Source organism: Nicotiana sylvestris, chromosome 9 (assembly GCF_000393655.2).
Source record: "Nicotiana sylvestris chromosome 9, ASM39365v2, whole genome shotgun sequence".
Classification (NCBI taxonomy): Eukaryota; Viridiplantae; Streptophyta; class Magnoliopsida; order Solanales; family Solanaceae; genus Nicotiana; species Nicotiana sylvestris.
This window is the reverse complement of record NC_091065.1, coordinates 71,824,478-71,895,671: the sequence shown is the minus strand read 5'-3', so window position 1 is coordinate 71,895,671 and position 71,194 is coordinate 71,824,478. Positions and strand designations below refer to the sequence as shown.

Here is a 71,194-nt window from a genome sequence, read left to right as displayed (position 1 = left end):
AAGTTGATCCAAAGAAGATTGAGGCAGTTGAGGATTGGCCCAGACTAGCATCAACTACAGAGATCCGGAGTTTCTTGGGATTGGCAGGCTACTATCGTCAGTTTGTGGAGGGGTTTTCATCTATCGCAACCCCGATGACCAGGTTGACCCAGAAGGGTTCCCAGTTCAGGTGGTCGGATAAGTGTGAGGCGAGCTTTCAGAAGCTCAAAATAGCTTTGACAACGGCACCGGTGTTGGTTTTGCCCATAGGTTTAGGTCCATATATAGTTTATTGTGATGCATCTGGTATTAGACTTGGTGCGGTATTGATGCAGGATGGCAAGGCCATTGCCTATGCCTCGCGGCAGTTGAAGATTCATGAGAGGAACTATCTGGTTCATGATTTGGAGTTGGCATCCATTGTTCATGCATTGAAGATTTGGAGGCATTATCTGTATGGCATGGCATGTGAGGTGTTCACGGATCACAAGAGTTTGTAGTACTTGTTCAAGCAGAAGGAGTTGAATTTGAGGTAGAGAAGGTGGTTGGAGAGATTAAAGGACTATGATATCACCATCTTATATCATCTGGGAAAGGCCAATGTGGTGGCTGATGCTTTGAGTAGGAAGTCAGCCAGTATGGGCAGTCTTGCTTAAAATCCGGTCGGTGAGAGACCGCTTGCTTTGGATATTCAGGCTTTGGCCAATCAATTCGTGAGGTTGGATGTTTCTGAGCCCAGCCGTGTGTTAGCTTACACAGTTGCTCGTTCTTCTTTATTGGAGCGTATCCGAGATCGGCAGTATAATGATCATCATTTATGTGTCCTTAGAGACACGGTGCAGTACGGAGGTGCCAAGCAGGTTACCTTAGGCGATGATGGAGTTTTGAGATTGTAGGGTCGAGTTTGTATGCCTAATGTGGATGGACTCCAAGAGTTGATTTTAGAGGAGGTCCATAGTTCCCGGTACTTTATTCATCCGGGTGCCGCTAAGATGTATCAGGATTTGCGGCGGCATTATTGGTAGAGAAGAATGAAGAAGGATATCATTGCATATGTGGCTTGGTGTTTGAACTGTCAACAGGTTAAGTACGAGCATCAGAGGCCTGGTGGTTTGTTTCAAAGGATTGAGCTTCCCGAGTGGAAGTGGGAGCGGATCACTATGGACTTCGTTGTTGGACTCCCAAGGGCTCAGAGGAAGTTCGACGCAGTGTGGGTTATTGTTGATAGGCTGACCAAGTCAGCACATTTTATTCCTGTGGCAGTCTCCTATTCCTCCGAGAGGTGAGTTGAGATCTATATCCGGGAGATTGTTCGTCTTCATGGTGTGCCCGTGTCTATCATTTCGGATTGAGGTACGTAGTTTACCTCACATTTCTGGAGAGCAGTTCAGCGAGAGTTGGGCACACGCGTTGAGTTGAGTATAGCATTTCATCCTCAGATGGATGGGCAGTCCGAACGGACTATTCAGATTTTGGAGGATATGCTCCGAGCTTGTGTCATTGACTTTGGAGGCTCGTGGGATCAGTTTTTACCTTTAGCAGAGTTTGCCTACAACAACGGCTACCATTCGAGTATCTAAATGGCTCCGTATGAGGCTTTGTATGGTAGGCGGTGTCGGTTGCCGGTTGGATGGTTAGAGCCAGGAGAGGCTCGGTTGTTGGGTACGGATCTGGTTAAGGATGCCTTGGACAAGGTCAGGATTATTCAGGATAGGCTTCGTACATCTCAGTCCAGGAAAAAGAGCTATGCCGACCGCAAGGTTCGAAATTTGGCTTTCATGGTCGGCGAGTAGGTATTGCTTCGAGTGTCGCCTATGAAGGGCATGATGAGATTTGGGATGAAAGGCAAGCTTAGCCCTAGGTTCATTGGCCCGTTTGAGATTCTTGATCGAGTGGGGAGGTGGCTTATAGACTTGCGTTGCCACCGAGCTTATCAGTCGTGCATCCAGTGTTTCATGTGTCCATGCTTCGGAAATATCACGGCGATCCATCCCACGTGTTAGATTTCAGCACTGTCCAGTTGAACAAGGACTTGTCTTATGAGGAGGAGCCGGTAGCTATTCTAGACCGGCAGGTTCATCAATTGAGATCGAAGAGTTTTCCTTCTATTCGTGTTCAGTGGAGAGGTCAGCCTGTTGAGGCATCGACCTGGGAGTCTGAGTCCGATATGCGAAGCCTTTATCCCCATCTTTTCCCTGACTCAGGTACCTCCTTCTTATGTTCGTTCGAGGACGAACGGTTGTTCTAGAGGTGGAAAATGTGATGACCCAAAAGGTCATCACTTGTTTTAAAATGAATTCTGCGTTCTGAGGCCTTAAAAATCTCTTTCGGCATCACCTCAATTTGCATGTGCAGTCCGGGGCGCGTATCCGGAAAGCCATTATGTGAAAATCTGTGAAAAATGATGAATTTTGACTGTAAAATGGATTTAAGTTGACTTCGGTCAACATTTTGAGTAAATGGACCCGAACCCATGATTTGATGGTCCCGAAGGATCCATGGAAAAATATGGGACTTGGGCGTATCCTCGAATTCCGAGGTCCCAAGCCCGAGAAATGAATTTTTAAAGAAAATTATTTTCTGGAATTATTTATGAGTTTTGAAAATGAAATGTGTTTAAAACTTGATGGTATCGGGGATGTATTTTGGTTCCGGCGCCCGGTACAGGTCTTATATATGATTTAAGATAAGTATGTGAATTTTGGTAAGAAACGGACATGAAATGACGTGAATCGGATCATTTTTGAGAAAATTGGAAAAATTTGAAGTTCTTAAGAAATTTCATATTTTTGATGCTAAATTCATAGTTGTTAATGTTATTTTAGTGATTTGAATACACGAGCGAGTCTGTATGATGTTTTTCGGTTGGTGTGCATGTTCGGTTTATAGCCCCGAGGGCTCGGGTGAGTTTTGGATAGGCCACGGGGTGGATTTTGGACTTGGAGAATTGTAGGTTTTCAGCTGGTGTGAACAGGCCTGCAGGCTTCGTATTGGCTCACAAATGCGAGTTCGCAAATGCGAAGGCTGAGTCGCAAATGCGAAATAGCCCAGGCCTGCCCTTCCTCGCAAATGCGAGATGTTCCTTCGCAAATGCGAAACTCCCCAATCTAGTCCTGTTATCACAAATGCGATAGTGTGTTCACAATTCCGATCTCGCAAATGCGAGTGTCCCTCCGCAAATGCGGACTTAGCAGAAATTTGCGAACTCTGGTCGCAATTGCGATATCTGCAACCTGCAATTTTATAACTTAGCCAAAAATCTCTCATTTTTCACACTCTTTCAAAACTAAAACACTCTTGGGCGATTTTTCAAAGACAACTCTTCTTTCAAATCGATTGTAAGTCAATTTTAACTCGTTTTCTTCAATCATTAACATCTTTTCACATGATTTCGACTCAAAATCAATTGTTTTCATGGGAGAAATTGGGTGTTTTGGGTAAAACCTAAGTTTTTCGAAAATTGGGGATTTGGACCTCGAATTGAGGTCCGATTTCAAAACAAATTATATATTTGAGTTCGTGCGGGAATGGGTAATCGGGTTTTGGCTCAAACCTCGGGTTTTGACCATGTGGGCCCGGGGTGATTTTTGACTTTTTGGGTAAAACGTTGGAAAACTCATTTTCATGCATTAGAATTAATTCATTTAGTGCTTATTGATGTAATTAAGTAACTTGTGGCTAGATACAAGCGAATTGGTGGTGAAATCAAGAGGTAAAGCGATAGTAGAGACTTGAATTGTGTTCGTGGCATCGAGGTAAGTGTTTGGTCTAACCTTAGCTTGAGGGATTAGGAGTTGAGTCCTATTTGCTACATGTTACTTGTTGAGTACGACGTATAGGCATGGTGACAAGTATTTATACGTTGGTGTCAAGCATGACCGTGAGTCTTAAATTGAAATTGTTGTGTTCTGAATAAATACTATGAATGCCTAAGTTGTTGATTCTCTGAGTTGAACAAGGATTATGATTATCCTCGTGGAAATTACTTATGATTGAGTATTGGTGCTAGTTGAGGTAGTTAGATGTTGGAACAAGTTTGGTTGTAGCTGATTTTTCCTTGCCGGGACGTATTTACTTATACCGTTGATTCCCTTGTCGGGATAGTGTTGTGTCTTTATTGATCCCTTGTCGGGACTCTTTTTGTGATTGGTGTTGAACTGTATATTTGGATCGGGTTGCGCGCCGCAACAATATTATATTTGGATTGGGTTACGCGCCACAACAATATTATATTTGGATCGGGTTTCACGCCGCAACAATATTATATTTGGATCGGGTTGCACGTCGTAACAATATTATATTTGAATCGGGTTGCACGCCACAACAATAATATAATTGGATCGGGTTGCACTTTGCAACAGTGATAAATGATATGGATCGGGTTGCATGCCGCAACAGAGTTATTATGTTTTGGGATCCGGTTGCTCGCCACGACAATTGATAATACAAAATGTTCATAGATTGGTTACGAGTTCCTTATTGTTTTGCCGTAAATTCTAAATTGTTCTTATGCTTTTCTCTTAATTTACTGTTGGTACTGAGATTCCCCCACAACATGTAACCCCTCCCATCTGTACTTGTTTCTTCCTGTTTTATTTTCCGCTGCATATTATATAACTGCACAGGTTTATTTGGTAGTCTGGTCCTAGTCTCGTCACTATTTCGCGGGGGTTAGGCAAGGCACTTACCAGCACATGGGGTCAGTTGTGCTGATACTACACTCTGCACTATGTGTAGATCTCAGAGCGGCAGCTTTTGGACCGTAGCATTAGGTGGCTACCTTCAGTTCAGTTAGAGATCCCGAGGTAGTCCTACAGGCGTCCGCATGCCCGACGTTCTCTTCTATCTTTATATGTATTCTATTTTTCATTACTTCTGAGACTGATTGTACTTTTCTTTTTAGACCATTGTATGTAGTATTCGTAGATAGCCTGTGATATTGTGACACCAGATTCCGGGTAGAGATGTATGTTGGCATTGTCGTACTGTTCATGGTTAATTTATCAGATTAAGTCTTCTGCTTGTATTTATTTATTATTAATATCTCACTGTTAGTTAAATTGTTGAAAAGGGTCAGTAAATGATCTAGTGATCCTATAATACGCGGCTTGCCTAGCTTTCATGAGTAGGCGCCATCACGACTCCCGAGGGTGGGAAATCCGGGTCGTGACAATACTTTTCCCTTAATTAAGGGTAATCAACCAACGGGAAAAGCATAACACATTTAAGGAAAGAAAATCAAACGAGTAATTAGGGGTAAATAGACAGAATTTTAATTAAGGAAATGATTGGTAAAAAATCAGTAAATCATGGTTAATTGAACAAGGTAAGAAAGCTACTCAGGATTGTGAATAAAGGAAATAGTCAGGAATAGGTCTTAAAAAAACAAACGTATAAATCAAGAATCCAAATCAATTATTGATTTAAGGAGAAAAGTATAGGTTTACCATGAATAGGCAAAAAATGAACATAAACATACAGAATCAGTAGAAGAGTCGAACCAAAAACATCAATAGAGGCACATTAGGATCAAAAGTCATTGAATTAGGCTAAGAAGAATCACAGAAACCAAGGCATAGGACAAAGTCAGTACCCAAGTAACCTAGACAAACTCAGAATCCAAACAATAATGTCGAGAAATTAGGGCTTTTAGCATAAACAGGTTAGGGTTAAAGTAATCTTCATGAAATCGGTCAAAACACACAAGAAATAGAAGGTTAAACACTTGAAATCATTAAACGTTTTTTAGAAAGAAAATTTCGAAAAACCCTAGTCATAGAAATCAAAACCTGGAGTATTGTAGTGTTTAAAAATTAGTCAGTAGTAGAGGAAATAAGAGAAACTTAAAGAAAAATCACAGAAACTCGCAAAACATTTCAAGTATGTAGAGATTCAAACAGTAGATAGCAAAGAAACCAAGATATAGTGCTAAAATCGGTTGACAGTAAAGAAACAAGAGGTCTTTAAAGAAAAGTCATTGACAAACTTAGAACCCTTCCAGATCTACAAAGATCGGACGGACTCATGTCCAAAGATTAGGGTTTTGGAGAGAAAAGGGAGGGGTAAAGAGAACCTGGTTTTGAACCAGATATTTGAACCATGGGATTTCAGTAGAAATCACTCGCAAACCATGGACGAACCCTTGAAGAGCTTTGAATGAGATTTGGACCAGATCTCTTCGAGTTCCTTCCACAAGAACCACATAATCGAACAACCAAATGGGATATAAGACAAGTAGAGGCTTCGTACAACCATAGGATGCCATAGATCTGACGGGGATTAAGGGATTAAGGCTTGGTTTTAGGTGACGGCGATTGGAGATAAGGGTTTAGGCCGAGAGCATCTGAGAGATGAGAGGAACAGATAACGGCGGTGAAAGGAGGAAAATGATTAGGATTTGGGGTGGGGGTATGGGTTACTTTATTTTAGGTAAGGGGAGATCTGGACCGTTAATCAAAATGATCAACGGCCAGGATCTAACAAGAGTCGGGTCGGGTAGATTTATTAGGGTCAGACGGGTATTGGGCCTGGGGTTTTTGGGCTGGTTTAGGGGTTAAAATTGGGCTTAGTTAATAGGCTAAGTTTTAAATAAAAAAGGCTATTTGTTAAATATGTAATTAATTGCTAAAATAATTTTAAAAGATGGTTAATAAATTATAAAAAATGATTTTAATGCATGGAAATGTTTTAGAGTAATTACTTAATATTTAGAAAATATAAAAGGCTATTTTTCTGGTAAAATAATATAATAATGCATGCATAGGCTATAATTGCAAAGTTATTGCAATTGTATCTTAAAAATATAGATGTGGCTATTTGTACAATAATTGAAACATAATACGAATGAAAAGGATAAAATTAAGCCACAAAATTATTAAAATCATTTTGTGATGCAGTTTAATAATTGTTTTATAAAATAAATGCTGGGAGAAATTAGTTAAAAATATTTAAAAATACAGAAATTATATGAAAAATACTAATTGATGCCCAGGCATAGTTTTGAAAATATTATGGGAAAAATTGAGTATCAACAACTGCCCCTCTTTACCCGGAAAGGATGAAAGAGTTTTCGGGTAAAGAAATGATGGCCAATTTTGACCGGATGTGATGTTTTGAAAGACAGAGGCTGGACTCTGGTCTTTGAGCAGCCTACATATCCCTGGTTTTACAGGAATTAGGTCACGTGTAGTTCTAGATTCATTGGCGAAATATACCGATGAAGTCATTACAAGAACGGGCACGAGATTTTGGGGTGGATACGAGAATGGTGAATGGTCCAAGTTTGAGATGGTTGAAGGAACTAGAGCGAGGCCGCTCCTGCTAGGATAGCGATTACTTGTTGGTCACCTGCAGATAAAGAGATGCTACGAACATGTATTTGTGCGAAAATTTAAACATGATGCAGATTCCCTTTGGACCATGAAAGTTATCTTCGCACGGTTTAAGGATGACGTCCTCAGACCATGATGTCCAGTGCCATGAATTGTTTAAAGAGAGATTCACAGGCTATGAAATAATGTTCTCGGGCCATGACGATGGTGCCTCCGAACCATGATACTTTTGAATAATGATATGTAATTTGAGGGATCTTCAGGCCTTGGCATGGTGTCTTCCGGCTATGAGGATGATGCCTTTTAGACTATGACGCCTTTGTATAGGTTGGCGATATTTAAACCCATGAGATGCAATAATATGATGCTACCAAGACAAGGCTTAGTCTTGTAAAATGAAGGGCAGAGCTTGGCCTAATTGAAAAACAAACAGATATTACTAGAATAGATCGATATTTATGTAAGGAGGGACAGTGCTTAGTCTCATGCAAGTATGAAGGCAAGGATTAGCCTCATGTAGGGATGGAGGCAAGGATTAGCCCCATGCAGATATGGAGGCAAGGATTAGCCTCATGTAGACGTGGATGCAGGGATTACCCTCATGCAAATATGGAGGCAAGGATTAGCCTCATGAAAATATGGAGACAGGGATTAGCCTCATGCAAATATGGAGGCAAGGATTAGCCTCATGTAAATATGGAGGCAAGGAATAGCCTCATGCGAGTGTGGAGGCAAGGATTAGCCTCATACAGGTATGGAGGCAGGGATTAGCCTCATGCGAGATATGGAGGCAGGGATTAGCCTCATGCAAATATGGAGTCAAAGATTAGCCTCATGCAAATATAGAGGCAGGAATTAGACTCATGCAAATACGAAGGCAAGGATTAGCCTCATGCAAATACGGAGGCAAGGATTAGCCTCATGTAAACATATGGAGGTAGGGATTAGCCTCATACAGACATGGAGGCAAGGATTAGCCTCATGCAAATGTGGAGGCAGGGATTAGCCTCATACAAATACGGAGGCAAAGATTAGCCTCATGCAAATATAGAGCAAAGGATTAGCCTCATGTAAATATAGAGGCATGGATTAGCCTCATGCAAATATAGAGGCAGGGATTAGCCCCATGCAAGATATGGAGGCACAGATTAGCCTCATTCAAATATGGAGGCAAGGATTAGCCTCATGCAAATATGGAGGCAAGGATTAGCCTCATGCAAATATAGAGGCAGAGATTAGCCTCATGCAAGATATGGAGGCAGGGATTAGCCTCATACAAATATGGAGATAAGGATTAGCCTCATACGGGTGTGGAGGCAAGGATTAGCCTCATGCGGGTGTGAAGGCAAGGATTAGCCTCATTCAAATATGGACGAAAGGATTAGCCTCATTCAGGTATGGAGGCAGGGATTAGCCTCATGTGAGATATGGAGGAAGGGATTAGCCTCATGTAAATATGGAGGCAAGGATTAACCTCATGCAAATATGGAGGCAAGGATTAGCCTCATGCAGGTATGGAGGCAGGGATTAGCCTCATGCAGGTATGGAGGCAAAGATTAGCCTCATGTAAGATATGGAGGCAAAGATTAACCTCATGCAAATATGGAGGAAAAGATTAACCTCATGCAAATATGGAGGCAAGGATTAGCCTCATGCGGGTATGGAGGCAAGGATTAGCCTCATTCAAATATGGAGGCAAGGATTAGCCTCATGCAGGTATGGAGGCAGGGATTAGCCTCATGCAAGATATGGAGGCAGGGATTAGCCTCATGCAAATATGGAGGCAAGGATTAGCCTCAAGAAAATATAGAGTCAAGGATTAGCCTCATGCGGGTATGGAGGCAAGGATTAACCTCATTCAAATATGAAGGCAAGGATTAGCCTCATGCAGGTATGTAGGCAAGGATTAGCCTCATGCAAATATGCGGGACAAGGCTTAGTCACATGCAAGAGCGAGTAGCAAATAAGAATAGTATATTTATTAGCTAGAGATATATTCAGTGTCTGATGGCCGTATTGATAGTGAATTTGTTTTGTGTATACATGTTTGCGAATGCTATCACTACGTCAAATGTGCCCGCGTTCAAAGAAAAATTGTAAGTTTTGTGAGGGGAGGTTGGTTCGTGGTTCCGTCTGCTGGCCTTGCTTTGCTCCGTTCTGAAGGCCTTATTTGAGTTTCCCTGGGTAATACATGGCTGTTAAGGAAATAAAATTTTCGAAAATATGCAATTATTGATAAAATATAGAGTCATTTTAGAAACCCAATGATATATCAAGTGATTTTTAGATGAACTAGTGACTATAACACATTTCAAAGACATTGCAACTCTCTTATGTTAGAATTTTGAGGGTCCTCCTCAAAATTCTGCCCCAGTTTGGTAGATGATCTTTCGGATGTTTGTTGTAATGATCTGTGTTGAACCTTCTCCGGAATTTTGAGAATTCTTCTTAAAATTCCACCCCAGTTTCTTAATCGATTTCTGACCGTCTGATATATGTTGGCATTGGCTAGACTTGCTCCGGAATTTTGAGGGTCCTCCTCAAAATTCTGCCCCAGAATCTGATCTTGGGGGGAATGGAAATTTTATTATGATATGACCGAACTCATAAAGCTGCCTACGTATCCCCTCTTAAATGGGAATAAGGTCAAGCATAGTTCAATTACATCAAATGAGGAAATGTAAATAATCTAGGCATAATATCTCTTGACTGCGTCTGAATTGAATGGTTTTGGCCAAATTTCTCCGTCCATTTCTACAAGTACGAGTGTTCCTCCTGTAAGCACCCTGTAAACTATGTACGGACCTTGCTAGTTGGGAGAGAATTTCCCTATGGCTTCATCTTGGTGTGGGAAAATCTTCTTCAGCACTAGCTGTCCTGGTGCAAATTGCCTTGGTTTGACCCTTTTGTTGAAAGCTCTGGACATTCTGTTCCGGTAAAGCTGAACGTGACATACTGCGTTCATCCTTTTTCCATCAATGAGGGCCAATTTTTCATAGCGGCTCCTTATCCATTTTGCGTCACTGAGTTCAGCTTCCTGTATGATTCTTAAAGAAGAAATCTCTACCTCGGCTGGAATGACAGCTTCGGTACCATAAACTAGCATGTATGGAGTTAACCCGGTTGATGTGTGAACTGTATTGCGGTATCCCAACAAAGCAAAAGGTAGCTTCTCGTGCCATTGTTTGTGGTTTTCTACCATCTTCCTTAGTATCTTATTGATGTTTTTGTTGGCGGCTTCTACGGCTCCATTCATCTGAGGTCTATAGGTTGTGGAATTCTTGTGCTTGATTTTGAAAGTCTCACACATGGCTTTCATCAAATCACTGTTGAGATTGGCAGCATTATTAGTAACAATGGACTCGGGAACCCCGAATTGGCAAACGATACGATCTTTGACAAAGTCTGCAACGACTTTCTTGGTTACAGCTTTGTAAAATGCAGCCTCTACGCATTTTGTAAAGTAATCAATGGCTACCAGAATAAACTTGTGCCCGTTTGAAGCCGTGGGCTCAATCGGACCAATGACATCTATTCCCCAGGCAGCGAATGGCCAAGGTGAGCTTGTTGCATTGAGCTCGTTTGGTGACACTTTTATCATATCGGCATGCACCTGGCATTGGAAGCATCTGCAGACATACTGGATGCAGTCTGTCTCCATGGTCATCCAAAAGTAATCGGCCCTAAGTATTTTTTAGCAAAGACAAAACCATTTATATGCGGGCCACAGGTCCCGGCATGTACCTCCTTTAGTAGTTTAGAAGCTTTTTTTGCGTCGACATATCTTAGCAATCCTAAATCAGAAGTTCTTCTATACAGATTTCCTCCGCTGTGGAAGAAGTGATTGGACAATCTCCGAAGTGTACGTTTCTAAGTGTGGTTTGCATGCTTCGGATACTCTCCTTTTGCCAAATACTCTTTGATGTCATGGAACCAAGGTTTTCCATCTGTTTCTTCTTCGACATGAGTGCAGTATGCAGGTTAGTTATTAATTCTTACTGGGATTAGATCAATGAAATTCTTATCTGGATGTTGTATCATGGATGATAAAGTGGTCAATGCATCGGCAAACTCATTCTGAATTCTGGGCACATGTCGGAATTCTATCTTCGTCAACCTCTTTCTCAATTCCTGCACATGGTGTAGATATGGAAATATCTTGGAATTCTTGGTGTCCCACTCTCCTTGTACCTGGTGCACAAACAAGTGTAAATTACTAATTACCAGCAGCTCCTGAATGTTCATGTCTATTGCCATGTTGAGCCCTAGTATGTAGGCTTCATACTCCGCCATGTTGTTGGTGCAGGGAAATCTGAGTTTAGAAGATACCGGATAATGTTGACCCATTTCTGATACCAAAACTGCTCCAATGCCCACTCCCTTGAAATTTGCAGCTCCGTCAAAGAACATCCTCCAACCATCGTATGCTTCGGTAATGTCTTCCCCTACGAACGACATTTCTTCATCAGGAAAATATGTTTTCAAGGGTTCCTATTCTCCTCCCACCGGATTTTCATCATGATGATCTGCCAATGCTTGTCCTTTGACCTCCTTTTGAGTTACGCAGACTATGTCGAACTCACTCAATATTATCTGCCACTTAGCTAACTTCCTAGTTGGCATGGGTTTTTGAAATATGTACTTCAAAGGGTCCATCCTAGATATGAGGTATGTAGTGTAGGCACAGAAGTAATGCCTCAATTTTTGAGTTGTTCAGGTCAAAGCACAACAAGTGTGCTCCAGCAGAGAGTATCGTGCTTCGTAAGGTGTGAACTTCTTGCTTAAGTAATATATGGCTTGCTCCTTTCTCCCTGTCTCATCATGTTATCCCAGAACACATCCGAAGGCCCCATCCAAAACAGATAGATAGAGTAACAAAGGCCGTCCTGGTTCTGGCAGGGCCAGAACTGGTGGTGTGGATAGGTACTCCTTGATCTTGTCAAAAGCTTTTTGACAATCCTCGGTCCAACTTTTCTTGGCATCTTTTCTCAGCATCTTGAAGATGGGTTCGCATATGACTGTGGACTGTGCTATGAAGCAACTAATAGAATTGAGACGTCCTAGGAAGCTCATCACGTCCTTTTTGCTCCTAGGTGGCGGTAACTCCTAAATAGATTTAACTTTAGATGGATCTAGCTCGATCCCTCGATGACTGACAATGAATCCCAGTAACTTTCTTGCGGGAACCCCGAATGCACATTTTGCGGGGTTTAGATTCAAGTTGTACCTCCTTAGCCTGTCAAAGAACTTCTTCAAGTCTGTTATGTGATCAGCGGCCCTCTTGGATTTGATAATGACGTCGTCTACATATACCTCTATCTCCTTGTGTATCATATCATGGAAGATAGTTATCATGGCCCTCATGTAGGTAGCCCCAGCATTCTTTAGACCAAACGGCATCATCTTGTAACAGTATACCCCCCCCTCAAGGTGTGATGAAAACTGTTTTCTCTACATCTTCTTCATCCATCCAGATTCGGTGATAACCCGCGAAGCAATCTACAAAGGATTGGAGTTCATGCTTGGCCATAATTGTCGATCAAAATGTGTATGTTTGGCAGTGGAAAGTCGTCCTTGGGACTTGCTCTATTTAAATCCCAATAGTCAACACATACCCTGACTTTCCCATCTTTCTTTGGAACTGGCACAATGTTAGCTAACCAGGTTGGGTACTCAACCACCCTAAGAACTTTGGCTTTGATCTTCTTGGTAACTTCCTCCTTGATTTTCAAGCTCATGTCTGGTTTGAACTTTCTGAGTTTCTACTTTACTAGCGAACACATGGGATTAGTAGGCAATTTGTGAGCCACTATGGACATGCTCAAATCGGTCATGTCATCATATGACCATGCAAAAATGTCCTCATACTCTTTTAGGAAACGGATGTACTCTTCCTTCTCTGTTGGTGACAAGTGAATGCTGATGCGAGTCTCCTTGATGGTCTCGGCGTCCCCCAAATTTACTGCTTCAGTTTCATCCAGATTGGACTTGGGCTTATTCTCAAAGTTGTCAACTTCCCTAACAACTTCCTCGGGTATCTTATCTTCTTCATCTGAATCACTATTCTCATGTTGTGTTGCCACATTACATGTCACTGTCACTGATTCATCAGGAAAAGTAATAATAACACTGTAGAAAAAAAAGTGTAGAAAATAGTAATGAATAATAAAGAGCAAATGCATTTGATTAAAATTAAACAACTTCCACACAAGTGAGGCTTGATGAATCGAGCGCTTATTTTGAAACAAGTTAGTCTTTAAATCAAAATTACTGAAAATCTTAAATGCCTAGAATGACTATAGAAATAAAATCTTCCAAGCTACCCGGGGACTCGGCGGGCCCGGGATGGTTTGGCGGTCCAATTCCTGAGAACAGCTCCCTTCTTAACAGTCTAAATAGTGAGGCCTTCTTCCTCCTCCTCCTCAATTATGGCACTGCAGTCCATGTTTTCATCTTCCAAGAACAGATTCTTTAACCCAGCTAATGCTTCCTCTTCTGCAGTTTCCCATATTGTATCAGCTTGGTGAAAAGCTTGATCTAGACATGGCACTGGTTGATCGAGAGGGTAATACAGTCCGTGCTATGGAGGTGACCAATCATTGTATTCTTGCCATGTGTACTGATATCCGAGCCCAAAGGTAGTACCATGACCCTTCAACCGTATTTAGTGATACCCTGGAGATTCTTTCCCGGCCCTTTATTGGGATCATACCCAGACCATGCCAATATGCTTTCTGTTTTGCTACTCCACCATTTGTCCTTCTCAACGGCGTCGACATGCTCAGTGTGATGATAGATTTCCCCTTCTAGCCTTCTTCTATATCCAATAGCCGGGATGGTTTGACTAGTATAAATGGGGTTACTCCCATCTCCGTGAATGATCACCTCTTGACGATTCCATTCGAACTTCACGGCTTGATGTAGTGTGGAAGGCACGGCCCCAGCGGCATGGATCCACGGTCGGCCTAATAGAATATTATATGAGGCCGGTATGTCGAGCACCTGAAACTCGACATCGAACCAAGTTGGCCTCATCTGCATACAAAGGTTAATTTCCCTGATCGTGGCCCTTTGAGACCCATCGAAAGTTTTCACGTTCATGCTTCTTACCCGTATTTCATGAAAACCTTTATCCAACCTGTTCAGAGTGTCTAACGGACAAATATTGAGGCTTGAACCTCCGTCAACCAAAACCCTAGCAATGAATTTGTCTTCAAATTGCATTGTAATATGCAATGCTCGATTGTGATTCAACCCTTCAGGTGGTATCTCATCTTTGTGGAAGACGATCTTATAACTTTCTAGTACTTGCCCTACCATATTGGCCAACTCTCCGCCGGTGATGTTATTGGGTACATAAGCTTCACTCAGCACTTTCATTAAAGCGTTCTTATGCGCCTATGAATTCTGCAACAGTGATAGGATGGATATCTAAGCTGGGGTTTTCTTCTGATGGTCAACGACAGAATACTCCTTTGCTTGTACTTTCCTCCATAGGTCATCTGGCCCTGTTTCAATGACAGGCTGCCTGGTAGTGGCATCCTTACTTAGTCCTCCCAAATGTTCAGTTGTATAGACTCTTCCAATCCTAGTCATTCCTTGTGCAGCATTGGATTCCTCCATTTTTGCCTTTCCCTTTTGCCGAGCTTCGGCAACGTAATCCTAGGGTATTACTTTTGAGTCGAAAGGAGGTATGGTTGATACTGTCACTGTGAAAGGTGTGACCACTTCTACTTCAAATGGAGCGGGGGTGGCCGCAGATAGAGCTACCTCTACTTCAAATGGAACCAGTGCAGCTACCTTGACCTCGATTGGTGATTGAATCTGTACCACAATAGGAGTAAGCGTGACTGCAACTTTAAAGTCATCGCCTTCTAGAATAAGACCAATCGACCCCTCAGGGTCCCATTCTTCGTTCGTATCTATCACATGTACACCACCACCTTTATGATCAGGGAGTGGGTTGTTGCAGACATTGAGTGCGACTTTCTTTGCATGTATGACCTTGTTGTTAATTAGCGTCTGGATCTTATCTTTCAATGTTCAGCACTCATCAGTGGTGTGCCCCTTCATACCGGAATGGTATGCACAAATTTTGTTTGGATTGACCCATTGGGACGGATTCTCTAATGCCACAGCAGGAATGAGGGTGACATAACCAGCGGCTTTCAACCTTTCATACAGTTGGTCGATAGGTTCAGCAATAGTGGTGTATTGTCTGGGTGGCTTGCAGTCGAAATTGGATCTTGGTCTTGGAAAGTTTTGGCGAGTTGGAGGTGATTGGAAATGGGATGGTTGGGAGTTATAGGTGTGATGGATAGTGGCTGGTTGGGAATATCTGGGAGATGAAGGCTGATATGTAGGCGGTGATGCTTGGTATGTGGGCGGAGGTGTCTGATATGTGGGTGGAGGTGTTTGATATATGGGTGGAGGTGTTTGATAGGTAAGTGGAGATTTTGGGCCTTGGGCCACCATTACTGCCCCAATGTCTCTCTTCTTTGATATATTGTCTGATTGTAACGCCTTGTTTGTGGCCTGTAATGCCTCAAAACTCGTTACCATCCCACTTTTGATGCCTTCCTCAATTCTTTCCCCAAGCTTAATGATATCAGAGAACTTATGGTTTTCAATACATCAATCTTTCATAATACTGCAGATTCTGTGCTCTAACGAAGAATTTGTTCATCTGTTCCTCGTCCAAAAATGGCTTGACCTTGGCCGCTTCCGACCTCCAACGAGTAACATACTCGTAGAAGGTTTTGGTGGGTTTCTTTTTAAGATTCTGGATGTAGAAAACTCAGGTGCATTCTCTGTATTGAACCTGAACCGGTCCATGAAATCTGACACCATATTTACCCAATTAGACTATTTCTTGGGATCCCGGCTGATGTACCAGAACAAAGCATCTCTAGTAAGACTTCTCATAAAGAGTTTCATCCAGATATTTTCATCCTTTCCGACCCTGACAAGCTTGTTACAATAGGTCCTCAAATGAACCCTTGGATCACCTGTACCATCAAACATCTCAAACTTGGGAGGTTTATACCCTTCTGGCAGTTCTACGTTTGGTTGTATGCATAGGTCTTCATAGTTCAACCCTTCTATTCCTTTGCTGCCTTCGATACCCTGAACTCGAGTCATCAACTTCTTGAGTTATTCAACCATGTTTTTAATGAGTAAGTCCTTCTTGGAGGATTTCGGTGTATAGGAGATTGGTTGGATAGAGTGAGGTACGGTTTCTACGATATAGGGTTGCTTTGATGAGTGTTACATCCCGTCAATTTGATATTGTATTTTTGAGTGGAACTAGCGTAAGTGCCAAGTAAAATAGACAAATGCGCACAAACTAGCCTGAACACCACTATTAGCTATAACAAACAATTATACGTGATCTAGGAGCATGACGTGAATTCAGGACATTGAACTTATTATCTATTCAATGAACTACAAAGTACAAATGCTATTTTGAGACAATTTGATATAACTATCATGTGCTTAGATGGTAAGCAATATGAATTGAATTATTTTATGTCAAATGTTTGTCCTACAAATCTTTATAAGTCAAAATCTACTAGTTCTACCATATTTTTACACAGATTGGACAAATTAGCACAAAATTTCAATTTCAAGTACCTTGAGCAATAACAAGCAGCACTAGTTAAAGAATTATAAAAAAATGTGTATTTTTAACCTGGATATTTTAATAAAATAATAATGTATGTATTAATTTTATATGGTACCACATGACAACAATAGTAAATTATATTATAGTAAGGTGTAAAAAGTGTATTAAAAGCGAGTAGTATTTTAGGTAATTTGAAATAATTTTTAATTATGTGGGTAATTAGTTAGTTACCGGGTAACGAGACATTACTTAATTACCAAATAATGGATAAAGATTAAACTTTTTCCACCCCACCTCCACGTGGCAGTAAGCCACTAAACCAAACAAATGACTTATAGTTCCTTTTTATTACGTGGATATCTAAGACAATGTGGCAAATGACTAGAAAGAAGTTTATTAGGGGCGGTGGTGAGGTAAAGTCCGAATAGAAGGCAATATATATCCTTCTGATTGTCTTTATTCAGATTGTTCGCTTAATAGAAATTGAATGACAATTTTACTTAAATGCTTTCAACCAGACTCTTCTGGGAGATGCATTGCTAATCAATCACGAAGACTCATTCTTTTTATTCTATTGGATCGTGTTAATTTTTCTCAAATTTCTTGCTTGTGGGATCATTATATTTCAATGAATAAGTTATGGGGGTTGTATTGTCTTTACGATGCATTTTGAGGGATAATGGATTACTCGACATGCTCAACCACTCTCTGTAGGGAGAAAAGGATAAAGAATTGTTGATGTTCAAAGTGACTTCTTATTCGGTTTCAATTTTATGAGAAGTTGCATTGGCTATTACGTTATGGTATTGATTGATGTGGATTATTTTGTGAGACTATGGGTTGAGGTGCTGAGGTCGATAAATGTTAATATTTGAAGGGTGACACCTTTACGAGAACATGGAGATGCTCTTGATTCCTGAAGAAGTATCATGTCGAAGCTCTACTGAATCATTAACCTCCTATTTGGTATAAGTGCCATGAAGTTATTCGACGTTTCTCTACAGATGATAGTAAACCTTCTTTAATCTAGGTCTTCTGCAAGATGAAGTTTCCTTTCTGGATAGGTAACCAAAGTTAGAGTTGTACAATCCGCTTAATTGAAAAGAGGAAATTCCTCGGCCAATTCTCTTCTTCCCTTATAGTATTTCATTCAACAAGCAAGCAGTGCGATAGCATTTTCAAAGGTCAAACTTGAGCTAGCCATAAACGTCAGTTTAGTCGTGTTTCAAGAGAAACGGCTTAGGTATGTTAAGGTTATCCCTTATTTCTTTTGGCATGATCCAAGTAACGATACGTAAACGTAATGTTATTCCATAAGTGGTTCTGCTCTTAGCAGTTAAGGATGTCTGTATTATTCATTCATATAAAGTGATATTCAAGCATGTCCAAGTATGCTCCTAAGTCTTTATTGAGGTATTTGATAAAGATGTTAATGTTATAATATAGTAATACATGCATCTTCATGTATTTACCACCGGTTGGGCAATTACACAGTTACCATGGAGCTACGACCGGTTGGGCAGTTACATATTTACCACCGAGCTACGGCCGGTTGGGTAGTTACACATTTACCATCGAGCTACGGTCGGTTGGGCAGTTACATATTCACCACCGAGCTACGGCCGGTTGGGCAGTCATGCATTTAGCACCGCGCTACGGCCGGTCGGGCAGTTACCACTAATCAGTTGGGCAGTCATGCATCATACGATATGAATAATAGTCTCAAAGCGAAGCATTATATATGCAAGTATGAATATATGGTGGCGCTTCAGAGATGCAGGTTGATTCTCATATGTCATTAATTAATGTTGACTTATTGTTATATTTCAGTTCTGCCTTACATACTAGGTATATTATTCGTACTGACGTCTTTTTGTTGGGGACGCTACATTCATACCTGCAGGTATAGATAATCAGTTTGACGAGCCCTCATCGTAGACGAGATTGGCATTCAGTGAAGGATCGGTAAGACTCCACCTCATTCGGAGTGCAGCCGAGTCTATGAGTCATCGTGTCAGAGTTTTACTACATACTTATGGGTCAGCCGATACCCTATCCCATTTGATGTTAAATAATCTTAGAGGCTTTGTAGATGGAGGTCCATGTTGTACAGTATGTTAGAGGCCTTGACGATCCATATTTATTAATGTTTTATGAACGATGGTTCATTAATATAACATTTGCCCACTTACAATTGTACATTACGAGTTGTAGTGATTTGGCACATGATAGTTACACAAGGAATGAATGAGTTACAGAGTGGTTCGCTTAGGCCAGTACGGCACCGGGTGCCAGCCACGCCTCCCAAGGTTGGGGCATGACAATGAGTGCCAGAGACTTGGGTGTAATGATGGTCATTGGTTGAGTTAGGATCGAGAATGAATTGTGGTGTGTTTTGGGGATTGTGGTAAGTGGTGGTTGGTGGGTACTGAATTGGTTGATGGTGATGTTATGGCGGAGTTTGTATTGGTAAGGGATTGAAATTTTGGGGTGGGGTTGCGTATTGATGTGGTGCATGAGGGTTTTGCGGATGTTAGTTTGGTGTGTTTTGGGAGGTGCTGGGTTCTTTGTGTTTTGTTGGTTGATGTCGGGGACATTCAGGGTGAGTGACAAGTTGACCAAATTGCGTACCTGCTCAAGCTCTCCCTGTAGCTCCAATATCTTTATGTTCTAACCTTAAGACTAGATCATTTGGTGTCAGAGTACTTCGACCATCTGAAGCTTCTGCGTTCTCAGCATTATCCTTTCGAATATCAGTTAAATCGTCCATTTTTGCTTTTCCTTTGCCTTTTGTGTTGCTTGGAGGAGGAGGTGGTGGAGAGCCTCTAGATCTGGTGTGATATGCTGACGATGCCAGTATGCACGAACCAACCTTAGGGGATGGTAATAAAGAATAAAGAAAAAACAAAAAGGTAGACAAGTCAGTGAGGATTCTGAAATATTTGCAGTATTTAAACACATATTGCGGGAATGTAAATTCGTGTCCTAATTTGGGAGCCTCGTTGTGCCCGAGGTAGGCCTAGCGACAAGTAGATTTGGAGAACTTTAGATGCCAAAATACTTCATTTCATAATGTAAAAATAGACGAATCCCAAAACGACACTAAGACAATAGAAAAGTAAATCACTACTGGCACTTGGCCTTATTACATTTAGGTAAGCAAATAAATCTAGCCTACTTGGTCCCAGAAGGAACTTCCCCAGATTCGATCTTCTTGACTCCATCATACAGGTTCCCCAGCTCGCGCAGACCCAGCAGCAGGTAGGCTCTGGCCAGATGTCCTCCTTCACTTCCTTCAGCATTCTGGCAATCCTCAATCCTCTTTATGACTTTACCCTCCAGCTCCACTAATCCTCGCTCCATATATTCCAACTTTCTATTGGAAATGATAGCCATCTCTTTCCACTTGTCGATTAATCTCATATTTTTCTTGTGTATCTCCCGGTGCTCATTCTCGGAGTCATGGACCCTCTTGCGCAGCCTGTTGTACTTGACTTGAGCTTCAGCTTCTTCGTCTATGATCTTATTCTCTCGACCAGCCCCTGACATCACCATCCCCTTTAGATTGTCCTCTAACCATGTTGGGAAGAGAGGTTCACACCCCGCATGATACCTGTCTGGCTCAATGATGTTCTTTTCCACAATGATCTTGTAGTGCCACATATGCTGAGCTTGGAACTTGTAAAGGACATCATCATCCTGAAAGCCTACTCTGAAATGGCTCATTTTGGCGATCCTGGGTACAACCTGTTTCTGTCCTGCTTGCCTCATGACTCGGATAGGGACATAAAGGTATATCCCTCTCAACCCAATCAACATCAAGTGTGGAGCGTCCCTGGATCTGATGATGAATTCATTTGTTGGGAACCATTCAAACATCCATTGCACTTGTTCCTCGGTCAGATTGTCGAAGAACTCTACCCACCCTTTGGCACTTTCTGGCTGAGCAAACCTATCTGGAATGTAAGTCATCCGCTTGGGGTGATGGAAGTCAATATGGTCGTTCCAAGCCCTTCGCGGAAATTCTTGGCGATAGTGACCTTTTTGAAGATGTTCTAATAACCACAACTGCAGCAACATTACAACCCTCAAAATGTTTGAACCCTCTTTAACAGCGGTCTAGAGCTCTGTAGATGTCAGCTATGATCATGGGGACTATAGTGTATGTTTGTCCATTGATCCCTTCCATCAGAGTCTTGGCGACCATGGCCAACCTAGTGTGGATTCTTTCCTTTTCATCGGGGATACTATCAAGCCCAAGAAGCATACGATGAACACGAACACTCTGCGGTGGATGTGTCCCAGAGAAGTGATAGAGAGCTCATCGTGGAAGGTACGGTAGGACTTCCTATGGCCATATCTCTCATACAGGTATTCGAAGGGTATATAGGACTTCTCCAAGCATCCTAAGTCAGCATTTTTCTTCAACCCCTTCATCTTTAGAAACCCCTTACCAGTACGGTTCTCCGTTACTAACAGCCCAAGGCTATCCCGAGTCAATCCCGCGAGTCCCCCAATTTCCTCTAGGAACGGAGTCATTTTTATGTCGCCGAAATGGAACACAGACCTTTCACTGTCCCAGAACAAAGCGGCAGCCTCGATCAACCTGTTGTTTGGCTGAATGTCTAGCAGGAAAGGCAAGTTGCCCAAGTACTTTCTTACATATTTCTTGTCACTTGAGGAAAGGTCCTCCCACCAATCTAGCAGCAATAGTGGAATGTTGCTAACCATACCGAATTTGAGGACCTCGTGCCTCATTTTCTGCAAAACAAAAAGGTTAGGCTATTCTCCCCCACCAGACTCAACTATTTATACATTCATGATTAGCATATTGGCATTTAGTTCTCCAAATTAATGCACAGAATGTGGTTGTGTCCGTTAGGATTATGGAAACCCCAGTGGACTTTGGGATAAGGCTCGTCTTAAAGGATCATTATGTGGACAACATATTAATCCGACTAGGTTTGACCATGATGCATGCATAATTTCAATCAAAGTAAGGTTACTATGGGGGTCTAGACTGGTACCCTCAAGCGGACAACTTGAGGGGGAAAGGCTCGGAACCGTCGACTGCACCGCTGATCGACTAGTTTTACCGCAAATAAGTCTTTCCGAATTTAAGGGTAATAAATAGGAAGAGCGCAACCACTCATCAAGCGTTGCTATAGGATTTAATATGCATGAGTAGAGTATGATGTGGAGCATGATATATGCGACAATAAATAGCATGTAGTTAAGTATTTGCAAGTAGGAAAAAAATACAATATTTAAATAATTGAAAGACAGTTACAGGAAAAAAAAATAAGGAGACAAGTCAGTTTTAGGAGTAAGGAAATCACAAATGCTTGAAAATAGACAGTTAAATTCAAATAAGGGGAAAGGGTACGTGGGATAGAGCATGCTTGGACTAATTCACAAAAGATAAGTTCGTTATGGTAAGAGCCTAAAAAAATATCCCCAGCAGAGTCTCATGCTGTCGCGCTCCCTTTTTTCCCTTTTTGATGGGGAAGTTCGGGTTTCGACATTCATGGGGGGGATAACTCGTTTCCTTTTGAGAATTGAGTATTTGAAGAGTCGCCACCTAACGGATTATAGTGCGTTAGGGCACCTTAGAGTGATTAACTCATGGACTAGTTTGCATTACCAGAGACTTAGGGTAAGGGCTCGAAATAACCTTGAGGGGAAGGTGTTAGGCACCCCTTGCGGTCCACAATGGTGGGTCCCGATCGAACTTAAACTATGTAAATTAGTCATTTAGCAAATAAATAGTTTTAACACGTTCTTGCAAGTAAAGGCATGTTTTGACATTCTAAGCACATGTATGATTCAAGTAATGGAACAAGGAAAGGGTTTGAACAAGTTACATATATAAAGAAAAAGTAAATTTATTTAAACAATGGAAGTTGGGAAAGAGGGGTCCTAGGTTGATTAGCCTATAGGATCATACCCACACAATGTCCGGTAAACACTCCTCAACGAAGGGCTACACGTGACATTATCGCACAGTCATCATATTCCTTACTACCCAATTCCTCCCCTTGGTTATAGCCTAAAGCGTTCTAACAACCTCGAAATATACCCTATGCGTGCACTACCCGTCCCTTCCTTGTAGCCCTGGAGGTATTTAGGACCTCTAACTTTAGGTGGTTCTAGACCATCCTAAGGTTTTTAAAGGATAAAAGTCTAGGCGTCAGTCAAAAACAATTATGACTGCATTTAAAGTGGAACAATTAAATTCTCACATTTTACCTCCATAAGCAGAACAAATAAGTGCATATCTCAAATAACAGCTTCAAGTATTTAAGAGAAAATCCTAGAAAATGATATCTATGTGAGCAAAGATTACACGGTACTGAATTAGAACCAAAGTGTCCAAAGACATATTAAGCTTGCCTACTGGTTTTATACCTGTTGAATGTGAGCAATCTCAAATAACAAAGCGCAGTTTTATAGTTGCAGGATTTTTAATCGCCCTATAGACTTGCCTAGGCGTATAACAGTAATGTCCAATGAACATGGTATCTATTACTGATTAAGAATGTAACTAAACAGTAAACAGTTTTAGACGGCAGTTTGGATCCTATAGGCATGCATTCTAGCAATATTATTTAAGGTAGCGTTGAAACTTATTAAGGAAGTGTACATATTAGTTAATTAAACCAATTCATAATAAATACACATGAATTAAACTGGTTTTAAGTCCTATAGGCATGATTTCTAATTGAGCATAAGGTGAAACAAACAGCATTCATTTGATCAAAGTAAAACCCCTATAAGCATGATTTCTATTAAAGTTGATTTTAACGACTATAGGCATGGTATCTAGTTATTAAAAGCTGATTTATATCCTACAGGCATGACTTCTAATTGTGTGAAAGTAAAGCATGCAGATTTTATTTTAAACCAAAGCAGATCCTATAGGCATGTCATCTAACATATCATATTTGAATCAAAATAGACCCCATAGGCATGTTATCTATCCAATTTACACACAATATACAACTACCCACCCTTTTCCACCAATCACCCCGATGTTTATTTGCAATAATTATTACAGACCAAGAATTAAATAAAAAATTACATGAATAGAGCAAAAATTAATCTATATGAGCCTAAAGCATGCCCAAAACAGTCATGGTGTAGCAAGCCTTTACTGTCTCAAACACCCAAAGTTCTATAGCCCAATTCATGTCTAGGTATGTCAGAGTTCTCTAAGGACCTCAAGGGTCCCGGGCAGTGCTCACACCCAAACTTTCTTTAAACAAAGATTGATTATATGTAGTGTAGAAGTGTCAGCCCTAATATGCCAGAGTTCAAAGAGATCTCAAGGGTCTCAAAGCAGTACACATATTAGAGGGGCAGAACTTAGCAATCTAAGAGTAAGGTGAGAGTGCATAATGATTTGAAATAGTTTGGTAAATAATATAAAGAAGGTCTTAGGAATGAAAAGAGTTTTCTGAAAACCTGTACCGGTTTGAATGGAAAACAATTTGAGAAAACATGAAGAACATGTTGGGATTAGAGAACAAGTCACAGAACAACACAGTTTCATAACAGACTTCACACAAGGGAAAGGGTTAGGGGGACACCTAGAATGCACCTTAGTTATGGCAAACAAATACACAGATTCCTCAAGAAGGCAAATTAGTTACAAAGATATGTTGAGAATACACAGGTCTTAGACGCAAACAGGATCTCATTGGTGAAGTAGAGCAAGTTAGCCTCAGATGTACAAACTAGACAAACACTTCATGAAGCATTCAAGGTTCTAGAAATACTAATCATATACAAACAAGCAGAATCTAGACATGCTGGGTGAGATAGTAAACACACAATGCAGCTTAGACATACTAATGAACAAGTTATCTAAAGCAGTATTGACATGTTAAACAATATACTAGTTATATCTTTTAACAGAACAAATAAACTATAGAGCTTTTGAGAGCGTGGGAGTGTGGATAAACTATTGTTCGTATGTCAGAAGTAAGGAGTAAAGGAGAGCATATATAGTAGTTAAGAATAAGGAAAAATAAGGTAAAGGGAATCAACCCTTCTGCAATTAAGGAAACCACAAAATCAATTATACATCATTTACTATAATTTTCCCTTAATTAAGGGTAATCAACCAACGGGAAAAGCAGAACACATTTAAGGAAAGAAAATTAAACGAGCAATTAGGGGTAAATAGACAAAATTTTAATTAAGGAAATGATTGGTAAGGAATCAGTAAATCATAGTTAATTGAACAAGGTAGGAAAGCTACTCAGGATTATGAATAAAGGAAATAGTCAGGAATAGGACTTAACAAAACAAGCGGATAAATCAAGAATCCAAATCAATTACTGATTTAAGGAGAAAAGTATAGGTTTACCATGAATAGGCAAAAAATGAACATAGACATACAGAATCAGTAGAAGAGTCGAACCAAAAACATCAATAGAGGCACATTAGGATTAAAAGTCATCGAATTAAGCTAAGAAGAATCACAGAAACCAAGACATAGGACAAAGTCAGTACCCAAGTAACCTAGACAAACTTAGAATCCAAACAATAATGTCAAAAAATTAGGGCTTTTAGCATAAATAGGTTAGGGTTAAAGCAATCTTCATGAAATCGGTCAAAACACACAAGAAATAGAAGATTAAACACTCAAAATCATTAAACGTTTTTTAGAAAGAAAATTTTGGGAAACCCTAGGCATAGAAATCAAAACCTGGAGTATTCTAGTATTTAAAAATCAATCAGTGGTAGAGGGAATAAGAGAAACTTAAAGAAAAATCACAGAAACTCGCAAAACATTTCAAGTATGCAGAGATTCAAACAGCAGATAGCAAAGAAACCAAGATATAGTGCTAAAATCGGTTGACAGTAAAGAAACAAGAGGTCTTTAAAGAAAAGTCATTGACAAACTCATAACCCTTCCAGATCTACAAAGATGGGACGGATTCATGTCCAAAGATTAAGGTTTTGCAAAGAAAAGGGAGGGGTAAAGAGAACCTGGTTTTGAACCAGAGATTTGAACCATGGGATTTAAGTAGAAATCACTCGCAAACCATAGACGAACCCTTGAAGAGCTTTGAACGAGATCTGGACCAGATCTTAGAGTTACTTCCACAAGAACCACATAATCGAACAACCAAGGGGATAAGAGACAAGTAGAGGCTTCGTACAGCCATATGAGGGATTGATGGATTAGGGCTTGGTTTTGGTTGACGACGATTGGAGATTAGGGTTTAGGTTGAGAGCATTCGAGAGATGACAGGAACAAATAACGGCGGTGAAAGAAGGAAAATGATTAGGGTTTGGGGGGTATAGGTTAGTTTATTTTAGGTAAGGGGAGATCTGAACCGTTGATCAAAATGATCAACGACCAGGATCTAACAAGAGCCGGGTCTGGTAAATTTGTTAGGGTCATACGAGTATTGGGCCTGGGGCTTTTAGGCTGGTTTAGGGGTTAAAATTAGGCTTAGTTGATAGGCTAAGTTTTAAATAAAAAAATGCTATTTGTTAAATACATAATTAATTGCTAAAATAATTTTTAAAAATGGTTAATAAATTATAAAAAATGATTTTAATGCATGAAAATATTTTAGAGTAATTACTTAATATTTAAAAAATATAAAAGGCTATTTTTCTAGTAAAATAATGTAATAATGCATGCATAGGCTATAATTGCAATTGCATCTTAAAAATACAGATATGGCTATTTGTGCAATAATTGAAACTTAATACGAAGCAAAGGATAAATTAAGCCACAAAATTATTAAAATCATTTTGTGATGCAGTTTAACGATTGTTTTATAAAATAAATGCTGGGAGAAATTAGTTAAAAATATTTAAAAATACAGAAATTGTATGAAATATACTAATTAATGCCCACGCATAGTTTTGAAAATATTATAGGAAAAATTGGGTATCAACAACCCACTAAAAAATAATCAAATTAAAACACAAATACCGAAATTTACCAAACCCGACCCCCGGGCCCACGTCTCGAAATCCAATAAAAATTAAATCAATAAACTCTTTATCCTTTCACGAGTTCATCCATTTCAAAAGTACCAAAATTCGACCACAAATGACCCCTCAAATCCTTAATCAAAGGTCTCCAATCTCAAGCCATAATTTCTTCAATATTTACCCACCAATTTCCACAAATATCAAACCTAATCAACGAAACAACACCATATGAACGAGTTTTATGTTCAAAAATCTTACCTCAATGAAGTTCCCTTGGATTCCCCCTTCAAAATCCCCCCAAAAGCTCCAAAATTGATTTAAAAATGGTGAAGAAAGGCTGAAATTCGCGAAGGATGAAATATATACTTTCTGACCCAGGCTTCTCGCACCTGCAGTCCCTACACCGTATCTGCGGCCAAAGCACCGCATCTGCGGTTTTCACTTAAAATCTCACTTTCGCATCTGCGACCAAACGCCCGAACCTACGTTATCGCAGGTGCGCTCCAGTAGCCGCTTCTACGGTTCCAGCTGACCTCCCTCTTGGCCTTTTATGCGGCTTGCCTTCTGCTTCTGCGGGCATCGCACCTGCGGCCTCCCAACCGCAGGTGCGATTATGACAGCAACAATAGACTTCAGCTGCCAAACTCAACTCCAAAATCTCCCGTCAACCATCCGAACCCAAGGCCCCCGGGACCTCAACCAAAAGCATGGATAAGTCATATACCACTATCCAAACTTATACCAATCTTCAAAACACCTCAATCAACATCGAATCAACTAAATAACATCAGATTCAAACCTAAGGTTCTAAAAATCTTCCAAATTCCGCTTTTGATAAAAAACTCTATCAAACCACGTCCGAATGACTTGAAATTTTGCAGACACATCCCAAATGACACAACGGACCTACTGCAACTCCCGGAATTCCATTCCGACCCCTATATCAAAATCTCACCTATCAACCAAAATGTCAAAATTCCAATTTCGCCAATTCAAGCCTAAATCTACTACGGACCTCCAAAACACATTTCGATCACGCTCCTAAGTCCTCAATCACCTCCCGAAACTATCTGAACTATCAAAATTCACATACGAGTCCTTTTTCACATAATTCAACACTCGGTTGACTTTTCCAACTTAAGCTTACTCAAAAGAGACTAAGTGTCTCAAACCTTACTAAAACCTCTCCGCACCCGAGCCAACCAACCCGATAACACAGAATACAGCTAAACAAGACAATAAGAAGCAGAAATGGAGAAAACAGAGCGGTAACTCATGAAATGACCGGCCGGGTCGTTACAGTGTAAGTGTGTATTAACAATACAAAGATACAAATATTTAAAGACAAATCGATCTTAAGATAGGGAATTATTATATATATTTTTATTCATTACATAACCATCCATACATAACTATTCATCAAATAATAATTCCTTTATTGTTGTTTAGCGCATAAGACTTTTAACATTATGATATATGCATAGCTAGCCTCTGAATAATGATTCCACTAACGTCTTTAAGAACAGAATATAAAATTGTGAAATAAACAAAAAACTGAACCAAACATAATCTTTCTGTAATTATACCCATTTGTTTATTTAAAAAAATAGTACTAACAATTTTGAGTATGAAAAAGAAGAAAATGAAAAAGTAAAAAAAATTATAAAAGAAGGTGACGAGAGGGAGAAAAAAAATAAGCCCCCAAAAATTGGACATCTGCTACCCAACTTGGCAAAGCCTTTAGGAGCCCCTGGGGTTTCTTCTTCAGTTCACTCCGTCTTTCATCTCTCAATTCTCAACTTTTGCCCGTCGCTTATTTTATCCTTCGGCGTCCTCTCTTGCCTTTCTTCAAACAGGTGGGGGACAAACCACAGCGTTCCTCTTTCATTCTTCTTCAGTATTATCCAAACAACTTCCCCCTTTACATTAGCTGCTGTGGAAACCCTAGAACTTATCCTGATTGAATTTTGCCCTAGTCCTCTTCTTCAATTGGCTGATTCTGATGCGTAAATTCATATGATCTGTTGCTTCGAGGTCAGAAGTTTCGATTTGCGGAATCTACAATGGAAAATCAATTACAACTAGCCTTGTTGTCCAGTCCGACGGCGTCGTTCATGACCTTGTTCGACTCGCAGAAGGAACTTCTCCGTAACCAGATTGATCAGCTCGAAAACATCGTTTTACGTCAATGCAACCTCACTGGCGTCAATCCCCTCTCTCAAGAGATGGTTAGTCTTCTTATCTTTATTGTTTTTACAAAATTATTTTATTACTTAATTCTGTTTATGGTAATGTAGGAACTGGCATTGGTTAAGTTGATAGTTCATTAAGTTGTATCTCAATTAGTTAACTTAGATTCGCCTTTACTGTACAAAAATGGTAATGATTTTGTGTTGGTCATAAGCAACATACTTTTTGTGGTTGTACAATTGAAGGATTAAAAATAGTTTGAGACTAGCAGTCTTTATTCAATCTTTTTCTTTTTTGTGTTGAGGACTAGCGTGTCTTTTAGCTTCTGTTTATCCAGAAGGATAGAAAAACACTAGCTACCTGTTGTATTACATTTGCGTTCAGAAAATTTAAGATCTCGGGTGCATGGTAGAAATTTATTTCACAGAAAATATTTTCCTTAGTAAAATTATATTCCTGTGTTTAGTTACCTTGAATTGCGGAAAATATTTTTGCTAAGGAGAAAACTTATAACTTCTGTCACTAATGGGCGAATGTCATTATCTATTATAATTAAATTTAACTATTACTCTATATTATTTGTTTCAATCAGTATGTAGACATTGTTGTCAACTTTTGACACTCAAAGTGCAAAATTTTCCCCTTGACTGATTGCTCATTCATTTTTCTTCCACTGTGCAGGCTGCTGGAGCTCTTTCAATAAAAATTGGTAAGCCCCCATGGCCGAAATTAAATGATGATGCTTTTGTGGTCAAGTTTTAAATTTGATAGACTTGGATCCTTTGAGAATGAAAAAACAGTTGGTCACAGTGACATGTTGATTGGTTACTGTATATTATCTTTTGCATATTGATTATACTACATAACTATGTTTGTTTACGTTTGAAGGTTCTATTTTATTTTATTTGCTTTAGTAATAGTTTACTTTCTTTTTGTTGCCAAGTACATCATTGCGTCATCTACCAGAATTACTTGTCTTGATGTTTAATGGGAACTAGCTTAGTGATCTAAGTGAATTCAGTTGCTACTGTCATAGTTTTCTCTTACAAGGTGATCTTTTTATCCAAATTGCATGTAATATGTCTTTTTGATTATTATCGTAAATGATGATCTTGACTTCTTAAACTTTTGTACGAGCTACTCTGATTCCATTTGCATTCTGATAGTTTAACATCTCCTGTTGCAGGCAAAAGGCCACGAGATCTTCTAAACCCCAAGGCAATAAAGTATATGCAGTCTGTTTTCTCTATCAAAGACTCAATCAACAAGAAGGAAACCCGCGAAATTAGTGCCCTTTTTGGTGTCACAGTCACACAGGTTTGTTCTTTTTCAATTTGAGTAATCCATTCCCCATTCCACCTGGCTATAATCTTGTTTAAACTTCTCTACGTTTCTGAATGTTTGACTATTTCACATTTGATTGGATTCCTTGGCTTAAATTGGGTTAGGATCATAGATCAATAAGAACAGTGGTTTGACTTGTAAATTTTAGTATCTCACATTTGTTTCATGCAATGGTGTGTTGTATTCCTATGCTCATGAGTCATGATTGTTCAAAAGATTATCTTTTTTCTTGGAATCACCCTTTAAACTTCGAAATGAGCACATGTTGGTATATTAGTTGCACCATCTTTCTTGTTTCAGTTTTTCTATTTTGGATATTAGGCACACTATTGCTTTTGAGAAATGAGAACAGCTTGTTATGGAGTTATGCGTCTTATTATGTAAAGTATAGCTCCTTAGATATATGTTCCCCTTTTCTTCTTTGCCTTTTTGGCGATAATCGATATGTGTATGGACGGATTCCTTAATCCATTCTGCATAGTCATTCAGTGGCTTTCCTTGGTGCAATTTTAGTTAAACGATGATATAAGATTTGTGCATTCTTTAATTTCATCTTCTGACAACTTACACAGCTTGTTTGAATACCATGTCTGCATTTGCAGGTGCGTGACTTTTTTACAGCTCAGCGTACAAGAGTTAGAAAGTTCCTGAGGTTGTCTAGAGAGAAAGCTAGCATATCAAATGCATCTATTGAAGGGCCTTGTCCGATCCCATTGAGTTCTGAATCTGATCCTAGCTCACAAACAGAGCCAGTTCCTCTAGACAGCGTGGCTCCAACCTGTACAGAGGAGGGGCCATCTTGTTCTACACAGGATGATGTCCTAACTGGCATAGAGGAGACAGATAAACATTTTCTTGATAATATCCTTACTTTAATGAGAAAAGAAGAAACCTTCTCTGGGCAGGTTAAGTTGATGGACTGGATCTTGGAAGTACAAAACCCTTCCGTGCTATTTTGGTACTTGAGAGTTATGATCGTTGAATTTTAGTTATATACTAGTTTACTCCTTTCCCAATATAATTGGTTTTCTTAATAACATATTTGTAGGTTTTTAGCTAAAGGGGGTGTAATGATTTTGGCTACATGGTTGAGTCAAGCAGCTGTCGAAGAACAAACCAGTGTTCTTAATATCATCCTTAAGGTCTATATTCATCCCTTAATTTTAGATCTTTGGCCCATAATATCAACTTTTTCTGCAACAAATTGTTGTTCTAATGGTTGTAGGTACTATGCCATCTTCCGCTACACAAAGCATTTCCCGTACATATGTCGGCTATACTGCAGAGTGTTAATAGACTGCGATTTTATCGGACTCCAGGTGTGTTGTCATCACATACGACTGCGCCTTATTTTATCTTTGGGTATCTTTTTGCTACAAAAGACATTAAAAAATTTGAACTGTTGATCTCCATCTATGTTGCGCGGACTCTCCAAAATGTTGCCGCATCCGTGTCGGATTCTCCAAAAATACACTACTTTTGGAGTATCCGACACGCACCCTGCGACATTTTCGGAGAGTCCGAGCCATGGCTTATACCTATCTGGTAGCTTGGCTGGAAACTTCACATTATTGAGATATTACAGAAGTATCTGAAACTAAGTTGGATATATGGGAATACGTGTCAAATGAAGTCGGCACAACATTTTATACCAACACTGAAGCATCTCTATTGAGCTATTTACTCTGTGAATCATACATTACATAGTGCTGCTCTTAAGAAATATTCCTATAAGGCATGTGATATTAGGACATTACTTGGAAATCACTGTACTGGCACTGTAATCATTTTCATTAGATTATCTCAGATGATTTGTTGTGTTTTTTTGCTGTCAAATGAAGACATTGTTCTGGAAACTACTGCACTGTCTGTACACTCAATTATATATCTCATTGTCTCAGATGATTTTTGGAGTTTTGATGTGTAAAATATTTAAAGGGCCTGATTTGATACTTTAACTGATCATATTCTGAGAGACATTTGGAAAGACTCAGGGAAGAATGGTGTCATCTCTAGGCTACATCAGTAGTTTAAAATTTGCTAGATAAGAACTAAGAAGGCACTAGAATTGATGTGCTTGCAGTTCCTTTTATTTGTTTCAGCCACTCATAATAATTTAGTCTAATATTTAGGTGGAATTTCTACTGTATTTTCATGAGACTTTTGTACTGCACCATATATATACTTTTTTTGGGAAGAGGGGCTGGTTGAGTGTGATGAATCCTCCTTTAGCCCCATCAGTGTTTTGGATCTCATTCATCTGATTTGAAGATCAGATATCTCAAACAGGGCAAGAATTTTGCTTGCAAAATGGAGCAAAATGTTCGCAAAGAGCCAGGCTATGAAGAAACGTAATGGGATTAAATCGGCTAGTGATGTGCAGGATGAGTTGCTATTGCAGCAGAGGTAAACTTTGGTTTGGCCTCAAAGAACTGTTTAACGTTTCTCAGTTATCAACACTTTTATTGTTGTTTGCAGTATTGGTGAAGTTATGGGCGACGAAATATGGAACTCAAAAGCTGAGGACGTCGTAAGTTCATTGATAACTTAAATGAATTTGGTTAAGAAGATTCTGGGTCTTTTATTGGTAATTGTTTTCCTTCCTTTTGGTCTTCTAGGGAGAATCTCACGCAAACCTCTGTGGACCTTCAGAGTATTCGAGGTCTGTGTGTTCTTACTGCCTTGCTCTTTGTAATTGTTGATGAATTTCTGAACACACACCTCTCTTTCAGGAAGTTGGATTCTTCACATCCAGTTAAATTGCTCACAGCATCTTCAGATGACTCTACCAAGAGGCTTAATAAAGGAGCTTTAGCGTCTAGTATCCTTAGATGCCTCTGTGGTTAATTCAGTTTATCAATATTTATGAAAGTATAAGGTCCTCATTTGTCTTGATTGAATGATGGCTCCTCCTTCCATGGACAGTAAACTGTCATCAGCAGAAACTTGGACTTCTCATCTATTTCCATGCTCTAAATAATGAGTATTCAGAAGTTTCAATATGACATATTCATCAAATAGATTCGACCATATTAGAAAATAGCTATGTTTCTTTTCTCTCTTTTTCTGTTTTCTTATCACTTGCACATTGTTGAATGCCTTAGCTACTTCAGAAACTCGAGAGCGAAGAAAAGTTCAGCTAATGGAACAACCAAGCCAAAGAACGACAGGAAGGAGCCTAGCAGTAGGAAGACCCGCAACTGCAACTCAAGGCCGCCCGCTTTCAGCAGATGATATCCAAAAAGCAAAAATGCGTGCTCAGTTTATGCAGAGTAAATATGGGAAAGCTAAAAATGATGAGAGTTCTCGGGTGAAAGCTGAAGCTCCAAATGGAGTTACCACTCCACAAGATGATATCTTGCAGGGAGATCCAAAATTGCTAGGTTGTCCTAAAGATGATGAACATGAAAAGCTTGATAGTGTTGCCTTGAAAGGGTTCAAACAACAGGAAAGTCATCGCAAGTTGAGTTTTGACGTAGAAGAACCTCCATGGAAAAGGTGCAGGAGAATGCAGATCCCTTGGTGCAAACCACCAGGTAAATTTTCTTTTGTTTTTACTGAAAGGCTGTTCTTGCTAACCTGTAGATCTCAGAAAAGGAGGAACATTAGTTTTGTTCTTGATCGGCCGAAAAGAGGAACATTAGTTAATCACTTAATATTCTTAGGCTCTAGGTTTGCTTCCAAATTCGATGAAATCAGATCATAACCAATTTCTATCTTGTCTAATATTACTCTTTACTCAATTTCTACTCCCTTTTTATGAGAAATGGTAAGTTTTATAAAGTCAGCCACAACTAGAAAGTGCTGAAATATCAAAAAACCAAAAGAAAACCTCATTCTAATCTTACAGGGATTCTAATAGGCTAAATATCGATTCTGCATCATTTTCGAATTCCTCTTTACACCACAAAGAAAACAAAAGTATACGCTTGGTCTTGATTTGCTGGATCGAGCATGCTTTGTCTTCAAAACATCTAGCATTTCTTTCCTTCCATAGGGTCCACCAAATACATGCCAATATGGTATTCCGCCATAATTTTTGTCTTCTATTTCTTTTCCTTAGGGACCAGCATTGTAGCAATTGAGTTGTAGGCATCACCCTTCTAAGCTCCACCATCCGTGGCGGAGCCAAGATTTTTATTAAGGGGTGTCAAAATATAAAAAAGTAAACATTACGAAAAAATCAAGGGGATTCAACATATAATAAATATACATAATTTTTTTTAAACCTACCTACACGATGTATTTTTGTTGCGAAGGGGTGTGGACACCCCTTGCTATAAGGTGGCTCCGCCACTGCCCACCAAATTCAGGAAGATTTGCCAAAGTTGCCCGTCGCATCACAGTGAACAAAAAGGTTTCATTTCCGCAAAGAGCACCTGCTACAAATATGCAAGATGCGATTGCGACATGTCTCCATAGTAGTAGTTAGCAACTCAGCCTTGGTCTTTAACTTATCAAAAAAGGAAAGTTAGCATCGGTATCTAACTTACAAAAAAAAGGAGAAAGAAAAAGAAAAAGAAAAAGTTGGCTTTGGTCTCTAATTATATTTTTCACGGTAGTTGACCTAAAGATGCTCTGGTGTCTCTTGTGATCCATAGATCCGTTACTATAGGAACCATTAGCATGGAAATATGAATGCTTCTTGGTAAAACTAAACTATAGAAGCGTTTCTGAAGCAAACAATTGTTTTTCCATTGTTAAACTAGCAATTGGGAATCTTATGTGTGTGGTTTAGATTTTAATCTTACTAAGCAGCTTTTTCAATTTGGTTTTTGCGTCGTATTTCAAAAATCTCTTGGAAATTATGGGTTTTCTATGGAGCAGTTGATTGATAAGCGTGCGTTTGCATTGTTAAGGAAATCCTACTTGCAGTTAAGGGCCGACCGGAGGAATATGTTCCTAATTATGCTTAAAATTAAGCAGAGAAGAATAATCAAAGAAAGAAGCAGTGGAGTAAAAGTTAATGGAACTTCGTGGGAGACCCGTCTCGGGAGGGTATCAATCTATTTTCTGATTTTTACAGGCAAAATACATAAGTTACCCCCTAAACTATGGACCAAATCCCTGTTACACACTTTCTGACCACGAAAATCATCTTATACACTCAACCTTTCCTGAGTGTGCCTAATACACCTTTTTTTTCTTGACTAATTTTTCAAAATATGTGTAAAGTCACGCACTAATAAGATTGTGACACATGTTATTATTCTTTTAAAAATTAAAATATGTAAAATTACAATTATACCCTTTACCATCTTTCCCCTTGCATCTCTTTCTCTTCGGCGGCGACAACAACCAGACCTCTGCCATCTAATTCAAACAAAAACTAGAAGCCCCAATCAAATGCTCCTAGCTTCTAATTTCTAAATATTTTCGAGATACAAAATTCGAGTACCAAATATTGGAATCTTTTGCAAAAAACTTATTAAGATGTGATCCAAACGCCAAAAACAATTAGTTGTACTAGAATATTGGTTCTTCTTAAGCAAGCCTACAACCCTCTCCAATGGTATATAATGGTAAGTGGGTTCCTTCATGGTTGCCCCCAACAGGTGTAAGGAGAAAAAGGAAGAGAAGAGAAAAAGGTGCTTCAATGGTGATGGTATGATGATTTTTCGACAGGTGCGTGTTGATTGATTTTAGGATGGTGGAGAAGTTATGGAGCATCAATGGTGGACGATGGAGAGGTCTGGATGGGCTCTCGACGGGCAGGTGGTGGATTAGTTTAGAAAAATAAAAAAGAAAGAAACTAAAAAAAGGAAAGAAAAAAAGAAATTTTATTGTAATCGTTGGATAAATTTCACTAAATCTGAACCGTTTAAATAAAATATCAGACATATAATTTTTTAATGTTCAGATGCCTCATTTTGTTTGTAAAACACGCGCTAGCCACGTAGGCAAAGAGGTGTGTATTAGACACACTCTGGAGATGTTGAGTGTGTAAGATGATTTTCGTGGTCAGAAAGTGTGTAACAGAGATTTGGTCCAAAGTTCAGGGGGTAACTTATGTATTTTGCCATTTTTACATGATATTTACTTATAACTGCATATAGTGTGATTTCATAAATTATCAGATTGAGGCAAGAACACTATAAATTAAGGTAGGAGTATGCTGTATCACCTAATCTTTTATATTTTGACCTTTCGTTGGCATAAACTTTTTACAATAGGCTCGATCACTAGGTGCAGATTACAGTATTTTTTTCCCTGTTTTTGGTTGTTTTAAAGTTGTGGAAAATGCTCTATACCAAAAAAATAAAAGCAAATCATTGTCCACATCAAAGGCTCATTTAAGGCGCGTTTAAGCCATGAAACTCAGAAAAGCTAAGGGAAAGCACTTCGCCTCACTTGAGCTGCCCTTCAATGTAGGCAAGGCACCAAGACGTGCCCCTTATTGCCCATAAGTTGTATCTTGAATGGAGCAATACTAGACTACAAATATAATTGCAAATAAGTGCATTAGTTGTTAAAGGAAAACAATATGAATGAATTTATTATTTTTTTCTTGAATTACATATATATTTTTATTTTTTCTTGCCTTGCGCCTTTTTTAACTAAAGCCCACACTTAAATTGTGCTTTGCGCTGAAAGCCTCAATTGACCTAGAGCGCTCTTTAGTGCTTTTCGCCTTTGACAACACTGATACCCTTTCCCAGTTAAAATTATTACTCGCGTCTAATTAGATCTACACATTATTATCAGCCCATATCATAACTAGCCATGGTTCTGAAAATTCTTATTACCACAGGGTGTTTTATCTATCAGAATTTTTGTTTTGGTCAAATGCTGAATTTAGTTTGACATGAAACATTGATGAAGCCAAATGTGTGTTACTATTTTTTCAAGTGTTCAATTTCGTATTTATTTTCTGACAAAAATGCCGTGTTTGGCATGATGATTTAATCAAGAAAAGCGTTTTCTACTGTTTAAGTACCTTTGGACAAAAGCTTATGCAAGATGGAGTCATTTTTCTTTACAAATATTCTAACGCTTACTCCTTATCGCTTACTCCTTATCGCTTCAATTAACAGTTCGACATTATTTTAATATCTAATTATCAAAAATATTATCAAAACACTATTCTCTTATCTTATCCTGCACATTGCATGATTACCATATGTCATTTTTATTTTGCACAAAACCTTGGAAATGATCGAGAAAATGATGACCAGTTGTAAAACATTTTCCGCAAAATATGTTTTTCATGGATTGTCTGTAAAAACTGCACCTTTGAAATGACTTCTTTTAAAGGCGTGAACAATAGTTGTCTGCTCTTCCAATAGCTGCCTAGATGTTGTCAAGTGACTGTTCACTTTCATCAGTTCCTGCTACCCAAAATATCAATTAGTGAGTGAAGATTTTGGGATGAGAAAATTCTATATGTAATTCATTGAGAAGCTTGACATTTTATTTTATCTTTTTAATACTTTCTATTGGTTGGTTTGATAGCAAAAGATCATATTAGAGGCTACAAAGGGTGGTGTCTCTATACAAAAAGAAAATTCGATAGCAGGATATGTGGGATTTGTTGAACTGCAGAGAATGACTAACCCCATCCACTTCTCTCCCTGGGAGGCAGTTTACGGGACTAAACAAGAGGGAAAAAAGGGTTGCCGCAGATATAAGATCTTTCTTATGGTTAAACAGAGTGCAGATTTGTAAGATATAATATTTGGACTGTCAGTTCCTTATCCTCCGTAACCCCAAAGAAAGCATAGCACATCTTAGCAAAATAAAAGGTGTTAGATAAGCTCATTAACGAAAGCAACATCCAGTGCTGCTTGTAGATGCACATTTCGGAAGGCCAAATGCAATCCATCTTTTGCATATATAAGCAGGAATGCCAACATTCAGCAAGGTTTTAAGTAGTACTTACTGCCGCATATGATTCCAAGAAGCCAAATCTAAGTTTGAAGCTTAACAAACTTAAATAAGTGCAGCTATATAACTTGTCGTTTTTACTTGAGCTCCAAATTTGTGGACAGGGAAAGTAATTAAGCGTTTCAAATGTTAATTAGTGGTGCGGACATGGCTTTCATTTTAATGTTGGATTGTAATATGATTTATATTTTGTCCCTTTTTTTTTCGGACACCAGGTAGTGTTGGAAAGTAGTGTCTCTTTTATTTATTTGGCTCAAGGTCGTTACCACTTCACCATGTGCCGTTGGGGTCCAATTATCCAACATTAAAAAGGAGATTGGCATTCAGTGTAATTCTGGCCCTTCTTCCCCCCTCCCTCCCTCATTTTACGGCTCAATATGTATAGGAAACCCAGGATGGATTCCAGGATGGAAGAGTGTCATGCTCGTCCTCTTCATGTTGAGGATCAAAACTAGCTCTGACTTTGATCGTCAGTTTTGTTACTTTTCTGTAGTCTTATGTGTCCTTGCAAATAACTATTAGAACAACATTTCCAAGTGATAGATTTGACTCGTCAACAGCTGCTAGTATCTTGTTTGGGAGATAATGTACCAACACAAAACTAGGATTTCTCATAAGTTAATGGCCTGCCTTATTCTGCAATTAGCCTTTTCCAACCTTTTTTGTTTGATGCAGAGGTGAAGATGAGTGATGCATGGAAGGTTTGTGATGGGGGTGAGAGCAAAGAAGTTGACATTCAGAATAACAGAATCCGTCGAGAGAGGGAAACCATTTACAGGACAGTCCAGGAAATTCCGTTGAACCCCAAGGAACCTTGGGACCGTGAAATGGACCCTGATGACACCTTAACCACAGAAATTCCAATTGAGCAATTACCAGACGCTGAAGGTGCTGAAACAGTTGTTTTGCGGCCGGAGGACGAAGAAACTGAAGCTGCATCAGCCAGTACGTCAAATGGCATTGCAACTACAGCGGAACCAGATGTAGAGTTGCTTGCCGTACTGCTAAAAAATCCAGAGTTGGTTTATGCCTTGACGTCTGGCCAAGCTGGAAACTTGTCCAGTGAGGAAACTGTGAAGCTGCTTGATATGATCAAAGCAAATGGGATGAATTCACTGAGCAGTGTAACAGATTTAGGAAGAACTGCTGAGAAGAAAGTTGAAGTTTCTCTTCCATCCCCTACTCCTTCCAGTGATCCTGGAACGGTGCGTTAGTTAGTCACATTTTGTACCACTTCTACGTTTTATGGAATTTGGGCGGGCCTTCTTTTCTTGCATTGCCTCCTCTCTCTCTCTCTATTTTTACTTGCGGACATGCATAACGGCAAGAGTTTCTTCTTCATCTTCTTTGTTTCTTTTTCATCTTCTTTTCTGCTTCACTTTATCCAACCCATTTGAGGTTTATTGGTCGGTTTTCAACTAAACGATGTTATGCGAAATAAACTAAATTACTAAAACAATTATGCATTCAAATAAAGCCCTGCAGATTACGGTGATAAATCCGAAGCTGCCCTTTTTATCCGGACCAAAAAAGGATGTTCTGTTTATCATGATACTACAAAAAATAATGGAGGCTTTAATATCACCAATTAATGCTTTTCATCTTAGTGCTTTCTTGCCATCTTAGTGCTTTTCTGAAACAGTCTTCTAATTTTTTCTTCTTCTTTCGTGCAGAGCGGATCGATGCAGGGCTTTGCTAAAAATCCTTTCTCGCAGAGAAGTTTAATGGCGGTTCCGGAAGCAAATGGTGCAACCCAGCTTGCAGTTTTGGTCCGTTCACAAGAAAAGCTTCAAACTAGCAGCTCAATATATCCGCAGAGTACATCCAGCACAATGTTAGCACCACAGCAGTTGCCGATAGCCCCACAATTGGCCCAACAACTATCACTGCTTCAAGCAGCTGCAGGATCTTTTGGGAAAGATCATCGACTGTCTCCATTAAATCCTAATCTAAACCAGACTGTCCTAGCAAATCCTATGCATTCACAATTATCTGCCTCAGAACCAGCAGTAAATAGAAATAATTACTCTCCCTTTGGTTTGACGGAATACAATCTACACAGTGCCACTGCATCAGCAGCAACCACAAGAATCCAGGGCCAAACATCTGGTAATATTAGATCCTCGCCAATGCCTATAGCTAATGTACAAGAAAGAACTATAAGCCTACATATGCCTCAAATGGCAGTATCACATACACCACCAAGGCCACAGCTACAAACACAGCCACGACCTGGCTACGCACCTGAACATATGTGGGGAACTATGTCGGGTTCTACTCTAAATCGGGGTTATCAAGAAAATTCGATCCCAAACCATTATAATACACGTCTTGCCGGGCATGGAGAACCTGGACTACAACAGGCTGCATGGAGAGGAAACTATGTGGAGGAGGCTGGATTTGAGTCTTGGAGTCCTGATAATAGTCCTGTTAGGCGTCAAGAACAACTAGGAAGATGGAATCACTCAGAACCTAGGATGAATATGAGAGAAAACTACAGATCGGATTGGTCTACATTGCGAAATCCCAGTTATTATTCTGGTTACCATGGTCCTGACGATGGTGGAAATAGAAGGTGGGGTGACAGGAGAAGATAACCCTCAAACGGCTGACCATTTAATTCTTTTGACAAGAGTGATATTTGTTAGTGTTTAGAATAGAATAGGATGTTTTCAAGAGGGGATTTGCAACGTGAGATGGTTGTAAACCTGTTATGTCAGCATGTTACCTCACTTTATTCTGTTTCCCAATTGATACCTTTAGAGTGCCTGTCAACAGCAAAAAGAAGAAAAGAAATTTAGCTCACTTGTAGTCATCCTAGTACATTGGTTAGAAGTAAAAATTATTTGCTAATTGAATTTTTTTTTTTCTTCATGAAAAGGATCTTTTGAAAAAGAAATTAATCCTGGCCAAGGGTTTATTATGTCTTGATTGAGTGGACTACTTTTGATAGCTTGTTGTACAAAACCTTCATCTTTTCAACCAGTGGTTAGAAAAGTTAGTAATTGCTTTACACCTGATGCTATATATCGGACTATATGAAATTCAAAATAATCAGTAGTTATTATACTACTATTAGTACGTAGTTGTCATTGGCAAAAGAAAATGAAGCAATTTTTATTTGGGCTTTCCTTTTTATCGTTCATGGTCGGAGTTAGGCTTAATAACGTGTCAAAGGAACAACTTGAAAATTTTAGGACAATTTAAGTTACGCTTGTTAAATTTTAGCTGCAGCTTCGTGAATTTACTTTTACATTTCATAATCTATATACAAATTACAAAAACAAGAGGGTTTTTTATTGAATTTAAGACGAGAAGAATTTTTTTTGGTGATTACAAACGATTAACTTTTAACGGCGGAAGCCGGTAATTAACTAATTACAACTCCCTGGACAGTCAATCGCTATCTTTAATCACTCTTCATAGGCGACTCAAATCCGAGCAATTCTCCCAAATTTCATAGAACTTCTAAACATGGTAGCTAGATTGATTTCAAGCAATCTAAATCGAATACGAAAAACGTATATATCATCAACTATTAGATACAACAACAATTTCACTCCTCTATATCTATCTCCCAATTTCCAATTCGATAATGATGATTCAGCTACAAGTATGGGGAGTCGCAGCTTTATGCTTCAGAAAAGATGGCATACGGGACATTCACATTCACATCATGACCATGACGACCTCCGCTCCGGTAAAAACGGCGAGAGGATTTTCCGGCTTGGCCTCGCTGCTGATATTGGCCTCGCCGCCAGTAAAGCTTTCACAGGTTATATATGTGGTAGCACCGCCATTATCGCTGATGCCGCCCATTCTATCTCCGATGTGGTACTTATCTACTCATCTGTTAGCTAGCTTTGATCTATAAAATGAACTCCAATTTTGTTCCACTTGTATCTCTTTACCTTACCAAAATAGAAGCGAATCCAGGATTTTAAGTCAGGTGTCAAGAAAAAAAAAATCTGTTTCTTGGTTTATAGAAGAACTAAGGTGGCATAAATATATAGTATTGAAAAAGATTTTTAACTTTATTTATATTGAGAGATCAAATTGTGGTCATATCTATAAGTTAGCTAGTGTTAATCTGTAAAATAAACTACAATTTGTTCCACTGGTATCTCTTGACCACTTGAGAACAATTTGGTTTATGAAGAGGCGAATCCAGAATTTTAAGCTGGTGGCTAGAAAAAGAAAATGATGCTTGGTTTATGAAAGAGCTAACTTCGTGATAGTGGATATAATTTTAACATAAATATATAATTGAAAAAGTAAACTTTTATATAGAGAGAGATCAAGTTGTATGCAGCGGTCTGTCCGTATAAAAACATATTTTAAACAAAATATTAACTGTGTATTTAGAAGTCGAGTTGAATCTAGTGGGTTCGGATGGACCTGCTACCTAACGTTTGCATCTTCCCCTGGAGGTTAGAGTGATGTTGAATCAACTTTGTAAACATTATTGTCTAATGTTCGATTCTGGTCTTTGCAGGTTCTGAGTGGAGTGGCATTGCTGTCGTTTAAAGCTGCAAGGGTTCCCAAGGACAAAGAACATCCTTATGGTCACTCTTGATTTGTATCTACACTTTACTCTTTTGATCTTACATCACTTGGTCTTGCATGATTTTACCTTTTAATTTTCTGTTTACATAACATCAACCTAATTAGATTAAGTTAAGTAAGGGCAGGGTTTGTTCCCATGGGTGATTTGGTAAAATCTAGTCAATATAGAATATCATAGAGCTAACAAGGTATGAATCTAATTTACTTATCAATGAATATGAATGTAATCACTGTCGGCTCCTTGAACTTTGCAACTTAGTGAAAGGCAGAATGCCCTAGAAACATGCACCCCCTCCGTTCATATTTTGTTTGACACACGTTTGATTGGGCGCGGAGTTTAAATATGTACATCTGACTCATATATTATATTACTAGTAGTAGGAAAAAACATTAAAGTGATGGTTGAAATGCTATTTTGATAGAGAACATAAGTTTATATCAATAGTTAATGAATTTGAATTCTTACTAGATTATTTATTAAAAGCTCAATGTTATCTGATCAAATCATGCTTCTGATTTTGCAACTGAGTTTTTTATTTTATATGAATAGGACATGGTAAATTTGAGACTCTTGGAGCTCTTGGAATTTCTGGTGTACTATTGGCTACTGCTGGAGGTATTGGATGGCATGCTTTAGATGTTTTGCTGGTATTGTACTACTGCTAGTATTTAATATCTCTAGGATTCTATGTTCTCTACTGTTTTAAAATTCTTGGGACATTTGTTGCAGGGATTATGGTCTACAGCGCCCGAAGTTGTTAACCAGTCATTGAGTCATCTGGACGTGCATGAGCAACATCATAGTGGACATCACCATGGAATAGATATGGATCACCCTATTCTTGCTTTGAATGTGACTATACTCTCTATAGCTGTTAAAGAAGGGTAAGAGTCATTTTCACCTTAATCAGAAAAAAATAAAAGAACTTGTTCCCTTTTCTATCCTTTTCTGAGATTGTTAATGACCGTAGCAATCTTTATTATTTCCCTTGTTGAATGATGTGGTGGGTTAATCCTGTAAAAAAGGTATATATGTTTATGTTAGTTTACTTTAAAAAAAAGGGAAGATAAGAAGACTTCTGCCCAAATACTGACTGAGCATCACTTTCATTCTATACTAGCGCAAAAGAGTGGGGATTTACCCAACAATTGTGAGGTTTTCTCTCAAGCTTTCCGTCTGGTGATTGCTGCAAGATACTGTTGGGAGATCATCTCTGCCACCCTTTAGCATTAGAAAACTTACATTGGACTTTCCGATAGAACCCTAAAATGTGAAAAAAAGGATAATTGATTGGGTTCCCATTTGTTTTGAGCACATATTTCCCATCGTGCTCCTATGTTTAGAGAAGTTATGCACACACACATATATCTGCTGAGTTGTATTGTGTACAGGTGGGATCCCGAGTTTGTGAAGCAGTTTTATTACTAAGAAAAATAGTTGCTTTGTAGTGATTATAAAAGCGAACAATGAAGTCTCTATACTTCCTGTCAGATGCTCCGACAGTACTGACTACTGTAGAATATGCGTCTACAAATTTCTTTGATTTATCTTTCGTAGGAAAACTAGTTCTTTTTCTGTGAGTTTGTTCCTCTAGATGTGCTCAATCTATATAATTTTTCTTGTAGATTATACTGGATGACAAAGAGAGCGGGGGATAAGATTGGCAGTGGACTGATGAAAGCCAATGCTTGGCATCATCGTGCTGATGCAGTATCCTCCGTCGTTGCTCTCATAGGAGTTGGTAATGACCTTTATACTCAAATTTTACCTACTTATGGCTGGAGACATAAATCTGTTCTTTTAGAAAACAAGTTTCACCGTTTGATTTGTCTAATTGTATCATTGAGGATTAAACAAAGTGTGTGTATGGGATTGCCGTTAAGCATGAGATGCTAATATGTATTGTCATGTTACTGTTAGTTTGGCCTAGCATAGTAATGAGTTTTTACAGTTGTGCAATCGTTTAATATTTTGTGTGGATAATGTGCATTATATGTTTGTAATATCTATCTTTAATTATTAGGGCATAAGTAATTTTTCCCCTATCTTGCCCTTTGAAATACAATGATATATAATCCTGACTATGTAAGAGTTTATAATAATTACTATCGTTATGGTTTATCAAGAACAGTTTATACTTTCATAGCTAGTATGCTTGATAGATTTAACTTCATGCTGGTGGTGAAGTTTTCCCTTCGTTCTATACCAGTATGTTCATTTCTAAGAGGAATCTAGTTCATTTCTAGGAGGAATCTGGATCTAGAACTGGAGCTATTGATTCATCCCATTAACCTTGTCGGCATTTTTTCCCTTCGTTAGTTCTTAATCTAAAAGCTTTGTTTCCTGGGGAGTGGTGCCTATACTATTTTAAACTCTAATATTAAACTTGTACGCCAATGTTGGGATACATTACTGAAAGACTAAATGATTCAGTGAATTAAAGGAAATAATGTAAAGAAATGTAGACCCACCTGCTAAGTCTGTGTAATCAAACATGGATGTTTCCTATCTTCCAAGATTTATGGTTTCTGTATAAGCAAATGCTTAGGCTCTTTGCATTTCGTTTATTCTGGTGGATTTAGGTTTTATATAATATATATGCTGAGATTTGATCTTTTTGGTAATTAGAAAGACTTCATTATTGTAAATAGACAAGATTATGGTGGTCACCAAGGGGATGGCTTAGTGGTTGAGGCATGAGGTAAATAACCTGGAGATCTCATCTGCTCCAGCTTTGGCAGGAAGGATTACCTTGTCAAGCTGTTTTTGTGGCTGGACATGCTGCCGGTTGATTAGTTGAGGTGTGCTCAAACTGGCCAGAGTACTACCAATATTAAAAGAATAAAAGAGATTATTGTTGGTAGGGTTTCCTCTGGTGTTTACAAGGGTCTAGTAGGGTTTCCTCTGGTGTTTCCTCTAGTGTTTTCCAAGGATCCTCAGATCATGATTCCAATTTCCAACTGAGATAAGCTCTCACTTCATTAAAGTTTGGAATTGACCGCCATTTCATGCCAACATTTTGGACCATACATACAATATGAGCCATGAAATAGCCTGTGGTTTGTGATACACGACAAGTTTTAGAACATAAATGTAATCTTTCTCCCCACACTCTCTTGAAGAAAGGGTAATAAACAGAAGTTGGTCGAAAGATGCAGTAGTCATGTTGCTTAGTGTTAGTATATTGTATCAGTTTGACGCCTATTCCTTCGGTCTATCCAAAGTTGAGAGTTCCGTTTGGTATGTTAGCAACAAGACAAAGGCATAGCTGCACACTCTCATGTAGTCATGTTGAACCAGAGAATCCTCCACCATTACATCGTTACTTTTGGGGCATCAGTGCTTGATAATAGTGCTTTACGCTGAATCTTCCAGTAGGGAGGCTAGCCACTCAAAGTGTCCTCACAAACAGGGTAAGGGCTGAATTTAAGGCCTTTTTAAATCTGTCTCAAAAAATAGTCTATATCTTCTTTTGCATTTTCAGTTTGTTCCATCGGTGGAATCTTGAACCTGGAATTTAGTAATTAAGCCGAATGACTCAGGGGGTCACTAGTGAAGGAGGACCTAGTGGGTGCAGTGGTACGTAGGCCTACATATTGTACCAGTAGAAAAGATAGTTGCAGGATTTTAGTCCATTTCCAAGGGCAGTCATTTCACATTAGGGTACTAATTTCCCTAAGCTTCTAGCCTTTAATATCACATTGATGATCTTATCCAGAAAGTGCATTTTTGCAGAAGAAGACTGGATTTATCTCGGAATAACAGCTTTATCTGCAGTACTGAGTTGGTAGGGCCAAGTCCTCTCTCTTTGTGGGTAGAACATACCTCCTCCCATCTTTCTTTGGTTCCAGTGGTTTTAGGCTCATATCCAGTTGAAGGGGAAGTGTGAAATGTTTTCTTAATAGCTCTCAGACATTCTTAGGTAAGAGAAGCAGGTAGTACACATATTTGAGTATCAACAATTACGTTTTTTTGATAAGGTATCAACAATAATGTCTTTGATATGCTGCACCCAAGGGTGTGGCCTAGTGGTCAATGAAGTGGGTGAGAACCATGAGGTCTCAGGTTCAAATCCCAGCGGAGGCACACTAGGTGATTTCTCAAGCCTTGGTGGATAGAGTTACCTGGTACCTGTTGCTAGTGGGAGGTGGCAGGTATCCCATGGAATTAGTCGAGGTGCGCGCAAGCTGGCCCGGACACCACTGTTATAAAAAAAAATAATGTCTTTGATATGCTATAGTGTAGCTGCATATGAAGCCTTTTATTTTCCAAGCTCTTAACTCTTTTTATGATCTTCTTAGTAACCACATTACAATAACGGGAATCTAGAGCCACCCAGATATTTCACAGGGAGATAGTCAAGCTACAAACTGACAATGTTACATAATCTGTGGCATTCTTCCTCCTCATTTTCAGAGATATATGTTGAGACCTCTATAGGTTACATACTAATCCAGAGAGAGTGCTCTTTTATAAGATAAAGGATCTCTCAGATGCTTAAGCTAAAATGAAACTGCAGCAGGACATGAGGATGATAAAAGGTTTAGTTTAAAGTCTCTGTGTGAAAAGGGAAGAAAACCTCCATAACCAAAGAGCTCTAGGGTAAAGTCTATGATATTTTAATGGGAATGTATTCCTTAAAATTCAATCCAAACTATTCGAAGTCAATGTTTTATCTAAAAGCTTGTAGAAGTGAAACAAACCTTTGAATTGAAACTAAGTCAGTACTAGCTTAGTCAACTGAATGAGCTTTTAATGTGGTTGATTAGAAGATGTCTCACTTTTTAAATTGAACTCTTCATGAAATTAGGTGGTTCAATCCTTGGGGTGAGGATCCTTGATCCACTTGCTGGGCTTGTTGTTGCAGGCATGATCATGAAAGCTGGACTTGAAACCGGATATCAGAGGTATATCGTCCAATTACTGAGCTATTTAAATTTTGCGTTCCTGATCATCTCTTCTCTTGTTAAACCTGTGTAGATCTGAGATATGTTTGAAGATGGGAAGGGTATAAACTTAACCCTTCATATCTTCATTGTTGGTTGGGCACTTGAACAACAAGAAATAAAGCATGCATTCTTTACCCCTTTTGTTGGAGTAGTTTCTAAGGCAAAGGTTGGTTGTTGTGGGTCGGTGTGTGGTTTTTCAAGTCTCTGACTCTGCTCTCATTAGTAACTGAAAGACATGCTTTGTTGTCATAGAAAAGTAGGATTGATCTCTCCTTTGAGCTTCAGTGGGCACTAAATTGTGGAAGTGGTCGTCCTTGAGCCAAGGGTAAACTTGCATGCTTTGGACAAGTTGAAGGTTATAGTTGACCATATTAGGTTTATTTGAGGATTGGAAGTGTAATTTATGTTATTGTTGGAAGCTGGTCTAACTTAGTTAAGACTTTTCCATAGGATGTAACGTTGATATTAGATATGCTAATGGTTATCTTTTTACATCGGGTGATATTAATGTAATATTGATATTAGATGTGGTAGTGGCTATCTTTTAACATCATGTAGTCTTAATTTATTTTTGAAATATACACTCTAGAAAGACTTCAACTCGCCATTTGCAAGTTATGGATGTTCTTACTGATAAAAAGAAGTTAATGGATATTCTCCATACGGGGTCAATTCGTTTCCAAATAGTAAAATAGTGTTTAAAAGATTAATGTTATCTGATCCGCTTTCTTTGGAGGTTACCAGTGCTTTAACTTGACCATTGTACCAATCCATTTTCACATTTAGCTCATCTAAACTTATAGTGTCTTGGAATTGGTTGATGCTGCTATTCCTTCACATACCCTGAAGCCTTTCAAGCGCATGATTCTACAAGTTGACGGAGTTAAGGCAAGTCATTTTCTTGCTAGGAAGTTGATTTTATTTTTGTTCCTTGACTTTCATTCATATACTACTTTATCAACTTAGTTTTGTGTCTTTTTGATGTTGATCCTGTTGACAGCAATTCCTTTCTCCCACCTACTGGACGTTGATACTGTTGTCAGAAATTCCCTTCTCCCACCTACTTGTCAGCACTTAATTATGTATGCTTATGCGATATTTGAGAAACATGAGTTGATGGTTTAGAGTACTCCATTTTGATGACTTTACCTTGGGACTGTTCCAGATTGTTGTTCAATTGCTTGTAGACTAAATTTGTCATCTCCTCCATCACTATAGTCTTCCATGTGCTTTACTCTTATTTCTTATATTTTACTATGATGTTTGGGAAACTTAATGTTTAAACGATAGTTTTTATGCACTATGCACATTTTCCTCCCGCTTACTTTTGTTGGTGACGAAGTTTTCTGTATATCTGAGAATGACATCAATGAATAAACAGCTTTTTTGACCTGTACAGGGATGCAGTCACCTGAGGGGAAGGAGGGCTGGTTCATATCTCTATCTTGATGTTATTGTTGAGGTAGTTCGCATGTCACGTTAAATAGTTCATAGGGATATTCCCCTATCATAATTTATTTACCTTGTTGATGTCCTGTATGATTATCAGATGTGTTATACAGCTTCTCAGGCAGATTTAAAGTGCATTTGGTAAATGCAGGTTGACCCCTTTTCTAGTGTGAGTGCCGCACATGAAATCGGGGAAAACGTCCGCCGTGAAATCCAGCAGTTACATCCCGAAATTGCCGAAGTCTTCGTACACATAGGTACCAATGACTTTTCTCACATCTGCAGATGTTAATGGAGGCTTCAGAATTGTTTATAGTAGTAGTTGCGAAATGCTAAACAAATGAAAACCTAAAAAAAGAAAAAAGAATACGTTGTCAAAACCCGGAAAGCTGAACATTGTTGGTTAGAGTGTTTCAGCACGTTATTTTTTCGCTTTTTCTGTGTGTTTGGTGGGGGTAGTCGAGAGACCTCAAGCCATGGGCTAGGTATATATCAAGTTGTTGGCCCAGTTTAGCATTAGCTCATGATCTGCGGGTACATGCAACTTCTTCCGATCTGTCATCTCATTGCTTTACGCATCACTATATCATTTATTGTCACATGCAGTCTTGTCTACATGAAAAGATATTAACATTTGCAGGCTAACTTTTTATTTGATTGTTGTTGCTAGCTAATAATGTTGAATCCAACTTGTAGAGCCATCCACTATACACATTCCACCAACTGTTGTGTTTCAGCAGAGGGCTAACACAATGGGTGCCCTCCAAGACCATTCTTCAATGGAGCTCGCAGACATTGAAAATAAAGTTTACAACATTTTATCTACAAACTATTCTCAGGTATCTCTCCCTTTCTAGATTTTCTTCTCAGTTCTTTATCCCAAAGAGAGGTTGTTGGCATTTTGCCTGAGGCTTCGCAGTTGTTCTCTTTGACCCCTTTGTGCACTTTAGGTGTTCTAATTCAACTTATTTTGTTACAACATATGCATTCTAGTGACAGACCAAATTTATTAGTTCATACATTTAGAAAGACAAAACAATCACCAAGATACGCCTAACATCTACCAACTTAATTTCCTTGCCCTTCTTTACTGCGATGGAATGACCACCGCACTGCACATCTTGACATGGGATACTGTTTATTGATTTTACAGAAGATGATAATTGAGCGTGTAAATCCACATCTGTTGCAAGGACAGATTTTACTTCAAGTTGAAGTTTCTATGCCTCCTGATCTCTTGATTAGGTACACTACTCAAAGTGCTTCACCTGGGGGGCATCAGATCTTTGTGTGCTTTCTGTATAATTCTCTCATTAATTTTACTTGGAACTGCTTGTTAATTTTCCAGGGATGCGGAAAAAGTTGCAGAAGAAGCTGAGAAATTAATCATAGAGGCAGCACCAGATATTGTTCATGTGTGCATTCAGCTACGCCTAGGGCAACCTATGCCAGAGCCTTACAAGGAATTGGTGGACAGTAGAAGTGAGAGGAAAGATAACTGATTTTACATGTATACGCCCAGATTTTGTATACTGAATAAAAGAATTCCAACTCGAAAAACCAGAAAACTACACTCAGTAATTACAGGTAGCATATTTAAACTGATCTCATACACATTCCATTGAGGCTTATGTTAATATAAACAATCTGAGGCTATTCCGTTTAAAACAATTTGGAAAGGTGTTCTTTTGCCGTTGTCAACTTAAAAAGTTTTCTATTAGGTTTAACAGTGATTGTTTCGAGTTGGTTTAACTCAGAGGGGGTTCATTAATTGTTCTAAAGTTAATTGTAACAATGTCTAAAATAAACCTTTACTAATTAATTTTGAATAGAAGGGAGTGAAAGTTTGATCGTAATCAAATATCTGTCTTTTGGTGGTGCAACAACATTTATTGCCCTTGATTGGACAGTAAATTAAAATACTTCCTTTTAGGAATGTTTCCAGAAACATAAATATTTTGTACAAGGTAAAATCTTGTTCTGGTGTCTTACATTCCTTGAATTTGAAGTTTTGAACATCAGCGAATTGAAATAACTGAGTTCTACTGAATATTTAAAACAAATACAAACTGTAGTCCCACAAAGGGGGTCCGAGAAGGGTAGAGTATAAAGGCTACTGAATATTTTTAAAAAAAAAATCAGGGTTAAACAAATAAAGAAAGAAGTGTTGAACCATTGATCAGATAATTGTAGTCTGGATGATTTTTGGGATCGACATATAAACTTTACTGAATCGGATATCATCACTTCAATGGTTCAAAAGGATAAACATAAAACTTTTTAACACCGTATTCTAAATTTTGTTCTTATCTTTTTTCTGGTACAACAAAAGGGTAATGCTACCTTTTAACTTTTACCTAATTTTGTTCTGATCTTTTCAAAATGTTCTCATAAGACTAAATTTTAGATGCAATCTGTATAATGCTAGCTTTTAGTTTTTAAATAATACATTGTTCTGGTTTCTCACATTACTGGAATTTGAATAATTGAAAAAAGTTTGAAAATTACTGAATATTTCCAAGTGTATAAATCAATGAAAAACTAAACAGCTAAAAAGGTAGCAATAAAAAAAGATAGTTTGAAAACAAAGAGAAAGGAGGTAAACCATTGATCAGATAATTGTAGTCTGGATGATTTTTGGAATCGACATATATACTTTCCTGAATCGGATATCATCACTTCAATGGTTCAGAACAATCCAACACAAAATGAATTTTGAAAAATCTATAAAAAAAAAAAGCGAAACGAAAATTCAAAAGTTGGGAAGAAAATATGAGTAGGCTCAGAAGGATCCATTGGTTATGTTATTAATCACAGACGGAGAAAATCTCCTATCAGCAAATAGGTAGATTTGAGCATCATAGCCTACTCATCGATCTCTTTTATTTCACAAACAGAAAAATAAAAATCAGATTAGTAAAAGCAACTTAAAGAAAAAACCCCAAAAATCACTAGCGTGCCTATGCAGAAACATTATAGAAGATGGAGGTATTCACACAAGTGGAGAAGATAATGAAGCGGTGAATTAACGGAGTTTTAGAACGCTATATATAGGTGCTTGCCACAATAATTAGGGTTTTATGCCCTGTTCATATACGCTTTGGTCTGACTGGGCTTTCGGTAGATACGGCCCATCTTGGTTGGACAGCGGGCTAGATGATTTGGTCTGCCCGGGCTTTTTATAGACACGGCTCATTTTTATAGCCGCTCAACTCGTCTCTTAAATTAAAAATAGATGTTGATTGTGTAATATATGCATAATTTATATATAATATATGTATAATTATATATAATTAATGTATAATCAATATATGTCGGCCAGTGGCAGAGGCGGAATATTTGCGAAGGGGATTCAAAAATTTTAAAAATCAAAACACAATGAAGCCAACCAAAAAATAAATAAAAATAGATGATAACATATTTCATTAATAAAAAGAGAAGTTCTTAGCACAAAGATAGTGTTAAGATAAACAGATCATAGTAACAAGACTTTCAAAAGAGAAAAAATCAAAAAATAAGTCTTGTGTTAGTTACAAGGACCTAATGAGATAAACAAAAAAATAACTATGTACATTACTACAACTGCACTCGACAAGGTTTCATATTTGAAATGTTTTAATAATAGCATCATTAGAAATACTATCAAACATATTTTTTTCTACATAAGGCACCAAACAACCGCTAAAGAATTCATCATTCATTCGACTTCGTAAGTCATTGTTGATAAGCTTCATCGCCGAAGAAACTCTTTCGACGGATGCAGTAGCAACTGGCAGAAGCAAAACAAATTTCACTAAGCGAAATACAAGAGGATAATTTGAATGCTTCTTTGTTTGAACTAATCTTTTTGAAAGATCACAAAGCCTATGTAGGTCGGAGAATCTTTCATGAACATCAATAATATAACTTGCAAGTTGATTCTCAAGAACGCCCACACTAAATTCATCATGATATAACTCAGCCATTCTTATTATTTTTCTGGTGTTAAAACTTGAAAATGAGTTAAGGATTCAAGCAAGCAATTCCACGAAGCAAATAAGTCGTCACTTCGTCAAAACGTTCATTAAGTTCTTAAATTTTCCAATCAATAATTTTACAAAATACTTCAATCCGATAATGATGTGAGACTGTACAATCAACAGGTTTACGGCATGATCTTAAAGAACTAACATATGGCTCATCAAAGTGAGGTATCAAAATATCATATTTGATACAAAATGCAGATATCTTAACAATAAGAAATTCTCATTCTTCTTCCCTTAAATTTTGCAACCTTTTCCTTGCTGCTTCAACAAGTAGCATGGCGTTTGCAATGTCTTGCTCTTTTTTGTAAGTATTTATTGAGCTCGTTTGTGATTGCTAAAATATCTCATCAAACGCAACATGAATGCAACCTCAAATGTTTGACAAACCCTGAGATATCCCATTGCCTTGGCTCTTTCATCTGTGGAATGTGCATCAAGAACAAACGATTCAAGAATATCAAGAATAGAGCCAAACATCATAATAAAATTATTAAAAGATTTAAAGTGAGATCCCCAACGAGTATCACATGCTCACTACTAAAAACGCAACATTTTTCCACAAAAATTTCTTACAAAAAATTTATTAGTGGCAATTCCCACTGAAATTCAATGAGAAAATTAAAATTTCTTTTCGAGGAAAAGACAATAACGTTTCCCATTGACTATCCGTGGGAATGTTTAGGCACAAAAATATGTGTAATTTAGTTCCCTTTGATTCTGTTCTAAAAGTCATTAAAAAATAATTATATAAAACTGAAAAAAATTCTCAGGGAAAATAGTGAGAAAATAAAAAATAAATAAATAACGTTTTTAAATAGTTCCACGGATTCCGTGTGAATGAAATTTTTTGAATTTTTTATGTTTGTGTTTTATGGAAAAGTTTTCCCACGGAGATTTCTCAGGGAAGTAGTGAGAAAGTTTTATTACTATTCACATAACCTTTTAGTTTTCTCTCAATTTATTTTGTGTTTTCTCCTTCTGTCTCTCCACTCCAACGACGAATTCTTCACTTCACTCCATTCCCAGACAAGTCTCTCTCTCTCTCTCTCTCTCTCTCTCCCTTCCTCCCTCTCTCTCTCTCTCTCACACACACACACACACTCACTCAGCCTCTCTTTTTTCGATTTTGATTTTTTGAAACTTAGGGATTTTCTATTGTTTCAAATCCTATGTTTGAAAAAATTATTGTTGTTCTCTTGTGCATGTATAGTCTAATTAAACCTAAGTCTTTATTTGTTTCATCTTAGAAATATTGAATTTGTTAAAAGACAATATTGGGTTGGTTTATTCTTGTTAGTTTGGTTTATTTTTTAGGTCTATTTTTAATATGGCTAGGTGCTAAGCCTTTACAGGCTTTCTTCACAAACATGGAGAATTAGAAAGATTTCTATGTTGTACATATCAAAATGAGGAATATTTTCTTCCTTGAGAACTGTAAAATAATGTAACTTTTATTTAGTGAGCTTGTAGTGAACGACACCGTTGATTTACTTCGTTTTTGAAGTTTAAGTGTACAAATTTAATGTTTCAATCCAAGTAATCCAAAAAAATTAATTGATGTTTATTTGCAACCTTTGATTGATGAGCTAAAGTTATTGTGGTATGAAGGTGTTGAAACATACGACATATCAACTAAATAAAATTTTATGGAATGTTATCTGGATGGTCGACTATCGGAAAGTTAGCCATCCTTGCTCTATGGAAGACACAAAATCATTCACTTTGAAACATGGAGGTAAGAACACATGGTTTGACTATCACCATCAATTTTTGCCGATGGATCATGAGTTCAGGAGAAATACTAGTACATTTATGAAGAATCGAACTGATTATGATGAGCCACCAACAACCTTGTCAGAGGAGAAAATTTGGAAAAGGGTTAAGAATTTTCCTAATTAACAGAGTCTCCATTGCTTAAACTACCTGGTTATGGTGTTGTGCATAATTGAACTAAACAAAGCATATTTAGGGAGTTACTGTATTGGAAGCATAATCTTCTTTGACATAACTTAGATGTCATGCATATTGGAAAGAACTTTCATAACCTGTTTCATACTGTAAAGGATGACAAGCATAGGACAAAAGATAATTGATACCAATACTACAAGTTCTCCCGCTTGAAGACATTTCTTAGAAACCGCAACAAGGGTAAGTTGAAGTGGATGAGCAAAATAATGGATGGGATGAGCCGATCTACTCTTTCGCTTAATCAACCTTTTAAGACCATTAACTTACCTTGTATATTGATTTCCCCATCTTAACATTGCCCCTACACATATGATAGACGTAAAGAGTGTTGAGCAAGTAAATTAACAATTGCACTCTTCAGAGATGAAGCACTAGTGATAGGTTACATGTACTTTGGTTATAAGTATTTTACTTTATGTTTTGTTGATCTAACAAACTTACTATCCAGAACTAGATAAGGAATCTGTTACACATTTACAAGACCTCAAGTTCACAAGATTCCAGGTTGGGACTCAGCATGGAATATGATTCAACTCCTTAGAGTGGAAGGAACAGTTGAGGGACCAGGTCCCTACTAGTTCCCGAAGAGACTATACGAAGTCAACTCCGCAGCTGGAAAGTTGCTGCCTGCACACACTACTGTGCAGAACAGTGCTGCAATCAATTTTTCAAAGAAGACTTCTTACCCACCTTACTTGCATCGTTGGAAGTGAGGTCACACATGTATATATGCATTCAAGGGAGGTAAAACAAAGCACTTGAACACTTAGAGATCTTACTCAAGCTCACTCACGTGACTATTCAACTAGCAAGTTTCAAGTGCCTCAAGAACAAAGAACAAAGCAACTACGGACCAGTTCCCACATCGAGTTATTGTGTGTTCTTAGTTGAGTTGTAACTTTGTAATAGTTCTTCAAATTGTAATTCCTATCCAGCTTATTTAGAAGCACTTTATAGGAACATCTTTGTAAACCTTAAACCTGCGTGTTTAAGTCTTGGCTAGAGTTAGTCAAGTTTTAAAGTCTTTATAATAGAGTTATTACAAAGTGTCTTGTATTAGGTATATTAAAAGTTAGTAAGGGATTAAGAGTTTAATTCCTAGGTTGCATAGGCTATAATCTAAAAGTTGCTCAGTAGTGAAGTTGAAATCCTACAAGGGTAGGTCTTGGTTTTTAATCCCGTTGAGCTGAGAATTTTCCACGTAAAATTCCTTCTGTCATTTAACTTCTGTTCTGTATGTGTGTAACTGTCGAACCTGATAGAGAACCTGGTTCTCTATAGAAGTTGGTGGACCCATATATTCTATCAATTGGTATCATAGCAGGTTCTTTATATCAGGTTAATACCTAGAAAGGATCCTCATGGCTGCTCCTCCAAACTTCGAAGAAGGCCAGTCCACGTACAAGCCTCCTAGGTTCAATGGTCAATATTATGGATGGTGGAAAACTAGGATGCATTACTTCATCATGGCTGAAAACTCTGAGTTATGGGATGTAATATGTGACGGACCTTTTGTCCCTACAAAGAACCTTGGTGATCCAGCTGTAGCCATTCCCTAGATGAGGAAAGAATTCAATGACGCTGATAGAAATGCCATAGAAAAGAATTTTCGAGCAAAGAAAATTCTTGTGTGTGGTACTGGTCCTAATGAATATAACAGGATATCAGCTTGTCAATCAGCAAAAGGGATCTGGGAGGCTCTTCAGACAGCTCACGAAGGAACAACTCAGGTGAAGCAATCCAATATTGATATGCTCACAACAGAATATGAGCTCTTCAAAATGAAAGATGGTGAATCTATCCAAGATATGCATACTCGATTTATCTCCATCATTAATGAGCTTCACTCTCTTAGTGAAAGTATTCCAAGAAACAAGCTTGTCAGAAAAATCCTTAGTGTACTGCCCGGTTCTTGGGAAAGCAAAGTTAATGCCATTACAGAGGCTAAGGACTTGCAGACACTGACCATGGATGAACTTGTTGGAAACTTGAAAACCTATGAAATGAAGAAGAAGAAGGAGAAGAAGGACAATGAAAGAAGAGAGCCCAAGAGAGAGAAGAACCTAGTCCTCAAGGCGGATAACAATGACTCAAGTGGTGAAGACGGGGACATGGCTTACTTGACAAAAAGGTTCCAGAAGATGGTTCACAAAAATGGAGGCAGTCCAAAAAGTGGTAACTCTAGCAAGCCCAGAAATTATGACCTCTGTCATAAATGTGGCACGCCAGGACACTTCATCAAGGATTGACCCTTCCTAAAGCAAGATCAGTATAATAACAACTTTGACAAAGCAGCAAAGAGGAACCAGGTTCCTGATAAACGCTTCAAGAGGAAGAATGATGCTAACAATGTTATAAAGCAAGCTCTTGCCGCATGGGGAGACTAAGAAGAAGACGACCATGGTGGCAGTTCAATGATGGCGTTGGAAAATGAAACAACTGAGTATGATTCAATCTTTGCTCTAATGGCTCAATCCGATAACGATAAAGATGACGACGGCGATGAGGTAAACTTTCTGGATGTTCAGAGAAATATGAAATCTTACTCTCCTAAAAAGCTCATGTCATTATTAAATGTGCTAATTGATGCATACCATAGTCTTATAAATGAAAAAGATGCTTTAACTATGGAGCTAGGGGAAGCTGAACAAACCAGAGATAACTTAGTAGTCGTTGTAGTTGATTTGAAAGAAATAATAGAGAACCAGAAAAGAGAAAAGAATGCCTTAGAAGAGAAAATTGCTAGTATAGAACATGAACGAGATGATTTAATGGTGGTTGTGGTAGACTTAAAAGAAACCATTGAGTGTGCAATTAAAGAAAAGGAAATCTTTACTGAGAGAGTTGCTATTATTGAGCAAGAAAAAGATGACTTAGTAGTGGTGGTAGTATACTTGAAAGAAACAATTGAGGATTTAAAAATGCAAATAGGCTTGGAAACTCTGAAAAGGGAAAGGAAGTTGCAAGTGAAGCACACATAGAGCTTGAAAATGAGTTAAACTTGGTAAAAACTAGTCTATGTGTTGAACTTGAGAAAAACAAACAGCTTTAGGAAGAACTAGGAAAAGTAAAGAGTGATCTTGAGAAATCTCTTAAGTGGACTTGGTCCTCAGATGCTATCACTACCATGTATACCAACTCCGGGGGAAACAGGCAGGGGATTGGGTTTCAAAGGGAAAAGATTCCCTACAACCCTCATAGCAAGTATGTTACTCTATCTGACAGTTGTCTATGTACCCACTGTGGCAACAATGGGCACCTCAAGGAAAATTGCATGGCCATGGTTTAGTCTAATCAGAGAAATGAAGCCTTTATTGAAAAAGCAACTACTGCAAGAGGACCTGGTCCGTCAAACAGGAAACTATTAAACAGGAAACACATTTTGAATGATTGGACTAAGAGAGCACGCATTCATCCTTTTTCTCTTAACAAGGGACCCAAACTTGTTTGGGTTCCTAAATCTACCCTTGATTGTGCAGGGAGCATTGAAGGAAAGAAACCAATAATGTCACATGAACAATGGTTGCTCAAAGGTCACGATTGGAAATACAATCAATCTTCCTTCACTAAAAAGCTCTGTAAGGAGAGAGAGCACCCTTTTTGAAAATGGTTAAAAAGGGGGTACGCTCTAGGAGTTGGAAAATTTGTGACAAAGGAAATAAGGTGGAATGCTTGTCTAGGATATTCACAATCTCAAATTTTGTGACTGGTGAGGTGTTGTTGTAGCCAAAATACACAAGAGTACGATGTTGTTGTGATTGAGCTTCTGCAGAGTGGAGACATAAGTTGGTTAGAAGCTGTTGAAAATAATACTGAATCATGGGACAAAAGTCTAGAGCATTGCACGTTGTCTATCTCTAAACAAACTGGATCTGAAGAACATGGTTCGTGGTTTGATCAAGTTGAGTAACAAGTATCATGAAGTGTGCATTGCTTGTGCAAAAGAAAAGCATGTCAGATCTTCATTCAAGCCCAAAAAAGGGCAGACATCACTTCAGAACCATGGATAAGATCTTTCAAGAAACTGTGGTGTTTGTCAAGAAGATCCAGGTGCCAATAGAAACAAATGTGGCTTACATCAGACTAAATCATGGAACAGGTTTCGATAATGCCAAAAGTGGATGAATGTTATGTTAAAAGAAGAACTACTCAACCACTTAGCTCAAAGAACACCACCTTAGATAGAGTTGTTGAAAATAAGAAAATGGACTCTTGAAAATTTGGGCATGATCAATATTATTGATGAAGGGTTTGCAAACAGCTTGACCAAAGCTACTGACTCGAGTAAGGATATTTGGGTATAACTGTCATGTTCTCAACAATAGGAAAGGTCAGCCTTGAAAATCTAATGGTAGAAGAGATGGAGGAATCCTCCTGACATACTCATCTCAAAATAGAACATAAATACTGATCAAGGTAGAGAATGCCCATTGATTCCAGCAAGGAACCAGGTACCGCGTCTACAACAACAAAAGCTGAAAAAAGCCATTGGAAAGAGGGCTTTTGCATAGAGACATCACTAAATCACCCCTGTATCTCACTGCAAGTAGACTAGACATTGTGGTTAGAGTTGAGTTCTGTTCAAGGCCTCAGTCAAATCCAAAGTATTCTCATCTGAAGGATAGTGTGAGTATCTTCAGGTATCCTAGAAGAACACAGAACCTGGTTCTCTACTGTCTTCCAAGTAAATGGATAGGAAAAGCTCGCCTAAATTGGGACAGTCTCTGAGTTCCTATCTTGTCTTATAAGGCTAAAAGAAGCAGAATTCAATGGCACTCTCAACAGCTGAAGCAGAATATGTATAATCATCATCCTGTCGTGGTCAAGTACTATGTTCCAAGCAACAAAGTACTATGGACCAAGCAACAAATTGGAAGAACCTGAGTCCAACTCAAGAGGGCCAAATACAGTGGTTGCTGAAGATCAAGCTGCAAACATCTTGACCAAAAGCCCTGGGAAGAAAACATTCTGAGAAAGATCGCCTTGCACTAGGGGATGATGAAACGCAACTAAGAACCTGGTTCCTCATTATTGGTTATGAAAGTCATAGTCAGGTAAAAGCTAGCTAAAGTGTTTTCTAGCTAAGTCTAAGTTACCTCTATACCGTTACAGGTAGACACGTATGATGACTACAGAAGTAGATGTTGCAGTGCATGATGAATAAGGGGATAAAACTCACTTGCTAGGCCTATCAGGGAACCTAGTTCTCTAACGCAGGTTAGTGGTCTCTTTGTTCTTTCATACACAATTTAAAATGAACAAAAAATAATGCCACATCATCATCAGCGTGACAGTCTAAGTCGTGTCTCTTCATCCAATACGTCACAACCCAAACATCATACCTTTTTCTAAACGATACATCTCCCAAGCAAAAGGGTTGCTCCATTTCAGAATGGGTCCCTCATCATAATTAAAACAACATCACAACCCTTTCTCTTTCAAACTCAAAATTCCCTGTTTGTCTACTCTCTTCTCAAATCCACAGTCCCTCAAGAATAATCTCATCATGTCTGAAAATTAAGAAACTATTAGTATGCCTGATAACACTGTGATTGAGTCCTCACCAGTGAGAAGTTCAGCGGTGAACCTATCTCCAAACCCTAAAGAAGAGTCTCCTCCACACTCCACTCCTTTTCCTACCCTCTCTGAGTCCACTCCTCCTCTAAGCAAGTCTGAATATGTCTATCCTCCTCTAGTCTCACCAATCAAACAGAGTCAACAGGGTGAACAAGGGAACCTCGTTCATGAACCTTCTACTTTATCCATGGCTCAGCACTTGAGTGAAGAACTTGTGGCTAGTCATGAAGAGACTGAGATCTCCTGGACAAGTGATGACTCTGAAGGCATCACTCCTTCATCTGTTGAAATCGCCATGGAACCACAAGAAAAGGAGGAAATAGAGAATACGTTATCCATTGCGTCAGAAGGGGTCATTATAGAGGAATGTACAAGAGGGTTTGAGCCACAGGGGGAAGAAATAGAAGAAGAGGGAGCAATTGTGCCATTTGAATAGCCGACACAAGATGATGCTACTGGGGCCCCAAATAATGAATCTGATCCCTTCATGGAGAAACCAGGTCAGGAGTCATCTTCCTAGGTTAGTGTTGATCTTGCTGCCTTTCCCCACTTCGATGTTGAGCCTTTAAATATGGCGGTGCCTAAGATGAATCCTGACAGTGAAGAAGACGCAAATGATTTTGTGTATGTAAGTTTTATAAGGGCTAGGACTAAGCCAGTGGTAACTTCAGAGCCACCTCCTAAGTGATCCACTACACGGTTATAGCAAAAGGAGGCTCTAGAGTTTGCCCTCAAGAAGAGTAAAAAGAGTATAAGAAGGAGAAGGTTGGTCGAAAATGGAAAAGTTGTACAAAACAGAGGATGTTCCTATAGTGGATGTGGATGAGGAAACCAAAGAGGAACCTAGTTCCTTGACCCGCAAGTCTTCAAGGAAGAAGCATTCTCTTTCTCTATCTGAAAGACACACCTCTAAGGGTGCTGAGAGTTCTTCCAAGAGTGTTGTTATTGGTTCCAGTAAAAGTTGGCAAAAAGTTCTGGGGACAAGACAATAAAAGAGCGTGGTGACAAGTCTAATGAGGAAGAAGTGGAGAAATCTGGTGAACATAAACAGAGCAAGTCAAGTGGAGAAGGAAAAGTTTGTTGGCAAGTCAATGAAAAGAAAGAGGATAAGGAACCTGGTTCCATCAAGAAAGGAAAAGTGAGTGAAACTCTGAGGTCTGAGAAAAGAAAGCTGGGGAATCAGAAAGTGCTATGGGGCCACACATTTGCCTCTGACATTCTAGAGAGTGTTGGGATGAGACAATTAGTGGATATTTGTGATGCTCAACAGTGGACCAATTTGTTTACAAGTGATGCTCTTATAGTATATGAGGACGAGGTGTGGAGTTTCTACACCAGCCTCTTCACAGTAGATGGTGATCAAATCCGTGTGTTGGTAAATGGAGTGGACATAATGATGGAATCTGCCTTATTGGGGGTAATTTTGGGTGTTCATACCGAAGGAGTGTCATCTGTTTAGGGCGTTTGCACACCAAACTTCAGAAATGCCATTGTCAAGGACAAGGCGGTACACCATGGGGAACAGGTGTATAAGAAAGCACCCCTTCTAGTTTATCAGCTGCTCTTTGAGATAGTTAACAAAGTATTGCTTCCCCGCGCTAAAAGAAGATCTGTTGCATCCAAAGCTGACCTATTCCTTATGGAGACTTTGGACAATTTCTCCTCCATCAATTTGCCTGCCATAATGATTGAGCATATGCAAAAAGTAGAGAGCCTCAAAGACGGGAATCCTGGACTACCTTATGGGTTCCTTCTTACAAAGGTCTTTGAGTTTTTCAAAGTGTCTCTAGGTCAGGCCAAAAAAGTGGGCACCAAAAAGCAATTTTTATCAAAAACTATTCTGGAGGAGTGTGAGTGTATTGACAAAGTCGGAGGAGTTGGAAGCACTTCCACAATCTCTCAACTGATAAATGCTCAGAATAGTGCCACAGAGGAGATCCGGAAATTGAAAGCTAGGAACGTGATTCTTGAGAATTAGCTCAGTCAGTTGCAAGAGGTACCTGGTTCCAGTAGTTCTCATAGCGCAAAGGCTGCATGCCTATCAAAGGAGAATACTGATCTAAGGAAACAAGTGGATGACCTGAAAGAAAGACTGCTCATTGAGCAACTGTCCGCGAATGCTCGCATGGATCTTGTCCTCTAAACTCTTGCTTCCTCTTCCAAGCCCCTTCCTCTAGTGTCCCTTAAAGAATGTCCCCTTAGTGTCCAATTTCCAGTGTCTATCTTTTTAAGTTGTTGTTGGTGATGTTTTGTTATTTCTGGTATATGTTTTTGTTTGTTCTAGACTGTGGATGAAAAACAATGACTCTGCTCCCACCTGTAATAGTCCAATTCTGGTTAATGAAAGTGGTTTTCCTTTTGCTATCTATGCTATTGCTCTTTTACTTTTGTCTTTTATCATATTGTGAGCACATAAGTGGCATGAGTTAACTATGCTAGACTTCTTTTTGCTGCTAACCTGTTCTATCATTTTTATGATGCCAAAAGAGGGAAGATGATTTAATTGAATAAACAAAATAAAGAGGGGGGAACCTCATTCAGGGGGAACTCACAAAAGTTCAGTACTGACAGAACTCACAAAAGTTTAGGTACTGACAAAGGGGGAATGCAAAAGTTCAGGGACTAACAAAGGGGGAATGCATAGTTTCAGAGGGAACTTAATGTCCTTCTGGTTCACAATCTGGTTCCTTTGTGGCTCCTCTTAGGATTTTCAATTATAAGTTTGTCATCATCAAAAAGGGAGAAATTGATAGGTTACATGTACTTTGGTTAAGTACTTTAATTTAAATTTTGATGATCTAACAAACTTATTATCCAGAACCAGATAAGGAACCTGTTACACATTTACAAGACCTCAAGTTCACAAGATTCCAGATTGGGACTCAGCGCGGAATATGATTCAACTCCTCAGAGTGGAAGGAACAACTGAGGGACTAGGTCCCTATCAGTTCCCGAGGAGACTGTACGAAGTCAACTCTGCAGCTGGAAAGTTGCTGCCTGCACACGCTACTGTGCAGAACGTTGCAACCAACTTTCCAGAGAAGACTTCTTACTCACCTTGCTTGCATCATTGGAAGTGAGGTCACACATATATATATGCATTTAAGGGAGGTAAAACAAAATACTTGAACACTTAGAGATCTTACTCAAGCTCATTCATGTGACTATTCAGCTAACAAGTTTCAAGTGCCTCAATAACAAAGAACAAAGCAACTACGGACCAATTACCACGTCGAGTTATTGTGTGTCCTTAGTTGAGTTGTAACTTTTTAATAGTTCTTCAAATTGTAATTCCTATCCAGCTTATTTAGAAGCACTTTATAGGAACATCTTTGTAAACCTTAAACCTGCGTGTTTAAGTCTTGGCTAGAGTTAATCAAGTTTTAAAGTCTTCGTAATAGAGTTATTGCAAAGTGGCTTGTAATAGGTGTATTACAAGTTAATGAGGGATTAAGAGTTTAATTCCTAGATTGCATAAGTTATAATCTAAAAGTTGCTCAGTAGTGAAGTTGAAATCCTACAAAGGTAGGTCGTTATTTTTAATCCCGTTTGAGCTGGAAATTTTCCACGTAAATTTCTTCTGTCATTTAACTTCTATTCTCTGTGTGTATAATTGTCGAACCTGATAGAGAACCTGATTTTTTATAAAATTTGGTGGACCCATATATTCTATCAACTAGTATTTTGAACATGAGCAACATCAATAAGTCACTCCATCACAAGTCCCATTCTATCAACATATTGTAAGACACCAGTCATTTGCTCCTTGTGTGACGTATCAAAAGATTCATCAACTAGCAAGGCAAAATAATCACCACTTAGTTCCTCAATGATAGATTTAGTTTTTTCTATCTTACATGTAGTAACAATGTCTTTTTGAATCATTGGAGAAGTCATTTGATCATTTTGAGGAGCATGTTTCAGTACATAATCACGAATGTTATCACACACTTTGGCATATCATGAGAGAATTTGAAGAAAGTTACCCCTACTAAGTGATCACTTATATTAATCATGACCTCGAAATGCTAATCCGTGAGTTACATGAAGTCTTACTACATTAGCTGAAGCAGATAAGCCAACCTAATACTCATGCTTAAGTTGATTAAATTGCCTCTCAAATGAAAATTGAATAGACTGTTGTTGCCGCAAATCTTGACATTTCTTTTTTGAGTGATTGTGAATGCTACTCGACCTACCAATATGTTTATCAAAACATTTCTTTTATGCCAGCTCTTAAACCCTTTACTTGAAAATACATCACCTCCACCTTGATGAATATTATTATCTTTAAATAGATAACAATACAAATACTATGTTGTATCTATACTTACACTGTACTCCAACCAATTATGATATTCATCATCAAACCATTTAGGATTAAATCGACACATTAATTCAGATAAATTTGTTTTAGAAAAGTTATGAAGACGGGGTTGGAAAGGACCAGTCAAAGGTATTCTCTTCTAATAATATCGCGATGATTTGGATGGAAGTCCAAAATTTGAGTTCTTTCCCCCGGGTCAAACTTTAAAGAATTTAAATCAAATTCATCAAAAGATGGTACTTCTTAATGGTTGATCTTTTTTAAGTATTAGAAGTCAAATTTGGTTTTGGTGCTTTGATAAAATATCTTTTCACTGAATTTTGAGACTGAATTATAAAGTAGGAATATAGTTAAAAAAGTCATTATATGAATTTTGTATTGAACTAAGCTTAAAGAAGGGTTAGCTTCAACATAAACTAATAAATCTGCAAATTTACAAAATAATTCAAATAGAAGTAAACATTGTTCCAAAACTCAATTTTCTTTAGTTTAGCATCATCTTAATTTTCTTTAGTCTAATGTCACCTTAATTTTCTTTAGTTTAGACCAATTTTCTTTAGTCTTTTCAGTAAAAGTAACACCTACTTTTCCAATACAATGTAAAGGTATTGATCCTATGGCTTATGATGAAGAAGCAAGGAGATTATATGGTCTTGATGCTTACCTTAATTTACTACACATGAGAGCTAATTTCAATCCATTAAACAAGTCACAAAAGTTCAAATGGTTTTCTTCAAACAACTTTGTTTCATCATTCCCTAATAATACTACTAGCTTGCTCAACTTAAGTGCTCAACCTAATATTCAAGTAATTCACAAAAAGATTTCAAGAACTCAAGAAAACCGAGGCATCATCTTCAAGTTCATCTCAGTGATCCCAAGAATGAGATACACAACTTTAGTAAACAACCCCATTTGGTGCAATAACAAGGAATTTGATGGCGTCAAAAGTTTAGGATTCATTCTCAATTACATCACGTATTTAATAAGAACAACAAATATATACAAAGGAGCTTTAAGCCTCCATGATCGAGTCAAAAGTATGTCAATTCTAAAAAAAAATCAGCAATTATTTTCCATAAGTCTATCAAAGCAAATGCACTAGAAAACTCAATAATTTACGGTACTAAAATCTACAGAATCAATAATCAAGAAAAAACAAACAAGTGTCATTAATCTAAATTAAGAATCAACATTCGTTAATAAAACACTAATAAAATTCTAAAAAAACTAGAAAGAGAAAAACACTTACTTGGGAAGCCATGACGGAAGAAACGCCGGCGATCAGCAAGGAAATAGAGAGAAGAATAGCGGCGAGGCAAACAAATAAGATCACTGGCATGAAGTAACGAAGAGAGAGAGAGAGAGAGAGAGATTTTAACCCAAATCTCAATTAGACACGGTTTTTGGGTGAATAACGTATTAGAATGGAAACAACGTCGTTTCATTTTGTTTAAAATTAAAAAAAGGAGCCTGAAGTGAAAAAAATAAGATTGTACTTAATAGGAATTGAACCTGCAACCTTCTACAAAATTTGAACCCCCTTGACCACTAAGCTAAGCTTTTGGCTTGTGTCAAAGGGGTTCAACATATTATACATATATACATAAAAATAATTATCCATATATAAATAGTGTAATTTTTTCGATGAAGGGGGTTTGGATAAATCCCCTTCCGTCCCCCCCCCCCTCCAAATCCTCCCCCTGATACCGGGTGAAAAAAATAAATCTTGAATCCGACCGACTGTTTGTATAACCGTCCCTCTTATAAAATATTAACCACTATTTTAAAAGCCATTAACATTTAACTACTTTTTGACACGAAAAAAAGTTGGACGAAAATCATTCCAATTAATACGAAAAAACTCCATGAACGACCATTGGTGTTCAAAATTCACAAAGGCAGACAGTGCTAAAACTTCTCAAACATATTATTTTATGTAGAAGTTGAAACTCCAGGATATTGTCCTTGAGTTTAATACCATAGGTAAAATAATCCTTTTCATATTATTTCATGCACCTATTTGATACCTATTTTAAAACTTACACTCCGTTCATTCCACTTTCTGTAACAATATTTGACTCAGCAAAAAGTTTAAGAAAGAATTTTTTTTGAAGCTTGTGGTCTAAAACAAACTATAGATATTTGTGTGGTCATAGATTAACTCATTAAGGGTAAAGTAGGCATTCTAAAGATAAATTATTTTAAATAAGAAAATGCAACATTCTTTTTGGGACTGACTAAAGAGGAAAGAGTGTCACGAAAATTGAAATGGAGGGAGTATATTTTATCATTGTTTCGCTCATGGTATTTTAAAATTTATCATTATTTACTCATCGTACATATAACTCCATGAGAAATCCTTTGCAATTTAAACCTTTTTAAGTTCAAACTCCATGAATCCTTCCTAATGTTTTGAACTTCAGAAACTTTTTGAACTCAGGCATATTATGCTGGAATTTCACTTGTCAATATTTCGAACTCCAACATCATGAGTTGAGTTGCTCTGTATATTTTTTTTGATTTTTCATCCGGTGTTCGGTATCCATATTGGAGCCTAACTATATTCGAATTCGCACTGCGTAGGACCCCATTCGAGGGGAAACACTGCCTACCAGGGATTTTTCCCTACCAAGGATTGCTCTGTATATTAGATGTGCTAGAGTTATTTCGTATTTTAGCTAGGAAGATTTTTGTCCTAGATATTCTTTTGGCATTAAAAAAAATCACTTTCAAATTATATTTGAAACGATGATTAAATTTTAATTACCGGCTCAAAAATTGGTCATTCCATCCAGTTTTTTCGTTAGAGACTTACAATAGAGTAGGTGATTTAGGCCTCATTTGTTTTCTTAAGATTAAGACGTTTGAATCTGAATATACGTATGATATCAAGATGTGTATTAAGATTAAGACATATGAATCTGAATACACATCTGAATGTTAAGATGTGTATAAAACTTGAATATTAAATGATTAAGACTATTTAATTTTTAACATCTGAATGTATAAACTTTACCTTTATTTGAAAATTAATAAACATAAAATTCAAATAAAATACTAATTAATTTAATATTCCATCAATAAAATATATAGTTTTTTAAAATATGATAGTTTCTGGTTGTGATGGCTAACAGTAGTGCTTATGAATGCCGACTAAAAACGATGGTTGATGGTGGTAGTTTAGGGTAGTAGCTAGTGGTGATTGGTAGTGGTAGCCATTATGATTGAGATGATGGTGGTGGGTGGTGATAGTTAATAATGGCGGGTGGTGGTAGTAGTTGTGATTGAGGAAGATGGTGGTGGGTGGTGGTAGTTTATAATGATGGGCAGTGCCAGCTATGGTTGTTGATGGTGATGAAGTAGTTAGTTGTGGTAGTTGAGGTGGATGAATATTGGTTCTCGTTGAGAATGATAGTGGTGGGAGCGGTGGGGATGGTGGGTGGTGGTAGTCGACAATGCTGACAACTATGATTGAGGATGATGGTGGTGGTGATTGAGTATGGTGGTGGTAGTTGATAATGGTAGGCGGTTGCGACAGTTAATAATAAATATAGATGATAGCATCTTAATGAAATTAAGTCTCTGTTATAGATCTTAATCATACAGACCTATTCAGACCCATTAAGTGATTATGAAGGGAAAAAAACAAACACACTTAACGATTAAGATCTGAATAATTAAGATTCAGACTTTAAAAACAAACACACTTAATGTCTGAGATCTGATTGATTAAGATTTAGACCTCCATTAAGTGCAAACAAATAAGACCTTAGTCTACATGGGATCTGGTAGACTAGAGGATATTTGCCCAAAATTTTATGATGTGATCCCACAATTATTTTGCCTCTGTTAAAGTAAGTTTTGCAAAAATTGCTTCGGCAATACCATATATGAAAGAATAAAAATTAGGTTTGTTCAATTGTTCACAAGTTTTGTTGGACGAAACATAAGTTTGGTACTATCTTCATTTTGCGTATTTTGTTATTGTATTTATAAGTTTTACTTAATGGGTAAATCTAGTCTTATTCACAAGTTTTGGGAGGGCATACATATTTTGATACTATCTTCATTCTCCATAGTTTATTAAAGAGTGAATACCCTGAAATCCCTTAAACTATTACGTTTTTGTCAGTTATATACTTAAACTATCCCGTGTCCCTAAAACTCCCCTTAACTATTGTGATGACCCGATAGGTCATCTTATGTTTTAGAACCTAACTCTGTGTTTCCAAGCCTTTAGAATCTTATTTTAGCCTTTCTCGATCTGCGTGCGTAGTCCGGGTATTGACCCGAAAGGCTTATATGCTAAAACTGATAAAAATAAGAATTTTTGCCTTAAAAGTTAATATTAATTGACTTTGGTCAATAATTTTGGGTAAATGAATCCGGACCCGTATTTTGACGGTCCCGGTGGATCCATATTAAAATATGGGACCTGAGCGTATGCCCGGAGTCGAATTCGGAGGTCTCTAGCTCGAGTTATGTTTTTTTGTTAAAAATTAAAAGTTTGAAAGTTTAATGATTTTAAGAATTGATTTATGTTTAGCCTTGTTAATACGGGTTCGTATTTTAGTTTTGGAGTCCGGTACAGGTCCAATATAATATTTATGGCTTGTCTGTGCAATTTGGTGAGAAATAGAGTTTGTTTGACGTGATTCAGACGACCGGTTGAGAAATTAGAAGTTTCAAAGCTTTCTTGAAAATTTCATTTGATTTGGTGTTCAATTCGTAGTTTTAGGTGGTATTTTGGTGTTTTGATCGAGCGAACAAGTTTGTATGATATTTTTAGACTTGTGTGCATAGTTGGTTTGGAGCCTCGAGGACTCGGGTGAGTTTCAAATAGGCTACGGAGTGAATAGAACTTAGAAATCATAGCTAGTGTACATCAAACCTGCAGATTTCGCATTTGCAAGATCTGGCTCGCAAATGCAAGCCTCGCATGTGCAAGCAGTGGGATGGACCTTCGCATTTGCAAAGTTTAGGTCATATTTGCGATCCTCTCCTACTCGCATTTGCGAACACTCGTTCGCATTTGTGATGACTGTAGGCCTAGGACCCCTTTCGCATAATGTCGCATTTGCAAACCCCAGGTCACCAATGTGATACCTGCAGCTGAACAAAAGATGACTTAGACGATTTTTCTCCCATTCTTCAAAATTTCAAACCTAGAAACATAAGAGGCGATTTTTCAAAGACTCCTTCTTCCCCAAATCATTGGTAAGTGATTCTAACCTTTCTCTTTTCAATCTTTCACTATATTTCGCATGATTTCAACCTAAATCTAAGGTTTTCATGGTAGAATTGAGGATTTTTGGGTAGAAACTAGGGGTTTCGAAAATTGGGTATTTAGACCTCAAATTGAGACCGGATTCTAAAACCAATTGTATATCCGAGCTCGGGGTCAATGAATAATCAGGTTTTGGTCCGAATTTTGGGTTTGGACCAGGTGAGCCCGGATATTGACTTTTGTTGACTTTTTCAATAATGGCCTAAATTGAATCCTTTGCAATCGTGGGTAGTTTCTAAGGTTTAATTTGAATCATTTTGTTGGTAATATGCTAGATTCTACTGGTTCGGAGGCTCGTTAAGAGGAAAAGCCATGTCTGAGCTTTGAGTTTGGCTGTTGGAGCGAGGTAAGTGTCGTGGTTAACCTTGGCTTGAGGGATTAGGTCTTATTTGCCTATTTTCTACGTGTTTGAATGTTGGTTACAACGTATAGGTGATGTGACGAGTACCTATGCGTTGTTGTTAAGTCATAGCACGTGAGTGGGTCTTATTCATGTAATTATTGCTTTCCGTGATCATATTGTCCATGCTTAGACTAGTTAATCATTATGTTGATCGTTCTTATCATGTTTACGGACTTTGGTGATAATTGAGTATTGATTCAAAGTTGAGGTTGATATTGTGGAACCAAATGTTGAAGTAAGACTTGTTCTTATTGTTTCCATCTCCTTGTTGTCATTGTTCATTATTTTGGTGAGGGAGAGTGTTAATGCACGAAGGGTGATGTCGT

The 71,194-nt window shown here is 38.3% G+C and overlaps 5 protein-coding genes and 3 non-coding genes across 9 annotated transcripts; 3 read left to right on the top strand and 5 right to left on the bottom strand.

The window, feature by feature from the left end:
- Positions 1-10,119: 10,119 nt before the first annotated feature.
- Positions 10,120-10,512, bottom strand: LOC138877748 (uncharacterized). Its single transcript, XM_070157381.1, has one exon. The coding sequence runs from the start codon at positions 10,510-10,512 to the stop codon at positions 10,120-10,122; it is 393 nt and encodes a 130-aa protein (XP_070013482.1).
- Positions 10,513-28,590: 18,078 nt separating this feature from the next.
- Positions 28,591-41,118, top strand: LOC104229852 (homeobox protein LUMINIDEPENDENS). Its single transcript, XM_009782571.2, has 13 exons — positions 28,591-29,123; positions 29,767-29,794; positions 30,272-30,402; positions 31,032-31,387; positions 31,478-31,571; positions 31,655-31,748; positions 32,706-32,835; positions 32,908-32,959; positions 33,048-33,091; positions 33,162-33,250; positions 33,543-33,965; positions 38,989-39,518; positions 39,987-41,118. Exons 1-13 carry the CDS (start codon positions 28,959-28,961, stop codon positions 40,908-40,910), a joined length of 3,060 nt encoding a protein of 1,019 aa, XP_009780873.1. The 5' UTR covers positions 28,591-28,958; the 3' UTR covers positions 40,911-41,118.
- Positions 41,119-41,826: 708 nt separating this feature from the next.
- LOC104229853 (metal tolerance protein 2) lies at positions 41,827-50,949 on the top strand. Of its 2 annotated transcripts, none has more exons than XM_070156018.1 (12): positions 41,827-42,147; positions 42,809-42,878; positions 43,430-43,527; positions 43,610-43,764; positions 44,506-44,621; positions 47,748-47,787; positions 48,633-48,717; positions 49,229-49,291; positions 49,430-49,535; positions 49,975-50,117; positions 50,432-50,523; positions 50,627-50,949. In XM_070156018.1, exons 1-12 carry the CDS (start codon positions 41,929-41,931, stop codon positions 50,778-50,780), a joined length of 1,341 nt encoding a protein of 446 aa, XP_070012119.1. In that variant the 5' UTR covers positions 41,827-41,928; the 3' UTR covers positions 50,781-50,949. The 2 variants fall into 2 exon arrangements, with proteins under 2 accessions (XP_070012119.1, XP_009780874.2); XM_009782572.2 differs by having other exon boundaries at positions 47,691-47,787.
- A 502-nt stretch (positions 50,950-51,451) lies between these two features.
- On the bottom strand, positions 51,452-51,532 carry LOC138878813 (small nucleolar RNA Z155). The gene has a single exon (XR_011402589.1). It is a non-coding gene; the product is annotated as a small nucleolar RNA Z155 (small nucleolar RNA).
- A 351-nt stretch (positions 51,533-51,883) lies between these two features.
- Positions 51,884-51,964, bottom strand: LOC138878812 (small nucleolar RNA Z155). Its single transcript, XR_011402588.1, has one exon. It is a non-coding gene; the product is annotated as a small nucleolar RNA Z155 (small nucleolar RNA).
- An 89-nt stretch (positions 51,965-52,053) lies between these two features.
- On the bottom strand, positions 52,054-52,149 carry LOC138878811 (small nucleolar RNA R41). The gene has a single exon (XR_011402587.1). It is a non-coding gene; the product is annotated as a small nucleolar RNA R41 (small nucleolar RNA).
- Positions 52,150-52,877: 728 nt separating this feature from the next.
- Positions 52,878-53,243, bottom strand: LOC138877747 (uncharacterized). Its single transcript, XM_070157379.1, has one exon. The coding sequence runs from the start codon at positions 53,241-53,243 to the stop codon at positions 52,878-52,880; it is 366 nt and encodes a 121-aa protein (XP_070013480.1).
- An 8,381-nt stretch (positions 53,244-61,624) lies between these two features.
- On the top strand, positions 61,625-62,826 carry LOC138877746 (uncharacterized). Its single transcript, XM_070157378.1, has 3 exons — positions 61,625-61,802; positions 61,844-62,265; positions 62,308-62,826. Exons 1-3 carry the CDS (start codon positions 61,625-61,627, stop codon positions 62,824-62,826), a joined length of 1,119 nt encoding a protein of 372 aa, XP_070013479.1.
- Positions 62,827-71,194: the final 8,368 nt, after the last annotated feature.

Excerpts from the sequence above, each read along its gene's own strand:
- LOC138877746 (XM_070157378.1), top strand. The coding sequence starts at position 61,625 with ATGGAAAAGTTGTACAAAACAGAGGATGTTCCTATAGTGGATGTGGAT. Across the intron at positions 61,803-61,843 it reads GAGTGTTGTTATTGGTTCCA|AGCGTGGTGACAAGTCTAAT; the intron begins GTAAAAGTTGGC and ends AGACAATAAAAG. Across the intron at positions 62,266-62,307 it reads TGGAATCTGCCTTATTGGGG|GGCGTTTGCACACCAAACTT; the intron begins GTAATTTTGGGT and ends TCATCTGTTTAG.
- LOC138877748 (XM_070157381.1), bottom strand. The coding sequence starts at position 10,512 with ATGGTAGAAAACCACAAACAATGGCACGAGAAGCTACCTTTTGCTTTG.
- LOC104229852 (XM_009782571.2), top strand. The coding sequence starts at position 28,959 with ATGGAAAATCAATTACAACTAGCCTTGTTGTCCAGTCCGACGGCGTCG. Across the intron at positions 29,795-30,271 it reads AGCTCTTTCAATAAAAATTG|GCAAAAGGCCACGAGATCTT; the intron begins GTAAGCCCCCAT and ends CTCCTGTTGCAG. Across the intron at positions 33,966-38,988 it reads CCCTTGGTGCAAACCACCAG|AGGTGAAGATGAGTGATGCA; the intron begins GTAAATTTTCTT and ends TGTTTGATGCAG.
- LOC138877747 (XM_070157379.1), bottom strand. The coding sequence starts at position 53,243 with ATGGCTGAGTTATATCATGATGAATTTAGTGTGGGCGTTCTTGAGAAT.
- LOC104229853 (XM_009782572.2), top strand. The coding sequence starts at position 41,929 with ATGGGGAGTCGCAGCTTTATGCTTCAGAAAAGATGGCATACGGGACAT. Across the intron at positions 43,528-43,609 it reads ATGCTTTAGATGTTTTGCTG|GGATTATGGTCTACAGCGCC; the intron begins GTATTGTACTAC and ends CATTTGTTGCAG. Across the intron at positions 48,718-49,228 it reads TACAAGTTGACGGAGTTAAG|GGATGCAGTCACCTGAGGGG; the intron begins GCAAGTCATTTT and ends TGACCTGTACAG.